We start from the raw sequence: 71,163 nt of genomic DNA, 5'->3' as shown, positions 1-71,163 counted from the left end.
TGTACCTTTGGGATAACCTACAAAAAGACACAACCTCGATCGTGATTCTAACTTCTTGAGATTAGCCTCAAGCACATGTGCAAGGCAACCTCAAATGTGGAAGTGACGTAAACTAGCTTTACGCCCGTTCCACAACTCCAGAGGTGTTCGTGCAACACTCTTGAAGGGAACACAGTTGAGTATGTATACCGCAGTCTTCAGTGCGAAACCTCAAAACGAGTCCGGTAAGGAAGGGTAACTCATCATCGAGCAAACCATGTCTAATAAAGTCCTATTTCTCCTCTCCACCACACCATTTTGCTGAGGTGTACCCGGCACTGAGAGTTGGGAAACGATTCCATGTTCTATCAAATAGTCCTGGAATGTCGAGTTCAAAAACTCTCCACCTCGATCTGATCGAAGTATTTTAATTCATCTATCCAATGCGTTTTCAACTTTAGCCTTGAACTCTTTGAACTTTTCAAAGGATTCAGACTTTCGTTGCATAAGATAAACATACCTGTACCTAGAGTAATCATCAGTAAAACTGATAAAATACTTATAGCCACCCTGGGCTCGCACATTCATAGGACCACAAAAGTCAGAATGTACTAACCCAAGAGGCTCCTTTGCTCTATAACCTTTTCCAGTAAAAGGTCGTTTAGTCATCTTACCTTCAAGGCAAGACTCGCACATTGGTAAAGAATTTTCTTCTAACTCACTTAGAAGTCCATTCTTCACCAATCTCTCAATTCTATTGAGATTAATGTGCCCTAAACGAAGATGCCAAAGTTGGACATTTTCTTTTGGAGAAATTCGTCGACGTTTTGATTGAGTTATGACAGTTCTAAACAATTCAGTATTATGGAGAGAATTAATGGTTAACGGCCTTAGCACATATAAATTCGATTCCAGATTTGCTGTGCAAATAAAAACACCATCTTTATGAATAAATGCTTTGTCCATATTAAAAGAGATAGTATATTTACATTACAATAAACACTTTACAGAAATGAGGTTCCTTTTTAGTTTGGGAACAATATATACATCATTCAAAACAAGAAACCTATTCTATAAAGCTAACTGGAACCCTCCCACTGCCACAGCTGAGATGACGTGCTCGGTGCCTACTCGCATCGTCATTTCACTATCCTCCAGCTGTCGCCAAGATCTAATCCCCTGAAAAGAAGAATAAACATGGTTAGTGGTGCTCGAATCAATTATCCAGGCAGAATCATCATTCTCCACTAAACAAGTTTCAAGAACAAGTAAATCACATTTACCTATATCGGTCTTGGCATTAGCCTTGGCTACTTTCTTCTCTTTCAGATACCGAGGACAATTCCTCTTCAAGTATCCATTTTGGATGTAGTGAAAACACTTTTCCTTAGTAACCGGTGGACGCCTCCTTGGGGCGACAAGCGGTGGGTTAGCAGGCGTCTTCCCTTTGGAAGCACATATATGATACATGTCTTAGGCTATGCATTTGTTCTCATGCGTTGGAATGGAAAGTATGCGTTAATCTCGTATGCAATGACCATGCGTTCCTATCACAAGTTTTCTTGCGCTCTCGCCCAGTATAACGAGATCGCAAGTTTCTCGAGTGATCCGAGGTCGAACTCAAGGACTTGTAGCTAAATGTCATGAAGTAATGTGTTTGCGGCGAAGAAGAAAAGAATGTTGAGGGTTGTTGACTATGCGCTACTCCTACTCCTAACTAACAAATTAAGCAGTGGAAGTATGACTGCGAGAGATAGAGACACGACAACTGTTAACATGTAGTAAAATGCATGGGAAAATGGATAAAATGGCGAGGATGTCTTCATCACAACACTAAGCTTGACCACAAGGGTAACCCTAGCCAATGCATGCTATGCGATCATGCTATACACACTTAACGTAGACGCATGCGATATATATGCGATAGTGTCGAGAGACATTATTTCTAAGTCTCTATTCCCACTCATGTGCTCTCACACATAGGCAAGATAACCGTATACCACCATATCCTACTTAAAGAGTGCATACGCTGTGTAGTAGCAAACAAAGCTTATTTTTAAGTCCCCCTTCTTGCTTATGCGATCCAATCTGCTCTCCCGAGTCTAGATTTAGATTTTAGACTACTCTCCCAAGTATGCCTAAATGATGAATGATGCACTCATAAGACAAGGTAATCATATAAAACATGGTTGAAGTAAGATTATTCCTATCCCTAGCGAACACTTGCTTACATTGCTTAATACGATCAATTACTTACCCTCTCGGGTAGTTGGTTGTTGCTGACTCTACTCATAGACAAGCATTGCATCCACTTATAGACAAGCATTGCTACAGCTTCACACTAAGCAAATAGGATTTTCTCACAATACTCGCGCAACGCACACCTCCCGGTGGTTTGCTACATTTTTCATATGTCTATGTCGCATGATTAAGTATGTGATACTCTAGCAGTCTTACTTAGTAATGCAATGAAAGTGAAGGATGCTAAGTAAATGAAGATGGAGATGGAATCAAAGGAAAATATAGAAATGCATTGATCACAAAATGTATTAATCTCTTAAGCCACAATGTAATACAATACAAAGATAAAAGAGAAATGAAGGGCCAGATGGAAGCAATGTCTTGCTTCTATCAGATGTGTGTCAAGGTTGCCAGTGGTGCCATGGATGGATGGTGGAGTAGACTCTCTCGAGCTTTAACTCCGGCGAAGGCTTCAATCGTCACTCGGAATAGTTGAGGGGTTTAACTAAAGAGCTAGTCATGCTGAAAAGAAAAACATATCCTTTTTAGTAAAAAAAACATTAATCTTTAAATCCAATCAAATTTAGCAAAAAATAATGTATCCGTCATTATTATATTTGCAACGATATTTCAACGGTTTAGAATAACCTTCACCGAAGGGTGATCGACTATTCCTCCATTGAACCAAGACTTTCTTGACTAGATACTATCGCCAGAATAACTCTTATTCCTATAGTAACTTAGTTATCGCTACTTTGGTCAAGAATTTACTAACACTTGGTAATTCTCGTAAGTGTGACCCTCTATTTTCAGACCTCAAAGATCGGAATCATTATGCTTCCGAAGTTGGAAAGACAAGAATGAAAACGTACCTGAGAGACCCTATCAATTTTCTAGAGTTCGCGGAGTTCCAAATCCTATAATACAGCCCTCCGATTGGTAAGGTCGCTCCAGGGTAGACATGCAGGCGCATTATAGGAATCTCACGGTGCGACCTAATGGAAGAGACCATAGGATGTGTTGACACACTTCCTTCTCCCACTTACTATGAACAACTTCCCTTATTCACCTTGGTATTGACTCATACAAGCACTCTCTGAATGGAGTCCGCTCCTAGGGTAGCCCAAGCCAAACATGAATCTCACGGTGTGAACTCTTAGGGATGCTAGAGCTAAAAGTACATTACTTCTCTCCAGCTGATGTGTTCTAGACGGTTAGGGTATAAAATACTTAGGATACATTTCGGCTAACTTAAACATATCCTAATTCTAGGTGATTCATCCGAGTATAACTTTTATACTGGATTTTTAACCTATGATGTCTAGGTGATAAACAAATTTTATTACCTCACACCGCTCACGTATGTACATAAAACCGGTTTAACCTAACTCAGACGCCGGCTCGATCTCCAAGTATTAGGTGTTCCCTTAACCGTCAACTTAACAACCTTCAACCTTAGTCATCTTATCTGAGTTTTTGCCAAGATCTTGTCAGGTGAGTTTTCTTGTAATTTCGGTTTTACAAGATATCGACCTATTTTCTATGAAAATTGGGATTGCTCAATGATTAACCCTAAGTGAGCATGCATCTTATCTGTATTATAGATTTTAGAAGTCTAGGTTATTTTATAACAATTATAACATAAATTATAACAATTATAACCCTAGAGCATTCATCTATAATATACTTCCTTCAAACAAAGATGCTTTAATATAAGACACTTATATTAAAACTAAGCATGCATAGTATGTATTTTATAACACTTATAACATATAACAAATGCATGTTACATGTTTTTCCTATGGTGGGGTTTTAAAACTATATGGCATACTATATGACACATAATCAAACAACATTATACATCACATGCATAATAGGTAAACAACACTAAAGCGGACCAATTTTGGCATTAAAAATAAGCAAATAACTAATTTATTACAGAAAACAGCAATTAGCTTCCCGGAACTGACTTCAAACACTTTGAACCATCTGGAACCACTCAGAAACCACTCAAACCGGCCCAAAAACACCAAAAACCAAGTTGAATCGATCAAACGGACCGGTCTAGACCGTTTGGTCAATGTACGCTGGCACGATCAACGGAGGCATGGGCGGATCGGATCGACGGAAAGCGAGCGGGTGCGTGGGTCGCGGAGGCGAGAGGCGTGCAAGCGGCGAAACTGCGGGATCATTCGGAACGTGTTTTCGTACTTTGTCGACAGCTGCGCGCGCAGGGCTTCTCCAAACTGGTCGGACCTCGGGCTGAGCGGGGTCATCAGGTCTGTAAGCAAAATTCCTTCAATTTTGATTCTCTCCCCGTAACCGAGTAATTACAACCTAATTTCAACTTTAATGACTCTAACAAAATTACAGACCCTTTTCACACATTAATGCTCATAAACATGTGAGCAATTACAAATTTTCACAAGAATTTAAAGAAAAACAATGCCAAAATCAAAAAAAAAAAAAAAAAAAAAAAAAAAAAAAAAAATCCACTTTAGTCCACATTTCATTCAACACTTGAAAGAATGGGGAAAAAATACCCACCAAAAGCAATTGAGCGTAATTAAAGTATTCTCTAATACCACATGATTGAATACGAGACATATGTAGTGGAATAAGGATCTAATTACACTCTAATTGCTTTTAATTAAAAGGAAAATAGCATGCAAATAAAGGAAAAACAGTAAATTAAAAGGGATATAATACAACCTTTGTAGCTCCTGAAAAATGTTTTCCTCGTTGAATCTCGACCCGAACTCTTCCGAACCACCACTAGAGTTTACTCGCTATTCTCTTGACTCAAAACCGGGTTGTGGGACCCGGTGAATGAAGGAATGAAAAGGGGAAGAAGTGGTTGTTCAAGATCAATGTGAGAAAGATAGGAGAATTTTTTGGTGAGAATTATTGGAAATTAAAAATAGAAAACTTTTTTCAAGAACCAAAGAAAAAGATTTCAAAAACCTCTTTTATTAAACAATTACATGCATCTAATGCATATAAAAACTCACCAAAATTCACACCTCACAAAGCACTAAACCAAAGTGAGTTATGTGTCATTCTATAATATTTACACATAGTCCACTTAAGTTAGTGGGATTATCCAACAAAAATGTTGGATAATTCCACTAACTCTTAGTCAAGGGCAAAATGGTTTTTTTCTATTTGGTCAAAGTCAAACTTTGACTTTTAGTAAAAAAGTCGACTTTTTGACTTTTTACATTTTGACCCTCTTGACTAATTTCGACCTCCCGAACATGAATCTGCATTCATATTTTTTAAATTCAAATCACATTTGAATATAGAGTGCCATACAAAAAATCGATAGCGATATCGCATATACTTGTCGGTTTTAATCTTTTTTCTTAATTTGAACAATTCAAATTAATCCAACATACTGTTCAAGTTTAATCCATATGAGCTAGCAGGGGGACCTAATGGACCTACAGATCATGGTCTCCAACAATCTGAGATTAACCAGTAAAACTCTTTAACCTAATTAATCAACATTTGTTAACTAATGGGTCATTCCACTAAAGTCCCATAGTTGCACTCCCCTCACTGTAGATATGTTTCTGTCCATCTGATATAACCATAACCAGTAAGTCAATCTTTCACAGGTTGTTCGTGGTCTTGGCTGGATCAAGCCCCGAAATCAGCTTTTAAGGGAGCTATCTATCTACTTACCCCCACCTTAGGGAGGGAGTGAATTCCATCTTGTGTAGCTGAGTTCACAACTCCCAAATCAGACGAATCCCCAAAATGGTAAGTTTGAATCGGCAACTTGGCCACTCGTACCCATACAAATCAAAGGACCGCCCTCAATGGCAGGAGTTCCCAACTCACTCAGGATTGAGGTTATGTTACCTATGGTCATCCTAGTGAAGTGAAGTATCTGTCATGAACGGTGTTATATAACAAGACGTTAACATTTTGTGGCTAGGTTTTATACAAACTCTTTCAATAGGACGCCCCTACTCGCATGTCCCCAACACAAATGATCAGGATCAGACCATCTGTGACAAGTCACAACACTTATGACCGTTCCACAAAGCGGGCCGCATCCATAGTGTTACCAGGATAAGGTTTTCCTCCTATATCCATATACTACAGACCATTTTGGTTATCACTCAAGACATGATCCACTTATATGTCACCATATACATGCTTGAGTCACATATAGATAATCAGGGATTTTATGTTTATTGGTTTGTGGTAAAGCAAATAAAACATGCAACAGAACAAAATACAAGATGTGAAGTAAATATCATATATTATACAACACAAGCGTCCGTACAAACTGTTTACAAACTACAGGACACAAGACTTTAGGGCATCAACCCCAACAGTATGGACATCTTGATACCTTGTTATTTTGAACAACTCCAAATCCTTAAGAGCCCGAATCCTCCAATGACAGACATTATGAATGAAAGTTCTCCTTTTGAGAGATATATCTACCCTACCTTAATATCAATGTCCTCACTCTCAAACATCTAACATGACACAATCATTGCCACTTCAGGACATGCACTTGGAGGTTCTGTATAAGTATTTCCGACGTATAGGTTGATATCTTCGCATTAACAGTTACTACACTCACCCTCCATTTGAAGCTCTCTGTCATCCTCTTCAGTCAGATAATCAGACTCATCATCCAATTTCTCTGGTACATAGTCTGAATCATCTTCAACTATGTTCTTCTCTGGGTTCACGTTCTCCTCTCATACACCATGCTAAAAAACTCTTTCAACACGTACATTTTCATCTTCTATCTTATTCTCTTCACTTACATTATGCCCAAAACCCCTTGTCTGCACAACCAATATCCTTTTGACCATATATTGAGGAGGGTGGACTATTATCCTCGGGATTGTATGGATAAACAAAGAAACTGTCACCATATAGGTTATATGGGGCAATATTATTATTTAAAGGAGTTAGTGATGTAGCATAGTCTGATGGATAATTTTGTTCAAAGGAAGGTTGTGTAGGAAAATAAGGGGTGGGTATTCTTGGGATAAATTATATGAAAAGCTTGGTTAGTATGAGCAATTGGGGGGTTTTAAGTCACTGTCATTATACATAGGTTTGGATTTCGTTGATAAATAGATAGGGGATCTACATGCGTCCTCACCGTTTAAAAAGAACCTAAGTTCTTCATCATTTCGTATCAAATATGTAGGAACCCTGGATCCAGAATTGTATAAACATCTTAGGGTGAGATCGTTGTTTTTTAGGTCAATCCCACATAGATTATACAACTCCAAAAAGAAGTCTTGAAAGAAAATGTCACCTCTTACATCCAAACCCCTTAGATTACTGCTTGTGTATTCTCGTCCATCCTCATTCTAAATACCACCGTAGTAAACAAACACATGAGGCATTCTACATGCGAAGATAAAACCTACTAGCTAGAAGAAAATGTATACATAAATATTAAAAAGAAAAAGAAAACTTACGAGAAAGTTGGCAAAGTCATCTTCACGAGAAAGACAACTTCACAAGACAAATCGTAGAACACCAACAATAAATTTCCCACGTCCAATCAATTTTCTCCACTTTTCTCCTAAAATGTAACAATACTCCTTTATAATGTATACAAGTCAAAAAGAAGTAAGAATTTTGTTGCTTAGAAAACTTTCTTTAAAAAGTATTTTTTTGGCTCCATTTTCATGAATTTCTAAAAAAAAAAAAAAAAAAAAAAAAATTGGGACCCTCACCTCACGTAAAGAATTTTTGTTATTGAACACAAAATGTGAAACTAAAGATTGAAGTTTCTATTTTAAGATATGTGAGTTAGATAAGTTACCTGATTTCATATTCAAGGCAATTGAATGACCATTTATTGAGGGGCAAAATTGTCCTTTTTTTATGTGGTGGGTCCCTCCACTTAAAGTCTGAAACATTGGAAAAAAGTATTTTAAAAAAGTAGATTTTAAAGATGAGGTTACTTTTGAATAGGAAAACAGTTTTTGCGTCAAAACTGGCAATTTCCCAAATTTTATTGAGAAATCATTCCTTTGAGAGACGATACTTGGAGTCCTTCCCATTTTTACTACTTGTGGATAGTGCACACTCGCACCAAATAGAAGACTTTTCATTTAAAAAAGTTTTCAAATTAGGGCAACACGTTTTACGTCGATCAAGCCCTCGTACACAAATTTATTTAGTAACCAACATAATAAACAAACAGTTGACCAAATGATCAATGACATATGCGTTAATTAGTTCAAGTATACGTGCAGATTAACAAGTTCTGTAAGAATATTTTTTAAAAAATTTAAATAGAACTTAACTATAAAGCAAGGTTCTCTTGATTCAAGCATTAATCAACAGGTCGTTGTGACATTGCAGTTCGATTAACACAACCATGAAGATGCAATAATCTAGAAGCAAAAGCAATTTTAATGGTGGATTATCCAAGTGGCATATGACGAAGTCATTGACATAATATTAGAGAGAAATGTTAGAGATCAAACGATAATGTTAGAGAGAAATGTTGAAATCAAACGATTAGTGTCGATTTTTTTTGTTAATATGAATGGTTTTCTACTTTTATTTTTGTATTCTTCTATTTTTTCCACTTATTTTAGTAGAATAAAATGATAGATTTTCTTGCTAATTTGGCACGATTTTAGAGGGAAAAAACAATAGATAAATTCGAGTTGATTTTAAATGAAATTAAAAAAAATTGTCACGTTCTAAAATTAAATAGTTTTAAGTTTAAATTACGAAAACGATCACTAAAATATGGTGATAGTTGCAATGATACGAACAAACTTTCAATTGTAAAAGTTTAGACGTCAAACTCGTATAAATATTAAAATTGGACTTTCAAACTTACTTAATCGTAGAAATTGCAACAACTATATAAGTTTGAGGGTTCAATTTTTAGTATTTGACAATCTAGATTTTACAACTATGGTAAATTTGAGGGTCTAATTTTAATACTGATATAAATTTGATGGTTCAATTTTTACGATTGAAAATTTGATTAATTGCAACTACTACTATATTTCAAAGATTGTTTTTGCAATTTGTCTAAATTTTAATTATGAAAATCAATTTATAGTTCTACCTCCAACATTCCGAGAATAAATGGAATTCTTTCAATTTTACAGGCAAAAAGCTTATGAGAGATGACACGACAGAATGGCCGTGGAATTGCTTCATGATAAAGGGAGGATTGGAACCTCAATTAGCCCCTAAACTAATATCATTTAGTATCTATTTGATCTCCCAGATTTCAAAAGAGATACTTTAATCCCTGAAGTTTAGAAATGTTTTTAAATGGTTCCTGAATTAATTTGACGATTAGTTGATTAACGAAAAAGTGACATAGCATATTGAGTCAAAAATTTTAAATGAGGTGACAATTTTTATTAATTTTATATTATATTTTAGATTATTTAGATTTTCTTATTTATTTTTTATTTTTTATTTTAAATAAAAACAGATGCAGCTAAGCTAAAAAACTAATATAAAATTAGCAGAAATTGTCACCTCATTTAAAATTTGTCAACTCAATTTGTCATATCACTTTTTCATTGAAGTCAAATTAACTCAATGACCATTTAGAATTATTTTCCAAACATCAGTGACTAAAGTACATCTTTTGAAACCTCATGGACCAAATAGACATTAACCACAAACCTCAGGAACCAAAAAGTGCATTTTATCCTTGATTTTATTATATTCTATAGGTTTTAAAATATTACGATTTTACCATTGAAGTTTGAATTTATTTCAATTTGATCTCTAGGTTTTAAGATTTTCATTTTTAATCATAAAATAATTACTTTCAATCTTTAGTATACATGTTTGTTAATTAATTTAAAATAAGTATGATTGATTAAGTTTTACTATTTTTTCAATCACCATTCAAATTAATTTTAAAATTTTACTTCATAATTATTTTAATAGACATAAATGCTAAAATTAAAAGTTAGTATTTAGTGAAAAATTGATGTTAAAAATATAAGGAAAAAAAACTTTAAGAGCATGTAATGAGAAAATAAATAATATATTTATACATACACTTAATTAATAGATTTTTTTAAAGTACAACGACTACAAAAGAAAATATCAATACTTTGATCTAAGAGGATGACTGCATGTCGATTATTATTAAGTTAAGTTCTATCTTAATTAAAATTTAAACTTTTTTTTTGTTATTTTTAATTTTAATTTGTCATTTTAGTTATTAGACACTCAAATTTCTCCTTTTCTTATAAGACTAACATTAAATCAATGGGGCTGGTGACCCAATCTCAAGGTCAAATTCATAGATGGGCCATTAACTTTTATTTATCCAATTATTCATGGGTTAATTACATGTTAGATCATTAGAGCTTCAAGATTATACAATTATCTAAATTTAAGAAAATTCAGCTTGTCTCAAGTTAGGCCAACTCGTTGTAGAACCGTACAAAAAACAACAAGATTACAAAAGTGAATACTTATTTATAAAAAAAACAGATTTTTATTGAGATACTAATAAAGCAAAGTGTATATACAAAATTTTAAAATGATATAATAATATAATAAGATGATAAGTTATAAAACGTGATAAAAAAATTGAAAAATCGGGAAATTTGAATGAAATATACACTTTGTTTGATGAGAATATTTATAAAATAATGAACAAGAACTCAGCAGAATTAAATATGTTAATAAAAATTTAAATTAATAAAAAAATTAATAAGATAACGTAAAATTTGAAGATTTACTCTAAATAAAAATTTAGAGGAGTTATAAAAAGTATAGATTGATTCATTTGAAATGAATTCGGAAAGTGATTATACAAATCAAATCTGACAAAAAACTATCCATTCAAAATTCAAACTTGGCAAAAAATGCGTCACTTTTTTCTATAAAATTCTTGGAAACTAATAATCAACAATTATCCATTTACACAATATTGCTATTCAAGATTGATACACGCTATAGCAATTACACTGTAATCAATATTATTATTGGCTTACACATTAGGGAAAAATCCAATATTATAAAATCGATCTGACGTGAGCAGCACACGTTTTTACAAAAAAAAAATACCTATTATTTCTGAAATTGATCATAAATCCAAATCAACTACCGAACTTTGCTATTTTCTCCAATTTTCCTTTCTTATAAGACAACATAGACCCAAAATCAATGGGCCTGGTGACCCAATCTCAACGTCAAATTCATAGATGGGCCCATGAAGTTTATTTATCCAATTATTTATAGATATTTGAGAATGTTATGTTTGTGAATAAGAAGTCTACAAATCCAACGAGTTATGCATAAAAAATGTAATCAAAATTTTATATACCTAATGTTTTACAAATGTGCCCATTAAATTTAATTCTTATTTATGTAAATTTGGTCCTAGAAATTGATAAAAATAAATAAGAATATTTTCTTATTACCATCGTACTTAAAATCTCTAATATTTTTCATAATCTTCCTCCAAATCATTAATAATCATGAATATTTATTTTATCCCACCTCGTGTCACCATACAATTTAGTGCTATTTTTAGACTTACAAATATAAAACTCTTATGATTGAAAAATTCATCATCAATTCTTATATTCTTTGCCATCATATCGAGTTTTTAGAAACTTGGTCTTGCTCATTGGCACCCTAGAGTCCCATTTTATCCTTATTTAGTGGTAAATATATCGTTTGTTGAATCAAGGATATATTTTCTTTTAATAATGGAGGAGGTTATGTTTCTAACGAACAAACTCTTTTTTCGACAAACAATCACTAAAATATATATATATTTATATTTTGTATATTATTATTATATACAAGAACGGAGCCACGTAAGGGTGGGGACATGTATCATCACTTGGTTGGAATATTGTATACATATTAATCTATTCAACAAATTTTCCAAAAGAATACGTAGGTCTCGGTTGAAAGTTGAATTGTGCCTCCTAGATGTGTGGTCAATTCCCACAAGCATAAATTTGCTCTGATTTTTGTTTCTATTTTTCTTTTAACCTTCCGGCTTTTGTACTATTATTATTACAACACCTAAAATTAGTTTTAAAAAATTAAATCTAAATTAATAAAATTTCACATACAAATATATAAATAATTTTCAATCTTTAGTAAATTATTTTAGGAAAATGAGGAGTTTTTAACTTTTTTTCTCAAATAAGAGTTGCTTTAAATCTTATTTGCTTATATATTTGGAATTTTATAATTCTGTAATTAATATTATTTAGTTTAGATATTACAATAATGTGTTTTATATTTATATAAATATTAAATTACAAATTTAGTCTCTAAAATTTTTAAATTATGTCTAATAAATCTCTAAAATTTTAATATTGTGTTTAATAAACCATAAATGTCTAATTTATCTACGAACTATTAATTTTGTTTCTAATTGAGCCTTAAAATTACAAATGTTGAATATATATCATATAAATGAAATATATGTGCTAGATTATATTATATAAACTGGATGTATATATTGAAATAATATATATAACTGTCTGTTTCAAAAGTTGGCTAAAATGAAAGTTACATAGGACAGTAACATGAGAACTATTTAAGATAACAAAATTTCGAAAAGAAAGTTGAACGTGGTAGGGGAATAAATGGCCAGAGGCGATAAAAAATGTAACCAAGGAAAATGTCAATCATTTGTAATTAATATCAATTTAATAAATATTATCATCATGGAATAATAAAATAAAACAATCTCATAATCTCATAAATAGAAATTGTTGGTTCTGGGTCTTGAACATAGTGACCGCACCCTCTCTTGAGTAGAGAAGACTCACTCATAGTAAGACTATAACTTATTGTTCATTAGAAGAATTAGTGGTATTTAAGGAGTTGGATGTAACTATATGGGTAAGACGGTAAATCGGCTCAGCTATACTTACGAGCGATTTGTGAATGATCATCGCACTGTTGATAAGTCATATGGACACATAAATATATCTATCATACGAATAGTGCAGTCGTCAGTCTTTAGTGGAGTGGCCAACAGTTAACGGATGGTGGATATCGTGATTAAAGAGTTTAATTAGTTACTCACGTACCATTGGAGCTTCAAACTATAGGTCCATGAGATTCGTTTGGTAGTTCAATGGGTTCAAGTTGAGAATCAGATTTTGAGTTGATTTGAACTGTTCAAATCAACAAGATGAAACTCAATTATATGTGATATAATTGGTATGATGTATTAGATACATTATTTGGATAAATTAATATGAATATGATTTATATTAAATACCATAAAATAGAAAAATAACTATGGTTTATATGTTTCATATGATGAAATATTAAAACTATAGGTTGTAAATATAATATGATAAGTTGGTTATTATATTTATTTACAACATATTAATTATATGATAATTGATTATTCTTTTTTTTCTAATAACCGAATTGAGTGGGAGGTTATTGAAAGTTTTATGGTAATTGTGAAATAAAAGGAAAATGGTTTTTCAAAATTAAGAAGATGATTCATTTGGAAAAATCTCACAAAAAAAACAATCGAGTAAAAAGGTTTTATTAAACAATAGCATAGAGAGCATACACGATCAAGCTACAAGTTTACTATACAATAGTTACTCGCTTAATCGTTGCTACACGATCAAGTAGCAAAATCTATACGATAGGCTTCATCTTCTAAACGATCGAGTACATCGTCTATACGATAGACAGTATTCATACTATGAGTTTACTATAGGATAGTTACTTGCTTAATCGTTGCTACACGATCAAGTAGCAAAGTCTATACGATAGGCTTCATATTCTAAACGATCGAGTACATCGTCTATGCGATAAATAGTATTCATCTCTCACTTACTCGATCATCTACCTCATATTTTTCTCAGTGCAATATCATCCAGAGCCTACAACTCCTGGATTCTCACACCGAGAATACCAAGGTAATCATTGTGGTGGTGTTCTAAATCCATTCGTGGATCGAGTTGGACTCGATTGGGTTCGAGGTTCATTTAAACATTCGTTAAGATCGTGTTCTATTCATGACGTTCAAGTGCTTCTTTGGACGCATTGGAAATTGATCGAGGGATACTTGAAGAAGATTTCTTCAAAGGTTTACATACTCTATCCCTTTATCTTCCTTTATAAGTAGCATGCTATAATTTCTAATCATGCATAATCTGTTCATTTCTGTTTAAGATTGTAATTGTTTCTATTCATCCTCAATGGGATTTGGAACGATCCACTTCCGCTGCTCAAAAGATCTCTATTTAGATTTTCTTCAATTGGTATTAGAGTCAAGTTGGTGCAGAGTTATTTGGTTTGAGTTCATATGTCTATGTTTGGGGTGCAAAGTTGAGTTTATATGTCTGGGTATGTGATGTAGTTTTTGAACTCTAAATAATATGCTTCTGTGATTACTATTTTTGTTTTGAAACATTTGTATTCAATAATTCTACTTATCCTTGTTTGAATAAAATATGGATTGTAGTTTTTTTTAAAAAAACAAAATTTATTTTTTGGGCAATGAACAACAACTAACCCATTACATTTCTCATAGAAATATGGTTAAATAAAATGAGAAACTAAAGCAAAATCAAAATATTTTATTCTAGATAATTTTTCTCTATGAATTTCATTATCATCTTCTTCTTCCCATTGTTGCTTTATGTTTTTACTATGTCATGATTTCTTTTTTAATTAAATCTCCCCCATCATTATAACAGCTAATGGAATGTCACCACATTTCTTCAACAGTTTCACTTTCATTTCCTTTAAATTTGGAGGATCATTAGAGAACAAAATCTCTATTTTTCACTAATTCTTGCTGAAAAATGTTATAGGATTTTTTTTTAATGGTTTTTTTTGTTATATGTTACATATTTTTCAACTACATATATACTTCTCGTCTTAATATTTTTAACACTAATTTGATATGTGAATTTATTATGTATAACTATTGCAGTTGATGTAGACAAAATAATATCTTTTTTATATAATCAACAACCCTACAATATACTTTAACAGTCATTAGTCTTATAGTAACTGAAAGTGGTTGTCGAAGTTGATTATCAAATATGATTTTTGTTGGAGTTTGTAGTCAGGGGTGGTTGTCAGATCCTTAAGTTAGTCATATGAAGGTGTATTGGAGTTGGTTGTCGAAGTTTGTCATCGGAAGTGGTTTTCGAATCTCGGAGTTGGTCGAGCAAAAGTGGTTGTCGAAGTTGATCATCGAAGATGATTTTTACTAGAGATTGTAGTCGGAGGTGATTGTCAGAGCCCGAAGTTAGTCGCATGATGGTGATATTAGAGTTTGTCGTCGAAGGTGGTTGTCGAATCCTCGAGTTGGTCGTCAGAGTTGCTCACTCAAACGTGATCATTGAAGGTGATTTTCATTGGAGTTTGTAGTTGGAGGTGGTTGTCGGAGCCTACAAAGGTGATTGTCGAAGGCTAGAATTGGTTGTTGGAGTTGGTCGCGCGAAAGTTGTCAGAGCTCGGAGTTGGTCGCCAAAGTTGTCATCGGAGGTGGTTGTCGGGGTTCGAATTTCCTTGTCGAAATTGTCACCTCTAGTTGTCGGAGCTCGGAGTTGGTCATCGGAATTGTCATCAGAAGCGATTGTTAGAGCCTAGAGTTAGTTATCGAAATGTGACAATGGCGATAAGTGGAGCCATTGAAAACATGGGAAGACGGAAGTGTTGGAGTGAGTTGGTAAAATATACCAACTCAACTCCACCATTTAAAGTTGGTGGGCCAAACAATGAGTTGGTATATTATATCAACTCAATTCAACTCAGGTTGATGAGCCAAGTGCCCTGTAAAAACCACCAACGGAAATGGAACCTTATTGTAATAATAGATTATAGATCCTAGATAATACATTTATCCACGATTATTTGAAAATATAACCCAATAAAGAGACGCTACCTAACCGCGAACGGTCCTACCGTCCCAGTGTTATCTTTTCAAATACCCTTTTTCAAAATTTTGGTTGTAGTTATCTGTGGAAACTGAAGTCTGTACAGAGTTCATCTCGGTTTCCTCCGATGGACTCCATCTTCTCCGCCACGACGAGCAACATAGCCATTTGCTGCGTTTCGAAAGCCTTGAATCGGAGGCTTTCCGAAATTGTTCGTAGAAGATGCGTTCATGGCGTTGACCGAGCTCGCCGTTTCAGCTGCATTTCCAGTTATCTTGGCCTCTACGGAACTACTGGACTTTTCGGTTCTTCTTCACCGTCGCTCAGGACTCTTCAGGTTGTTCTGCCTTCGCTGCGGTGTCGTTTGCGGTGTGTTTCGAGCTCCTCTGTATCTTTTGCATCTGGTGGCGGAAATGGTGGTCTTGGAGGGAAGAATGGCGGCGGAGGTCGTGGTGGAGATGGTGGACTGGGCGGTGGAAAGGGCAATAAGTTTGTTTCTGGTAGCGCTGAGGAGGGTTCTTCACTGTTGCCTAACGTTATCATACTCGACGTTGGAGTACGGATTTTGCATCGCTTTCTTGGTTCTTGATTTATCTTATCATTGCAGCTGTCGTTCGTCTTATATCTCTACCGACTTCTGTGACAATTTGGATGCTTTTTTTAAAAAAAAAAAAAATTCTGATCCTTCTTCTGTTCAATATTATTGTAATTTTTTTTTCTCATATAAAAAAAAATCGTAGGGAATGACATGCGGGGGATGCGCAGCAAGTGTGAAGAGAATACTAGAGAATCAGGTTATAGTTACTAATTCTCTTTGCTCGGACTTCAATTATGGAAATAATTTTTGTTTTGTTCTGTTATACTCGGTAATAATCAAGAAACGTGAATATATGATTGAATTAAATGTAGAAACTAGGTTAGTAAAAGCCAGTAAGTTTAGAAATCCTCTTCAATTGGTTCAAAGAACTATTAAACTAAATCGCAGCAAGGCATTGAAAGTGAATGCACATTTTTTCTTGAGAAATGAACCAATGCTCATGCTATTGTAAAATCACCAAACAGCCACGAGTGTCATCTGCTAGTGTGAACCTCACAACAGAGACTGCAGTCATATGGCCAGTACCGGAGGTGAAAGATTCACCTCATAGGGTGAAGCAGTTGGGAGAGACGCTTGCTAATCATCTAACTCAATGTGGTTTTGCATCTAGTCTTCGAGGTCAAATCTCATCTTTCATAATGTACAAAACTATCCTCTTTTATGGCTAATATTTAATTATTGTTTACATGATCTCTAGTATAATTGTTCGTTAGTTTTTGTGGATGCCTTCCTACTTTTCTCCGCTTTTGTTGTTTCTGCCATCTCTGCTTTGGACTTGCTAAAATTGTTCATTCCCATTTGTATCCGATCAATTTGTAGAAACCTTTTATATGTGATAGTTGTAATGGCGACGGTCACCATAAGGCTCAAGGAGCCGCTGGGTCTTTCAATCTCTGGCTTCTTGATAGTATCTTTATGAAGTTGATGTTGGGAAAAACCTCACTTGCCACATGTCGAAGTTGATCGTTCCATCAAATTTCTCCACATCAAATGTTATTGGACTCATAAAACTTGACACATAATTAAACAGGAATGCTAATAAGGTGAAGGAGTTTAGACCTATTAGTCTTACAACCAGTGTTTATAAGATCTTGGCTAAGGTTTTCGCTAATTGGTTAAGGAAAGTGATGCCCTCTACCACCTCTAAGGTGCAAGGAGCTTTCCTGGCTGGAAGGCAGATCTTGGATCAAACTCTTATAGCCAACGAGGCCATCGAGGACGCTCGCATGAAGAAGAAGGAGGGAGTGATGCTTAAACTTAACTTTGAAAAGGCCTATGATCATGTTGATTGTGATTTCTTGGACAAGGTGATGATGATGAAAGGTTTTGGGTTTAGATGGAGGATGTGGATGTGGGGTTGCATTAGGGTGTCGTACTTTATCCTAATCAATGGAACCCCAAAATAGTCGATTCAAGCTTCTAGAGGTTTAAAGCAAGGGGACCCCTACTAACATTTGGGACTACCACCTTTTGGATGGTTTTTTATTTTGTGGTAATAGGTTATGCATCCCACAAGGATCTCTACGCGAGGCTATCATCATGGAAGCCCATTCGGGCGGCCTAACAGCTCATTTAGACCGTGACAAAACCTATGAAACCCTTGCCACATGATTTTTCTGGCCTTAGCTTCGAAAAGATGTCAACAATTTAGTAAAAGGGTGCTTTACTTGCCAAATCTTCAAAGGTCACACTCAAAACACCGGTTTGTATACTCCTCTTCCAATCCCTACTAACATTTGGGAGGACTTATCGATGGATTTTATATTAGGGTTGCCAAGGACACATAGAGGGTTTTGACTCTATATTTGTCGTTGTGGATAGGTTTGGCAAAATGGCTCATTTCATACCTCGTAAGAAAACATATGATGCTTAAACATTGCTAATCTTTTCTTTCGAGATATTGTTAGGCTTCATGGAATTCCAAAGACAATTGTGTCTGATAGAGATGTCAAATTTATGAGTTTTTTTGGAAAAGTTTGTGGAAACATTTTGGCACTAACCTCAAAATTTGCTCTTTAAGCCACCCACAAACGGACGGTCAAACAGAAGTTACAAACCGAACATTGGGTAATATGCTTTGATGTCTAAATGGAAATCAACCAAAACAATGAGACACTAACCTTGCACAAGCGAAGTTTGCTTACAACATGCAAAATAGATCAACAGGGAAGTGTCCATTTGAGATTGTATACACTAGACCCCCTCGTTTGACTTTTGATCTTACAGCTCTTCCTTCTAACGCAGATATTAGCGAAGAAGCTGAACTTGCTAAACGTATTCAAGAGCTACACTCAGAAGTCATTGACCACCTAGAGAAAGCAACCTCCACATACAAAGCTCAAGCGGATAATCATAAAAGACATGTTTCATTCAAGCCTGGAGACCTTGTAATGATATATCTTCGAAAGGACCACTTGCCAAAAGGAGCATACAACAAACTTAATGACAAAAAGCTCAGACCATTTGCTATCCTTGAGAAATACAGTGATAATGCTTACAAGATCGATCTCCCATCTTCATTCAACATAAACAATACTTTCAATGTTGTAGACATCTTCCCTTATCAAGCCCCGGATGAGTTCAAGCTTTCAACTTAAAACTCGAGGACGAGTTTAATTCTAAGGGGGCCGAGTTGATGTAAGTATATTAAGGGTATTTTGGGCATTTCTTGTAAAAAGGGTATTTTGGATATTTCTTGTAAAATGACAGATTGTGTTCTCTTTTTAAATTGAGTTTTAATTTTAGAATAGGTGTGACAAAACCCTTCTCCTTTGGGTCTATTTAAAGGAGGTTAGGTTAGTTAGTTAATTAGGTGTGTACAAGCCCTTTCCCTTTGGGCCTATTTAAAGGGAACTTATCACTCATTTTAGTCAATGAATAAAAGCTTATTCTTCCAAGACTCTTTAGTCTTCACCACTAACCAGTCGAGTGATTTCCACGTGATAAAGACAAAGTGGATCTTGGATGGACTTTGTTTTGAAAGCTTGAAATGTTTTCCATTAACTGGAACTATCGGTGTTAGGGAGAAAAGTTTCCGATCAATATGTATCGATCGGATGATGGTAGAAGAAGGGGTAATCGGTGATGAAGGCTAGGGCATGGTGGTTGGAGGTGGGGCATGGTGGTCGGAGGCTGGTTGGGGCTAGAAAAGGAAAATTCTATGTTGTGGAGGGAAGAGGAGAGAGGAGAGAGGAGAGAGCATTTTGGAGGCTTTTACGGCTTACATTGAAAATTCTAAGGTCTGTTCTCCTTTTTTAGTCAATAATATATAGTCTTCAGGTTTTTATTATTAAAAGGAAAAACCCTTTATCAGTTTTTTGTTCTTTTTAGTGGTCCACTTCGTATTAGGTAGATTTTGTTTGGTCTTATGCTTTTTTTCCCTGTTGTTTTATGATGTATCGCTTACTAGATCCATGTTGTACTTGGATGCTTTGCTTTTTCATTTGTTGGGTTGTTCCAAGTTTTTAGTATACTAGGATTGTTTGTATGGATATGATGAGGGTGCTATGGGGTTGTCAACCTAGTTGAGATGTCCAAATGCACCCCCCTTGATTCCTAGTCTTGTTGCTCTTTGTATCTCTTTAATTTGTACTTTAAGCATTAGTCTCATTTCATTATGTCAATGAAGAGACTTCTTTCCCTTTTTTTTTTAAAAAAAAAGGAAAAACCCTTTAATCAAATTCACATCTTCACTTTGTAAGTGACCTTGCAAATAGCTGTTCTTCTTCAACTTCAACAATGATCTGAGGGAACTAATTAGGTTCAAGCAGAGTCAAACGTTCAAGGGAGATCACCTCCTCTAATCGAAGTGGAAGACTTAAGAAGATGACTAAGGTTTTTCAAAACGCTAAACAATAAGCTATAAGATAAGAATAATTTTGAATTCCTTATCTTCAACTCATTGACGCGGTGAACTACAACCTCTTGGTGGCTTGAAGATCTGATTGTGGAGATGTGAAGTTTAGAGAGCTATAGGACATGTGCTTGTGAAGTCATATGGATAGAGCTATAGGGGACACTTTAGCTAGGTTTCCAATGCCAAGGATTCAGAGTAAGGTTACCCATTCCATATATAAGGTCAATATTAGACTTGAGTAAAATGTGTATGTATATATAGTTGTATTATTGGTAATGTTTTCTATCTAAACTAATATTTTCCTTGAAATATCAAATATCAAATTTTCTTTTGAGAAATAATTTGTAAAAAAGACTCCTTTGGTCTTTGCCCTTGTAAATCAAATCATTGGCACAGGCTTTGTTATGCACCATCTGCTTGTTAGCAAGTGTTTGCAATCCACGTTAGTGAGGACAGGACATAGTATTCCATTTATGTTGTGCTTCATGATCATATAGAGGCGTTTTTGCATATTTGAAAAGAACTTGTTTCAAAGACGTAGATTTGAATGTTTCTATCTGCTATTCAAGATGTTAAGCTTTATTTACCACATGTTTGCACCACCCAGCCACACATGCCCCCACCCACGTACACGCATACTTTCAGAGTGGAAAAAAACTTGGATAAAAGCTGCTTTAGAAGTTGAACCTAGTCTTAGCTTCACTCATCCCAAATGCTAGTGGGTCTCATATATTAGATGTTTGTATTCCTCGGAAGCTCTACATGTTTGCTATAGCTTGATAATACAACTTCTCATGTGTCCAGAGTCGGGAAGAGACAACATCTTCATGGTTTTTGAAAGGAAGATGGAAGAAAAGCACAATCGTTTAAAAGAGAGTGGTTAGTACTTTGTTCCCATGCTTTGGTCCTTTTGCCAGACTTTTTTCCCCTTTTGTTGGATGGATATTATGTTTACCAATAAATCTCTGACATGCTGCTATTCTTCATTTATATATAATAACTCTCTGTATATAATAACTAATGCTGCTCTTTTCTTACACTTTATCAGGTCGCAATCTTGTTTTTTCCTGGGCTCTGTGTGCTGTGTGTCTTCTTGGTCATCTTTCTCATTTCTTTGGTGCTAAGGCCTCATGGATCCATACATTTCATACTACTCAATTCCATCTATCACTGTGCTTATTTACATTACTTGGTCCTGGTCGTCAACTTATTATTGATGGTATGAAAAGTCTTGTCAAAGGAGCTCCAAATATGAACACTTTAGTTGGTCTTGGAGCTCTATCATCCTTTACTGTCAGCTCATTGGCCACCTTAATGCCAAAACTTGTAAGTGACATGTCTATAAATGAAGCCCACATGTTTCTGTACAGTCTTATTTATTCATTATAGTTTTTTGTGGCAGTCAAGTTGTAACCATTTCAATTATCAGTTGGTCTCCTTTTTATTTTCTATTTTTATGTATTAGAAAAAATCAATCCTTTTGTGGCCACATTCAAACACAAAGCTTTAAGTGCTTTGGATGGGAGGGTTTATCTATTATGCCATCCTTAGGAAAATTTAGACTGGATGAAATTGTTATACAACAATTTAGGGAGGAATTTAGTAATACGTTTCCTGAATCTGTCCAAGGATGGAAAACATGAATGTGACATATCCATTATGAGAGCCTGTGGGGAGTTGGGTTTAATTATTTTGATAAAACTTTATTCACCACATGTATATGAATGAGTTAACAGTGTCAGTTTGCTGTTAGGATACTGAAAGCTTAAGTTATTAACCTTTTTTTGGAAGTGATACTGTGAAAGCTTAAGTTATTAGCCTTTGAACATTCTTAATGAAAATTTATGTTTAGGCTCATTAATACTGTTGTTGAAATGTGATAGTAAATAAATCCACTATAGATGTTAGATTGACTTTATTAAGGTGGTTTCTGATACAAACATTTTCCAATCTCAATTTATTGTCATTTCTCTTACCAGAATATTTATTTCAATGCATTTTCTTCAATCCTCTACATAAAATGCCTGGCCTATAATATTTATTTTCTTGGCAGGGTTGGAAGGCTTTCTTTGAGGAACCAGTTATGTTAATAGCATTTGTATTGTTAGGAAGGAACCTTGAACAGAGAGCTAAAATTAGAGCTGCAAGTGATATGACAGGACTTCTTAGTATTTTGCCCTCAAAGGCTCGTCTAGTTGTTGATGGTGATACAGAATTGGATTCAACAGTTGAAATTCCTTGTTCTAGTCTTTCAATTGGAGATGAAGTTATTGTACTTCCTGGGGTTAGTCAAATGAATATGTCATCAAAAGCTCGTCTAATTGATATACTTTATTGTCAATTACTTTGAACAGATATGTCCTTTCTTTTAGCTAATTATATCCCAGGCCAAACTTCATATGAATAATTTACATTAGAACAAATTTCCTTCTTTAGCTGTTGAGCAAATTTAAGCTTAAAATTGTTTGAACCTGTCGAAAAACAGTTTGTAACCCTAGAGGTATTTTAGTAATTGTATGTACCCTAGGGTTTCCCACTAGTCTATTTATTTGACCTATTCTCTTGTACTTTGTGTATCAGAATTAATAATAAAAATCAGTCTCTATCGTGGTTTTGTCTCCCTGATCTTAGGTTTCCATGTAAATCTCGTATTCCTTTCCTCCTCTTTTTTTCAACATGGTATCAGAGCATGGCGACGAAACCCTAGTCATCATTGATGAAAATAGACCAGATTCTCCATCAGCAACCTCCATTGGGACTAGTCGGGAAGCCGTGGAACAATACTCCAAGCCGCGCTGCGAAAATCATCCAATCCGTCTCAGACCCTAACTCTAATCGGCCCAGTTCCAGCTGTCCATCCCCAGCCGAACCGAAAATCATCCAGCTGCTCGACCATTCCCAATTGTCGCGGATGTTCCAGCCGTGCGACCCAGCGTTTTCCAGCCGCTCGACCACTCCCAACCGTTGTGGATGTTCCAGCCGCTCGAGCCTAGTGTTTTCCAGCCGCTCGATTACTCCCAACCGCCGCGATTCTAGCCGCATGACCCCAGCCACACCTCCTCGTCGGTTGACTCAGCCGGTGCGACAAGCTAGTCGGAGCAGATCCCGTGGGTCGCGACTTCCCATCTGCTTCCAGCCGGCTGCTATGGTCGAGCAGAGTCAACAACCAGTGCGACTTCTCATCAGCGGTCTGCTCTGATGGCGCCCGCGGTCGGATCAGCACATCAGCTTTGTCGGGGGTCTACAAGTGATCTCCAACGGGGTTTTGTCCATTTACAACAGTAACTTGCAGATTTCGGAACGGTTCTTGGGACAAACTCTCAACCAGATTTCTCGGCCAACATACCAATATACTCTGAAAACCCGGTAAATTCTTTCCCTATTTTACCAACTACAAATATCTTGTCTGGATCCATGGGAAATTCTGCAGAGTTTATTACTGGAGAGAAATTGAATGGCCAGAACTACTTTTCCTGGTCTCAATCCATCAGAATGGCCTTGGAAGGACGTCATAAGTTTGGATACTTGACTAGAGAGATACCTAAGCCCGTTCCAGGAGACCCTCAGGAGCGGATCTGGAAAGGAGAAGACTCGCTGTTGAGATATGTTCTGATTAATAGCATGGAACCCCATATTGGTAGACTGTTACTCTATGCTGCAACTACCAAGGATATTTGGGATGCTGTTCAACAACTTTATTCAAAGAGGCAGAATGCATCCCGGCTTTATACGTTACGGAAACAGGCACGTGAATGTAAGCAAGGTACTATGGACGTAACGTTCTATTTTAATAAAATGACTCTTTTGTGGCAGGAGATGGATCTTTGTAGGGAGACAATCTAGAAATGTGCTCATGACGGAGCACGGTGTGCAAAAATTGAAGAAGCAGATCGTGTCTATGACTTCCTGGCCGGACTAAATTCGAAGTTTGATGTCGTTCGGAGTCGGATTCTGGGGCAACGCCCTACTCCCTCTCTCATGCTGCAATGAATAACCCAATCATTACATCTATTGATGCTGCGGCTTTTGCCACTAAGTCCTCCAGTATTGACAGCAATAAAAGGCCCACTCCTGTCTGTGAGCATTGTAAAAAGCCGTGGCATACAAAGGACCAGTATTGGAAGCTACATAGACGACCCTCAAACAGTAAACGTCTCCCAAATCAACCTCTGGACGTGCCCTTGTGAGTGACTCGGTAAATGAGAATCCTCAGCAGCAACCCTCTGCAGATAGTACAACCAGCCTGAGTACGGTTGGAGTCAAGGCCATCGCCCAGTCAGGTAATATCTAGTCTTTTGGTCTTATTAGTATTAATGGCAAAAAACCTTGGATTGTTGACTCAGGGGCGACAGATCATCTTACTGGTACCTCTGATCAGTTTCTCTCATATTGTCCAAGTGTCGGTAACGAACGAATTAGGATTGCAGATGGGTCGTTCGCACCTGTTGCAGGAAAAGGGCATTTATCTCTGTTTGAGAGTTTGGTTTTGCGGGATGTTTTGCATGTTCCTAAAATTTCATATAATTTGTTATCCATCAGTAAGATTACAAGAGATTTGAATTGTCGGGCAGTATTTTCACTCGACTCTGTTTTATTTCAGGATCTAAACTCGGGGACGATGATTGACACTGCTCGACACGATAGGGGACTCTACTTCCTGACTGATGATGCTTCCTCTAGGAATGATTATAGGACTGGCCTTGTCTCTTTAAATTTTTCTAATTCTGAGAATGATTTTCTGTTATGACATTACTACTTAGGACATCCAAACTTTCAATACATGAAATTCTTATTTCCGCATTTATTTTGCAATATTAATATATCTTCTTTAAATTGTGATGTGTGTATTCGTGCCAAACAGAGTCGTGTCTCCTTTCACTCCCAGCCCTATAAACCATCCAAACCCTTCACCTTAGTCAACAGTGATGTTTGGGGTCCCTCACCAACCACAACCTCCACAGGGAAACGCTGGTTTGTCACTTTTATAGATGACCACACTCGGCTTACTTGAGTATTTCTTCTCACTGATAAGTCCGAAGTGTTATCTGTATTCCAACAATTCTATGCCACTGTGGAAATCCAGTTAGTGCCAGGATTGGTATTTTGAGAAGCGACAATGGGCGAGAATTCTTTAACACTTCCTTCCAGGAGTTCCTTGCATCCAAAGGGATTGTCCACCAGAGTTCGTGTGCCTACACTCCCCAGCAAAACGGGGTAGCCGAAAGGAAAAATTGCCATTTGGTGGAAGTGGCCAGGTCTTTGATGCTATCCACATCACTCCCGTCTTACCTATAGGGTGATGCCATCCTTACTGCTGCTCACTTAATCAACCGAATGTCTTCCCAGGTCCTCAACTTTCAAAACCCATTAGACCATTTGAAAGAGTCCTACCCCACTACTCGTTTAGTCTCTGATGTACCACTTCGAGTTTTTGGTTGTGTTGCTTTTGTTCACTCCCATGGTCCAAACCGCACGAAATTTACCCCCCGTGCTAAAAAATGCGTCTTTGTTGGGTATCCACTTCATCAGCATGGGTATAAATGTTACCACCCATCCTCTCGCAAATATTTTGTTTCCATGGATAACACCTTACTTGATGATCAACCCTTCTTCCCTGTTAGCCATCTTCAGGGGGAGACATCTAGTGAAAAGACTAACTGGTCCACTTATACAGTTCCCTTGGAGTTATCTCCCATTCCCAAACATGTCGGTCCTATCCTCCCTACCAATCAAGTCCCATGGATAACATACTATAGGAAGAATCTCCGGAAGGAAGCAGCGTCACCTGTTGCATCTCCGGCTTCGGTCCATGAGTCAAACTCGACATCAGGTACGTGTATTCCTGAAATCAATGAGATTGATACTTGTACTGAGACTAACGAATGCAGAGAGGAAAAAGGAGGAAAAGGTGCTGACAGCACCACTTTAGCAGATGGGAAGACGACGGTAAATAATGATTCGGACACAGTTCTTGAAAATGTGAGTGATACTAGAGATAATGGTGAAAAGGTGATTTCTGAAGATGAAACCCAGGCAGAGGAGACTAGCGATCACAGTGGAAATTCTAACAGACTGAAGGAGCAAGATGCTTCTCTTGATCTTCCAATAGCCCTAAGGAAAGGTATTTGGTCATGTACAAGGTACCCTATGCATAGTTACATGACCTACAGTAACCTGTCATCTGAATTTAGGGCCTTTACCACCAGTTTAGATACAGGGGTGATACCGAGTAACATACAAAAAGCAATGAGAACTGACGTTTGGAAAGCCGCTGTTATGGAGGAGATGAGGGCTCTTGAGAAAAATGGAACATGGGACCAGGTGATCCTACCCAAAGGGCACAAGACAGTTGGATGTAAATGGGTTTTCACTATAAAGTACAAGTCAAACGGGACTGTTGATCGGTACAAGGCCAGGTTAGTTGTCAAAGGGTTTACCCAAACCTTTGGAGTAGATTACTCTGAGACATTCTCTCCTGTGGCTAAACTCAATACTATCCGAGTATTGCTATCAGTTGCAGTTAACAGAGATTGACCTCTGCATCAACTGGATGTAAAGAATGCCTTTCTCAATGGAGAACTTGAGGAGGAAGTCTACATGAATCCTCTCCCGGATTTGAAGATCAGTTCAAATAGCGAGTCTGCCGGCTGAGGAAGTCACTATATGGGTTGAAACAATCTTCGAGAGCCTGGTTTGACAGATTTGCCACCTTTGTCAAAGGACAAGGGTGTACCCAAGGGCACTCAGATCACACACTATTTACAAAGAAGTCAACTTCAGGGAAGGTTGCTGTTCTCATTGTGTACGTTGACGATATTTTGCTCTCTGGTGATGATGATGATGAAATTGTGAAACTCAAAGCAAAGATGACCAAAGAATTTGAAATTAAAGACCTTGAGAAGTTAAGATACTTTCTCGGAATGGAAGTAGCCCGGTCAAGGGACGGAATCTCAGTGTCCCAACGGAAATACACGATTGATCTTCTAACGAAAACATGAATGACTGGGTGCAAACCTGTTGACACCCCAGTTGAATATAATTCAAAGCTCAGCAATATCAGTAAAAGTGTCCCAGTCAATAAAGAAAGGTATCAACGGTTAGTTGGAAAATTGATATACTTATCTCATACGAGACCCGATATTTCATATGCAGTGAGTGTTGTCAGTTAGTTTATGCAGGCTCCTTGTGAGGAACACATGACAATAGTTGAACGCATCCTACGATATCTGAAAGGTACATCAGGTAAAGGGTTAATGTTCAAGAAGTCTGATAAACGTTGCATTGAAGCCTACACTGATTCGGATTGGGCAGGGTCTGTTGTTGATAGAAAATCAACATCTGGGTATTGCACATTTGTTTGGGGTAAGCTAGTGACCTGGAGGAGCAAGAAACAGGGAGTTGTGTCCAGAAGTAGTGCTGAATCTGAGTATCGGGCCATGAGTTTAGGGATATGTGAAGAAATCTGGTTGATGAAAGTGTTGTTAGATCTTCATCAAGACAATGAGCTCTCAATGAAATTGTTTTGTGACAATAAGGCTGTAATAAGTATTGCTAATAATCCTGTCCAGCATGACAGAACAAAACACGTTGAGATTGACCGGCACTTCATCAAGGAAAGACTTGACAACGGAAGTATATGTATTCCATATGTTCCCTCAAACCAACAAATTGCAGATGTGGTCACAAAAGGGTTATTGAGACAAAGCTTTGATTACTGTGAGAGGGAGTGTCGAAAAACAGCTTGTAACCCTAGGTGTATTTTAGTAATTGTATGTTCCCTAGGGCTTCCCACTAGTCTATTTATTTGGCCTATTCTCTTGTACTTTGTGTATGAGAATTAATAATAAAAATCAGTCTCTATCGTGATTTTCTCCCCCTGATCTAAGGTTTTCCATGTAAATCTTGTGTTCCTTTGTTCCTCTTTTTTTCAACAGAACCTATAATACAGTTAAACATTTAACAGTTTTACTGCAACTTTTACATGATTTTTTCTTGATTTCAGGACCGTATTCCTGCTGATGGAATTGTGAAATCTGGTAGAAGCATTGTGGATGAGTCTAGTTTCACTGGGGAGCCATTACCTGTTACCAAGCTGCCTGGGGTACATTTTTTGTTTTTGTTTTTTAAAAAAATTTGGTCAGAGCATCATGATCTCTCTCTCGCTCTCTCTCTCTCTCTGAGAAACATCATTGTCTCAGTTTTGATGTTGGTTTTGCATGTTTATTGGCAAGCAATAAGTCTACCTTGTTGCAAAGTGGTCATATATAGAACAACATGGTGCCTTCTGCAACTGTCTAATTGAAAGTTGAGGACATAACTTTTGTGCATAATAGGATAAGTAAATTGCGTTTGACCATTATGACATACTTTTTGTTTTCTAAAGTAAAGCACTTCTGAAATCTACAAAGAGTATGTTAGTTTCATTTTATCATAGAGTTTTATTTTTCCTCCCCTATGCTAGAGCCAAGTTGCAGCAGGAACTATAAATCTTAATGGAACTCTTACAGTTGAGGTGCATCGACCAGGAGGTGAGACTGCTATGGGAGATATTATTCGTTTGGTTGAAGAGGCTCAAAGCCGGGAAGCTCCTGTTCAACGGTTGGCTGACAAGGTTATGGTTATCTCTGAATAATAATAATTATTATTATATTCTAATTCTATGTTGAAATTGCTTGAAGTAGTCTTCGGATGGATTTTATCCGCCCTCTTTTGTATCTTTCTCCCTATAAAAGAGGTTCCAAACATATTTAATGGCTTCTTATTGTGAATTTATGCATGGAATTGATTTTTTCTGCTGTCTGTTCTTACTTCACCAGGTGTCTGGGCACTTCACTTATGGAGTAATGGCACTCTCCGCAGCAACTTTTATCTTTTGGAGTCAATTTGGGTCACGCATTCTGCCAGCAGCTCTTTATCACGGAAGTTCAGTTTCATTGGCTCTGCAGCTTTCTTGCAGTGTTCTGGTATGATGATTGAAAATTGTGCTTAAACCCTGGTTACCTTTGCATTCAAATTTATGAACACATGTTCTACATCAAAATAATAGGGGTGGTCATTCAAACCGCAAAAACCGAACTGTTTCTAAAAACCGAACCGAAAACTCAGTGAAATCGAAAAATGCGGTTCGATCCGATTTGAAGAAATTTTGAAACCGAATTAATTCGGTTCAGTTCAATTTCACTTTCGAAAACCGAATTTGAAACCGAACCGAACCGTTTTTAACTAATATATATATTTATTTATTTATATATATTTTTTAAAAAGAGTAAAACCGAATTTAAAACGAACCGCTTTTAATTTAAAGAACAAAACTGAATTTTAAACCGAACCGAACCGTTTTTTAATTAAAAAAGAATATAACATGGATTTTTCAAAGATGCCAAAACTAAATTTGAAACCGAACCGAACTGCATATATGTGGTTCGGTTCGGTTTGAACCAATAAATCGGTTCGGTTCGGTTTCACATTTTAAAAAATTCGGTTCAGTTTGGTTTGACCACCGAACCGAACCGTTTCCACCCCTACAAAATAATATTTCTGAGGGGTCATACTAGAAATTTTCTCTAAACATATTCCTACGTTAAAATCAAGTAATTCTTACACTAGATCTAAAATGGCCATCCTAGACACAGATAGGATTTTGTGGTTGAATGTATTTGATGCTTCATTTTGGTAAATTTGGTTCGAAGCAAATACATTGATTACTATCGAGGAAGATGGATAGAACATCTGTATTAACTGCCTCGTGGATGTAGAAATATAGTAAATACATAGGGTCATATTTGTCCTAACCGGCAGATTTATCTGGTGGAATCTTTTCTTCTGAAGGTCCACACTCAGGAAGTATAGAGTTGTACCGTTCTCTAGGATTAACTAACTGGAAGTGCAGCATTTGGTTTGGAGGATGAGCAGCAAGCACAATGAATTCGGTTCTCATTGGAGAACATAAATTATCTGGATTTCCTGTTGGGCTTCATATTTGAAACACAACGTAAACCAATTTGATACCCGTTCTATTTTAAGAAGTAGAATTTCTTTGCTTCATTACATTACCTATTTCTAAAACGTTTTACAATACAAGCCAAATAATAATAATAAAAAAAATTTAATCTGTTTCTGTCCATAATATCCTGTTATTAAAAAAAGAAAAAAAAAAAAACTCTACTTTTTGTTTCGAAATTTGACTTGGAACTTTAAAAGTTTTATTGAAAAGGTGGGAAAAAAATTACAAAGAAAAACTGAGTAAAAGAACATAATTTAAAAACAGCAAGCTAAAACGTAATCTTTAAAAAACCAGATTTAATTTTTTGTTTTACAGATTCGATTTTCATTGTTGTTATGTAAGTTGTTTTCTGTTATTGAATTCCTTAGTAAGATGAATATCAGTTAATTCTCTGTATGAATGAGAATAATCCGAAAAAGTATTTATTATAGCATGAATGAAATTGAGAGAGATTTGGCAGTTTCATAATTCAGTCATAATAATATCAAAAACATTATATTCTCGACACAATTCTCATATTCTTCTAGTCAACTTTTTGACTCAACATCGATACAATAAAAAACTTTTATTCTTTGTATAACCCCACCATTCTTCTTACGAACTAGAGACGAAATGTGTGCATGTTCTTTTTCCCTGTAAAAAATGTTTTGCTTCTCTTTTATCAATTGGCATGTTTAACGGTATATTTCTGGTCTATATTCTCAATGCAGGTTGTTGCTTGTCCATGTGCACTTGGCTTAGCTACGCCAACTGCAATGCTGGTAAATTATCTCCTAAAGTTGCTTCATTTCTGTATTAGATTATGCAATTTGAATTTATTTATGATTTTGTTTGTTTATGAGTCTACCAGGTTGGAACTTCATTAGGGGCAACTAAAGGATTACTTCTGCGTGGTGGAAATATCTTAGAGCAGTTCTCAATGGTGGATACTGTTGTCTTTGACAAAACAGGGACCTTGACAGTTGGGAAACCTGTTGTGACAAAGGTGTTTGCAACTTCAAGATATGAGAGAAATGTAGATTCACAGTTGAGTGTAGTTTCTTAACTTATAATGGATGTTTCCTTGGGTGGTAAGTAGGCATATTAGCTAATAGTGTAGCTAAAGTAAGACAACCACCTCCAATTTATTCAGTTCAGTTATTCCTACCAAGGAGAAGTTCAAACTTCCCCTTATTCCAAGAGATGTTCTTCTTCTTCTTCTTCTTCTTCTTTTCCTTTAATTTTTTTAAATTAAAAAGAAAGAAATGACAAAATTTTGTTCAAGGTTTCAGACTCCCGTAGGAGTGAAGAAAGCAGTAAAGTCCTGAGAGGGATGAATAAACACATCCCTGCTTAGACAAATGTTACCGGCAGAATGAATTGGAAAAAGAACACCATTGAGAAGCCTTGAACTTAGGTCAAACATTTTATCCAAATCTCGATTTTTACCTTCAAAATTAATGCTCTTAATGTTAATGTTATTGCTAGCTCACTAAAAAAAAATTTAGTCAAGGGCATTATCCCGCCAAATCCTGCATTTCATGTTGTAATGAGATACCCAGAACTTGTAGATTCACATTTAATCAATTGGCCTTTTGTATTGGGTATTTGAGGCAAGAGCATGAGGAGTTTGGCCTGCAAAGAAATGTAGATAGTTGTGTGTAATGGATTTATCCATTGAATTTGGGTGTACTGCGTGTACCAAATGTGAGAGATAATTTTCAATGACTGCAAATCCCACAGTCGCAACTGAGATTAACTGCTCGTTTGATACAGGATAAACTCACATGGCAATTATTCAGAAAATGAGATTCTTAAGTTTGCTGCTGCGGTGGAATCTAACACAGTTCATCCAGTTGGGAAGGCAATTGTGGAAGCAGCTCGAGCCGTTAATGGTCAAAGCTTGAAGGTAGTTTCTTATATAAATAACAACGTTTAACAAATCAAATAGGCAGCTTATTTTCTGGAATTTTTACAAGAAACATAAGTCCTTAATATAGAAAAGTATTTAACTGTGCTATTCAATTAATTAGAACAATTTCTTTGATCAAACTTATACTAGGAACTAGCAAGTACCAGTATATAATGTGGGAAGAAAACTTTCAGGGAATGTGTACAGAAGTTGTAAATGCTCCATGGCATGCAGACCTAAAAGAAATTTTTTCTTTGCACATCCACACATTTTATCCACATTGTCACCAATATTTTGAAGACATTGATGGCTGTTAATGATATCATAATTGGTGAAGAAAAATAGAAAACCTAATTGTAATGACTAACTGGCGACGAAGTAGTTGCTTCTTATCCCCCAAAAAACAAACAAAAAATTAAAAAGTATGGATTATAGTTTTGTGATTTGCAGCCTTTCAAGCATTACCATTTAAATTCCTTTGTTACAAATTGGAGAAATCTTTTGTATCTCCCTTAAATGGTATCTCCTTTTCTATCCCTTTGGATCATTTGATTCAATTAATGATTTTTTTTAATTAAAAAATGTTTAGCGACTTGAATTATATAAGAAGAAACACATAAATTACCGAGAAAATTTTAGAGCATGGTCTTTTGTTATGCAAATTTTTATATCCTCTGACTCATGCATGCACCACTACAAAAACTTACAGAAATTCCCGAAGTGTGGGTTCTCTTAAAGCTTAAACGCCATGCTACTATTGGTTTTGATAAGTGGTATACTTTCATGAAATGTGATTTGAGGGCTTTAATGCTGTTGATTATTTCTTTTATTGTTAATATATATATATATATTTTTTGTATTATATTTGTTAATTGTATATTTCCTTATTGGTAATGGGTGTTTCTTTTATTTAAGAGACCCTTTCCTTCTCAAAGAAATAAGAAAGCATTATTATTTTCGGTATATGATATCAAAGTAGGAGGTTTTGTGTTTAAACCGTTGTAGTGTCCTTTCCTCTCTCATTTATCGTTGATTTCTACTTGTTGGGCGTCCTATAAATTTCCAAGCCCACAAATGAGAGAAGTATTGAAGTATTGGTATATAACCAAATCTATCATAACCCATCAGCTTAAGCTATTGGGTCAATAAGCAATTTAACCTATGCTATTGGCAAATTGCATATATATATCCTGGAAGCTTATAGAGGATGGAACTAATTGAGTTATTAGGAGAAAAACATTGCTTTTTGAGCTGTTATTTTAATTATTGAATTTAAATATTTAACACCTACAGGTGGTTGAAGGAACATTTGTTGAAGAACCTGGTTCTGGTGCTGTTGCAACAGTAGAAAACAGAATAATATCTGTCGGAACTCTGGACTGGGTTCAGAGGTATTTCTCCACATCTGTTCTGAATATGGATTGAAGGGCTATGTTGTATTTGTAAATGTCTATCCATGAAAGGTCCGTTTGTTTCTGAAGGCTCTCCAAACTTGGCTAAAAATCAGTTAAATGTGGTGCAATTGGATCTTAGAGAATTGCTGAATGAATTGACTTCTTGAGTTCAATATTCACAATAATTTGATTTCCTTTGTAGTTTATATCAGTTTGGCTTAGTTTCTCACTCTCGGCACTGCTAACTGTAGTGGACCTAAAATACGTCAGAATTCCTGAGTGTTCGTATGTGTATAGGGCAGCAAAATTGCAGATGTGTGTTATTCGGGAGGGAGGTTTGGCATGCATTTCCTCGTTCACAGCAAAGTGGGTAAAGGAATGAATGTGGAATTCCCTAGTGGGGTGATTACAAATTCCATATTGGGAGCTTTTCATGATTTATGAGTATAGTTTGATTTACTCGAGTACTAAAACCAGATGACAGAGTAACCCTTCTGCTAAATACCAAGGTAAAATTAGGAATTGAATAGAATAATTCTTTCATATTCACAAATTCTCAAGTACCTAAAAAATAAAAGGAACAAAGTCTTACATATACAATCACTCTCTAATTACAACTAATAAATATACCAAGGTAATTATCATTATTATTATTATTAGTGTACCAATGTAAATATTAAAGCACAAACCAACACAGACTAGATTGGAAAAGGGAACATGACCACTACTGGTTTTAGCTCTATCTAGTCCTGTTGATCAGTTCTTCTTTCTTTTTTTTTCTTCTAAATAGCATGTTTTTTTTAACCGCCGCACAAAGAAAATATTTGGTTGAAATTCTCATATACGGTTCTCAGATGGGGGTCCCCTTGGATTTCTTTTTTACCGACAAAAACTCGTGCTCGAAAATATGAACTTCTAACCAGTAGACAAGGGCCTGAATTCTTGTTGTCAGTTCACCAAAGACCGTAGTTGAAGCAATACCTCGTAACCTCTGGGATCAATCGTCCTTCCTCCTTCAGACAATTTTCTTCCTACAATCTCTCGTTACTTCTTGTCAGTTCTCCACTATCCCCACCTCCATGTTTCCAATTCTTTTTACTAGCAATTATTGGGTGGCAAGCAATCTTATCCCAACTTTTAGACATGGCTTGAATTTTCTCTTCTGAGACTGACGTAGAAACTTTGATCTTTTCTGACTTCTCGTGTCTGAGTATAATGATTCTAGTTCATATCCAATGGTATCAAAGCTATGATTCAAGCCATGAAAACTGTTTCTTGTTTCAAACCACTACTCAAGTGATGTCTCTGCACTATCCCTCTCTTTGCGAGGATTTATTTGTAGAATATTTTTGTTGAATAAGAAATTCTATATTTATAACCACATTGAACTAACAATATCCTCAGGCATGGAGTTGTCGACCATTTTCAAGAGACGGATGATCTCAAACCCCAATCAGTCGTTTATGTAGGAATAGACAGTATTCTAGCTGGTTGTATTTATTATGAGGATGGCATCCGGGAGGATGCTGGTCATGTTGTTGACACTTTGTCTAGGCAAGGAATTAACACATACATGTTGTCCGGGGACAAAAGGAGTAATGCTGAGTACATTGCATCTCTTGTTGGACTTCCAAAAGAGAAGGTACACGATTTCACTGGTTATATTTATCTTTTAGTATGCTAGATTTTATTACTGTATCAATCGCCCATTTCTTTGCTATTCAGGTTGTGGTTAAATGGTTAATTTTTAAAGGAAAAATACCTAGGTGCATCTGGCATAGTACTTATCTTTGTCCATACCACCCAATTATCCAGTCATAATTTGTCACGTGGAAAATTGTTCTTACTTGTTTGAAATATTTTAATTCATGATGAGGGTAAGATGCATAAACATAGGTGTATCTTGGGATGTACCAAAGTATTGCCTTTTTTAAAGGTCCATTGTGTATGATATCTTATTTTCTCTTTAGGCAATTAATATGCTTGTGACCACAAGGATAACTTGAGCAGTTGAATTTAGCACAATATACGTTTGAGGTTTTGGCAAAATTTTCCATTTTTCTCCCAAAGTTATTTTGATGAATTATTGTTTTCTGGTCCTAGAACATTCTTAGGCTCACCATAATTAAGGGACCAAAAAAGCTGGTCTAGATTATTAGAGAATATGGGTTCCATCTCATCAAAACCAATTGCCAATAAGAGGAGAAACTTATCTATCTTATTAAGATTGTGAGGTCCCTTGATTTTTCCAATGTGGGATCCTCATCATGCCCCCTCAAGATGGTACCTCTTTGGGTATTCTTGGATCAGATCCTTATTTTTGTTTTTGGACCAAATGCCCATTTGGGCTTCATAGGCTTTGGTACCATATTAGATAACATGGAGTTCAATTTCAAAACCAAGTAGTAATGAGAGGAGTAACCTATCAATCTTGTTAAGGTGGTGAAACTTCAACATTGTGGACTAGCACAACATTAGGCTCTTCATGTTTGGCATATGCTGCATTAGAATTAAAGAAAAGTGTGAATGAAAAGGACAACTATGATAGGGAGAATTGCCACAAGGAAAGATAATTTCAAGAGAGAAAAGAAGAACCTTTTATTCTTTAGATCTCAGTTTGATATTTGCTTCAAGTGGTTTGATAAGAATGATCAAATTAATTAGGTAACCTGAGTTCCTTTAGAAAAGGAACCTTCTTTCCTATAATGTTAATCTCCTATAAGTATTTATGTTGTGCAAAAATCTCCAAAAATTTGTGGCTGGATTTTGAATATTTTGTTTGGCAGATGCGGGGATGTGGGTGATTTATTGATCAATTGTTGGACAACAAGGGACTTTGTTTTTACTTATTTGAGTTTGGGGTTCAATTTGTTAAAATTCCTTTAAAGTTTAATTTGACCGTGTTAAATCATCAATTGGGGGATGAAATCACATTATTGGAGTTCAAACACAAGACCTCATGCTTTGATACCATGCAAAATCACCAATGAGCCTAAAAGCTTAAGCTAATAGATTATGGTAAATTTAATTATATCAGTACTTCAACATACTAATTCAAAAAATAGGTATTTTTTCACAAACGAATTGAAGGCCTTAAAACCTTTTTGCATACCCTTTTGCTTACCCATGAACACCCTATTGTAGCCATATAGTTCTTGGTTTTCTCTTTCTATTTTATTGACAAGCAACTATCTTATCTGCAATCAATCTTGATTTTTGGTTTTTAAGCAACTTTATAGTGGGCAACATTCAAATGCTGAAAGGAGTTTTTAGTTTTTGTGGTATATTATTAGAAACATCTTTTACATGGTATGTGTCATCTCACCGAGATTTCATGTGACCTCATGGAGTGTGTTGTGCCTTGCCTAGGCTCAAAGGAGATTATATTATATTGTACAACTTTCAAGACAAAATTTATCGAGTTCAAAAATATTTTTTTTTTCCTTTTTTTTGTGATAAAAATCTTTGAAGGTACGTTCTGGAGTCAAACCCCATGAAAAGAAGAAGTTTATTAGTGAACTTCAGGAGAAGAAGAGCATTGTAGCCATGGTTGGTGATGGAATCAACGATGCTGCTGCCTTGGCCACTGCAGATATTGGAATTGCGATGGGCGGGGGTGTCGGAGCCGCCAGTGAGGTGTCTCCTATTGTGTTAATGGGCAACAGACTCTCTCAGGTACTTCAAGCCATATGTTATTTTGTTACCGGTGTTCATAATTTTGGGCACATGTATACAAAAAGTTCTTGTTAATGATAGAACGCAACTATCATTGTACTTGCTTAAAGGCCTGCTGCCCATATTTATTTCTGAGCCTATATTTTGTTGGCAGACATACCTTATTCTTCTCCTCATGCCAACTTAATTTGATGTGTTACCATGCGGAATTGAAAGATTACAATTTCATTCTTCTTACAGGAAACTTTATTTTAATTAGAACATTAGAGAAGTTCGTTCTTTTTCTTGATAGAGAATAAATAATTATCACAAAAAAATACAATGAAGTCCACACTCAAGCTGGGGAGATTGCAGAAATGGAACAGTAAGAGAAGCCCAAGCACGAATATATTAGATAAGTACTTACAATATTTTAATTTCGATTTTGATCCCTTTAGAATAAAATTTGTCTATACATAGGTTTCAACAAAGGGCTTTCATGTCTATCTTTTATGTTCTTGTGCTTACATTGAGATTTGGTTTCTTTTTGTTTTGAGCAATAGCCTCTTTTCATTATATCAATGAAAAGTTTAGTTTCCATTTAAAAATAAAAAAATAAAAAAACAAAAGGGCTTTCATGTCATTCCATATAGAGTTTTTTTGGCTATGTCACTCAGCAGTAAGCCGTGAACCATCAAGTGCTTGATACATGAATTGAGAAGACTTAACACCATTGAACTTGTCATAGTTTACCAGCTTAAACTTTTAGATTTAGCGGCAACTTAATAAAATGATTATTTTATCTCTAAGAGTACGCTGACAAACATTTCACAAGTAATAGTAGCATTAGCAGCAGCTTTTAGAAAACTGTCAATGATTTAAGGGTGACAAATGCTGTCTCTTCATTGCATTAGATGGATTGGTAAGTCCTCTTGCCATGTGGAGAGGAGTAACTTTTACATTGCCGCTCAACTACTTATATAATCTATATGCAAGTAAACCTGCCATCTAAAACAAATAAGTCAGATCCGAGTCATCTCCCTAGTCAGGTGTACTGCCCAAATCAATTCAAGTAATGTAATTCAATTTTCACTCAAGTTATTGTTGGATTTTGACAAAATATTAGAAGAATAGTTGTTCCACATCTAAAATGTTCAAGAAAATGATGGGCTCCAAGTATTATAAAATGATTCTATGCCTTTAGTTTCTAATCATCTAATTTTGAAGCACTTTAAATCCGGTATACTAACTCAATTGTGTGAGTGATATAATGCTTTGAGTTAGTGCTCTTGAAATTAGGATCAGGGAGAGATTTTGTGTGATTGTAATAATTTTTCACATTGTGGAATTATTTTTGGCCCGTGGTTTTTTCCATGTAAATTATTTTAATTTCTTTGTTATTTTTTCTGCTTATTCTTGCGGTAGTTGTGAGAGGTTTTTCCGAACAAGTGGTATCAGAGCTTTAGATTTGTAGTTTCTTGAATTTTTTATTATGCTATGTGGTTGCAAGTGTCTAAACTTCCACATTAGATAGGAATCCTTAAAATGCGCTACGATAGTATGAATAGTGTGTATTGTTCACTATTGCTAGGAATGAAGTCGATATGTCAAGCTTTATGAGTCGGTAAAGTTTGATGTGGAGAAATTTGATGGAAGGATGAACTTCAATTGTGCCAAGTGCAAGTTAAGGACATGATGATACAAATTGGGTTACACAAGGCCCTAAAGGGAAGACCAAGCAGTGTTACTTCTAAAGAGTTTAGTGATGCCGGTGATGGTGGCCTAGGAGAGTTCGATGGCAGTTCCAGTAAAGGTTGCATGAGAATGAAAATTGGGAAGAAATGGATTTGAGAACTGCAAGTGCAATCAGGCTAAGAATATTCTTGCGAATGTGCATAGAATTTTGACAGCCAAAGAGCTACGGGTGAAGTTTGAAGCAATGTATCAGGCAAAGAGCATCTTAAATCGGTTGTACTTGAAGGAGCAATTTCATTGCTGCGGATGGTGGTAAGTATGAAATACTCAGATCATCCATGTATTCTCGATGACATTGTTTTTGAGCTAGAGGTGATCGGAGTGAAGATAGATGATAAAGATAAGACACTTAGACTCATCCTATCATTTTCCCCTTCTTACTATGAATTCATGAAGCCAATCTTGATTTACAAAAAGGAAACTTTAGATTTTGTTGAGCCTACTACTAAACTTTTGTCAGAGGAGGGAAGGCTAAAGAGTGAAAGGCGTTCTTCCCGGGAAGATTCAGTACCAGTAGCTAGCAACTGGAAGAAGAAAGAGTTCAGGCAGAAAAAGGGTTGTCAGGAATGTGGATAGTCTAGACAAATGAAAAAGGATTGTCCTAATAGAGTAGGTTTGTTAAAAGGCTCTAAATTGGATGCTAACGTCATCTCCATCATGAGTATGTGATGTTAGCGATTCCACAAGATTGCACATGGGCATTGGCTTGGCACTTATGCAAAGTGTGTGTTGATAGCTAAAGAACTTCCAGGTGAGCTATGTAGGTGGAAGTTGCACCATAAATTTCAGTAAGGTTAATCAATATGTGATGAAAAAGGAAAAATCTTGGAGGGTGGTATTTGAAGCGGTTTAGTGTAGTGAGTTATAATTTTATGAATTGAGAATTATGATTGTCAATTAAGACAATGGTTGCAACAAAAGTTGTGGATTCTTCAAATATCTTGCCAATGTGGAATTTGTTGGGTTTTGGCAAAATATTAGAAGAATAGTTGTCCTAAATCTGAGAGCTTTAAAGAAGTGATGGGTTCTAAACGCTATAAAAGGAGGCTTTGCCTCTAGTTTCTAATCATCTCAATTTAAAGCACTTTAAACCTGATATACTAATTCGGCTGTGTGCGTGGTATAATGTTTTGAAAGAGTGCTCTTGTAATTGCAGTCAAGGAGAGATTTATATGTGATTATAATAATTTTTCATACACTGGAGTTTGTTTTTTCTTTTTTTCTCTTTTTTTTTTTTTTTGTCTGGTTTTTTTTCAGTTTGGAATTTTTCCACGTTAATTCTTGTGTTCCAAGATTTATCGCTTTCTTTTAATTAATTTGTTGTTTTTTTCTGTTTGTTTCTACCATAGTAGTGAGAGGTTATTTCCTCTAGTTCTCCTTGATGGGAAACTTTTCGAATTCGCCACCACATTTACTGAGGAAAAGAATTAGGGCCTAGGGGTCTATATCTTGTTACATTTTTTCCCTACAGTGTGATAGCTGTCCCATTACCTAATCAGTAGTGAGAGTTTTAACCACAATGCTCTTGAAATAGTTATGTGAAACCTAGAACAGAAAACTATCAAGTATAGTCTTCGTTGTATACTATCACTAGCTAGAAGAGATTCTCAATGCAACGAAGCAATATGTGAGAGACCTAGTTAGGGATATACTAGGATTATTAGTATGGTATTAGTAAGAACACAAGGGTAAGTAGTTAGGAAGTTGGTTAGTGTATTTGGTTATAAATAGTGGGAGGGAGATTGAGGGAAGGTGGTGAGTGATTTTGGGCGAGGGTTAGCATACTCAAGAGTCAAGAGAAAAAGATTCTAGTGTCTTATACTTGATCTTTTCTATTTCAATGTATTTTAATTCTTCATTCCTGTTCGGTACCTAACACAGAATCTCTTCTTATATTGAGGGTACGTACAAAACGAAATTTCTCAGGTTTCATATCTGAAACCTCTGGAGATCAAAAGCCAAAGGCAACATTGGTAGTCAATTTTTCTTGTGCTATCATCTTTTACATATATATCGAACATGATCTTCGTGACTACTTGTCTTGTGAAATGTCATCTTGAAAATAATCTTCTCTTTGGTTTTATGAGATTGGATGTAATTTCCGTCAAAAACTTCCTTGCAGTTGCTGGATGCTTTGGAGCTCAGCAGGTTAACCATGAAGACCGTGAAGCAAAACCTTTGGTGGGCTTTTGGATATAACATCGTAAGTTTTTAACCATCACCCAGATGCTCTCTGTTTTTCCTTTGTCCTTTCATAGTACAGAAAATTTTCATTCAACTTATAATGCTGCCTACGGCTACAACCAAACATTAGGGTTCTGACTTTTGGTTTTGGTTTTTAAAAATTAAATTTATAAACATTACTCCCATCCATGGATGTCTTTGTTTTATTATCCATTTTTTAAAGATGTTTTCAAAATTCAAGTCAAGTTGTGAAAACTAAAAATAATAGTTTTTAAAATTTTCTATATTTGTTTTTGGAATTTGGCTATGAATTCAAATATTTTGGTATGAAAGATAATGAAAAGAAATTGCAAGCAAACAAGCATAATTTGCAAAATCCAAATGATTATCAAACTGTTCTTTTTTCCTTTCTGGTTTTAAGAGCCATAAAGGTATTAAAATTCAGGTGGAAGCTCTGTTTTCTTATTATTGTTTCATTGAGTTTACCTACGTTTCATCCCTGGCCCATTGCCAAATTTCATTACTAGATTTGGTCTATGTTGGTTTATTTTTTATTTTTTTGGAGTTTTATTTTCTTTGACTCGTAATTATGAATGGAACCATAGGAGTCTATACATTCAAATCCCACCTTACCCCCTGATTAATGAATTTAATCTTTGGGAGAATATATTCTACGAAAAACTAATCTCTTCGGTCCCGTTTGGTAACCATTTTGTTTTTTGCTTTTTATTTTTGAAAATTTAGCATATTTTCTCTCAATTTCTTACAATGATTTGCATTTTTTTTAAGTACAACAATTGAATTCTTAGCCAAATTTTAAAAATAATAACAAAATTTTGAAAGCTATTTTTTTAAGTTTTCAAATTTTGGCTTTTTTTTAAACTATTGGTAAATAGTAAATAACAAAGAAAGAAATTTGGAGGTGGAAACAGTGTCTATAGACTTAATTTCAAAAACAAAAATCAAATGGTTACAAAACGGGACCTTCAATTTTATTCTTCTATAAAAAAAACCAGCTTTCTTTTGAAACTACATTCATAGGCACACAAAAACACAGTTCAACCAGCCTGGGGTCAACAATATTAAAGAAACAATCCCTAATTGTTGGTAACCAAAAGCAAACATAGTACAAATATATACATAGATATATATACACACATACACATAGGGCATCTAAATGCTCTCATAGACCTGAAGCCTTTTTCCGCGTGCTATCATACACCTAAAAAAACTCTTCTAATTTTTTTAACGATAAATGCCACACCATAGCATAGCAAAGGAACAACTTGCCATAGAAAACGGCACTTATTTTGGAAAGGAGGCCCCTGACGTATTGTCCTTCATCATAGCCCACCAACTTGCTCCCTGAATCATATCAAAAGCTTGCCAAAAGGCCCACTTGACACCTTAAAAGAAAAAAAAGGTCAAACCAGAACACATGATTCAACTCATTTGAAACACACGAAAGCCAACTAGGGCCAAGACAAACCTTGGAGACTTTCTGAACTCTTAAAGTAGGATCAACCAAGAAAAACACCCAGATTCTCACTTTTAGCATATAGTAAAGTGGGCTTTTTGCTTCAATATTTATTATTTGGTTTAAATACTACTCTAGTCTGTATAATTTTGGTTTTGGTCATGTAGTTTTAACTTCTATTCATTTTCTGTATTCTCAAAATGTCCATTTTGGCTCCCATACCTAAAGTGATGATTTTGATCCATCCACTCACTTTTATCTGGTTCTTTTTTAATTAAAATTTTAGGATTACACTATTCACTATATTTCTGTATTGTATTGAAGGGTTTCCACGTGTGTATATAATTGATGAAATTTTACAAATAGGGACCGAAATAATTTAATTTTAAAAGTGCAAGAATCAAAATGGACATTTTGGAAGTTTCATATCTTTCTAACATAATCGCTTCTCTTTTACGAATATCTAATCTCGCATCTTTGACATCTTCAATCAGGTTGGGATTCCAATTGCAGCAGGCGTCTTGCTTCCTATTACTGGGACTATACTCACTCCTTCAATTGCGGGTGCTTTTATGGGTCTGAGTTCTGTAGGAGTTATGGCAAATTCACTTCTTTTGAGATTAAGGTTTTCTCAGAACAGAAAAAAATCTCTGGAGGACCAACAACCTAAAGAAAAATAGATTAAAAAGAAACCCAATTTACACCAAACCCCATGAAAGAGATGGCTTTGAGTTCACCCTACAGAAACGAAGAGATTCTTCGCATGAAACCGAAGGCCTTCATCTTATCATCATTTTGTTAATCATTATTTTAGCAAGCCATAATAAAGAATCTTAATGTACTTTTTGTTATACTGATAAAATAACCCTAAGCCTTTGAACTTGATAGTAGGAAGTGAGTTGAATATTAGTTATTTTCGTTACGGATTCAGTTAATAAACTTAGAACTCTAGTATAGTATAAATACATATTTACCTTGTTAAACTAAACAGGCATTATTGTTGATGAAGTTTCTTTCCTTTTGAATTGAAACTTGAAAGGCTTTCTTCGTAATTTTTCTTTTGGGAAAGGAACTACTTTGTCCCTTGTATTGACTGGCTGTTCTGGAAAGAGGCAGAGGTAGCAGGGATGAGTGGAATATGGTTTTAGGGAGAAATTTTTTCTCACAGAAATTCACGTCACTTCAAATTTATTAATATAAAAGTAATTGTTTTGCCAAGTCTCTGGTGAGATTGTGAACTCTTCTGATCTTCAAGATCTTCTTACTTATTGCTTCAGCAATCTGTCAATCTTCTTAGGGCTACATCGCCTCCAATTACGATTTTATTGGATGTGCAATGAATTTAGTGTGGGGTCTTTAGATCTAGTCATTTTCTCATATTATTGCTCCAATTTCCTCAACTATATTGTTCTTGTTTGATCCGAAGAACATTTATAGTTAGTTTACCACTCCTCAAGGTTCTTTCAAGGTGAATTTTCACGCGGTAGTACTTAACAGTGTTGTAGGAATCAGTGTCATTGTTTGTGTCTCCAATGGTAATGTTATACTTGTTATGGAACACCATTATCTTTTGACGGGATCATTGACATTGTTGAGGTCATTTTCCTATATGAGGTTTTTCTAAAGCTCTTGAAGTTGGTTTATTTTAGTTTTTGGTGATCTGGTTAAAAACCACCTTTCATGAACATATTCTGTTTTGTTTAATGATTTGTTGGTTTCTTAAGGGTTTTTTTTTCTCCCTGTCTTCATTTTTTGTGCTAAAACGAAGAATGGTTTGCAATGTTCATAATTAATATCATATATGTCACATTAGAATTAAGTCTTTTTTTTTTTTTGTTAAACGATGGTAACAAAGAAACAAAACAAATTTAAGGAACAAAACTTAAAAAAAACAGGTGATTTGTGAAGCTTTGAAAAGTCAACGCTTATATCAAGTGTGAGTATTGTCGGAAATTTAGAGTTTTAACGCCTAAAAGTGTGTATATGTAGGACAGAAAAGTTAGGTTGGTATTTACAAATCTCTTCAAAGAAAAACAAAAGATAGGAGTTACACCTCATCCACCTAATTCTTATCCTTAAAAAATAATAATAATAAATAATAATAATAATAATAATACCTTATGAATGTATTCACATTATGAACAATATGTGTGAGATACCAAAACAGATCTGATTAATACAGCAATCTTGTTGAGGTGTGTGGTCTCTATATTTGTAGCTATCTTTTTTTCCCCTCAATTCTTTATGACTCCGACCCAATGGGTTTACATTTTTAAAGCATGTTTTTTTCCCTTTAAATATATGTATTGGTTTATCATGTTTACATCTTATATTGGAAAAATTACTTTTTTGTCTCTATATCGTAGATCTAGTTTTTATTTGGTCTTTAGGTTTTAAAATGTTACAAATTTAGTTCTTAAATATTGAGTTTGGTTTTAATTTAGTTCCTAAATTTCAAAATGTTACATTTTTATCATTGAGATTTGAGTTTTATTTTAATTGGATCCATAAGTTTCAAAATTTTACATTTTTAATTTCAATTTTTCATTAAATATTTACTTCCAATTATTGACGTCAATGTCTCTTAATTAATTTTAAGTAATTATGAACTGAAATTTTAAATTTAATTTTAAACGTGATGAAAAATAGTGAAATTTAATTAATTATAATTATATATTTATTTTAAATTTATTAACATACATTAACACTAAATATAGAAAATTGATATTTAGTGAAAAATCGAGGTTAAAAGTGTGATTGAAATCGAAATCCAGGGACCAAATTGGAACAAAAACAAATGTCAATGATAAAATTGTAACATTTTGAAACATGTGGACTAAATTAAAACCAAACTCAAAATTTAAGGATTAAATTTGTAACATTTTGAAACGTATAGACTAAATAGAACTACACTCAAAAATTAGCGACCAAAATGGTTTTATTTTTCCTATTTTAAATTTAGGCTCATTTATTTAAGAACTCTCTTATATTTTAAAATTTTATAAATATGTCATTTGTATCCAAGAATGGTAAAATTAGTTTGATGATGAACTTTCATGTGGAGAAATTCTACAATAAGGGGGGAAAATCTACCAACTTCTTAAAATTTAGAGGAAGAAATATTCATTCTCCTTGCTGGAGTAGCATGCTTCTTTAAATCTCTATTAATTTCGCTCCCTCCGGTAATCATATCATTTTTAAAAATTGTGTTTGTTTTCTTTATCAATTTTTTAGTAATATTTTCATGGTAAATATTTGAATTCTAAGTCAAATTCTATAAATAAAACTCATTTTTTAGGCCCCTTTGGATAATCTTTTTGTTTTTGGATTTTGATTTTTGAAAATCAAGTTTTTTTCTCCCATTTTCTTACAATGATTTGTATCATTTTTAAGTATTTGAGATGAAATTTTAATCAAATTCTAAAAGCAAAAACAACATTTAATTTTTTTTTTTTTTTTTAGTTTTCAAATTTTGGATTGGGTTTTGAAAATATAGGTAAAAGGCAAATTGTAAAGTAAATAAGAATTTTACTTTTTAAACCTTTTTTTTTTTTTTTGGGATTGGGTTTTGAAAATATAGGTAAAAGGCAAATTGTAAAGTAAATAAGAATTTTACTTTTTAAACCTTTTTTTTTTTTTTTGGGATTGGGTTTTGAAAATATAGGTAAAAGGCAAATTGTAAAGTAAATAAGAATTTTACTTTTTAAACCTTTTTTTTTTTTTTTGGGATTGGGTTTTGAAAATATAGGTAAAAGGCAGGTTGTAGAGTAACTAAGAATTTTAGAGGTAGAACGAGTGTTTGTAGGCCTAATTTTCAAAAACTAAATATCAAAAACCAAATTGTTACTAAATAGGGCCTTAGTTTTCAAAACATGATTTGAATTTTAAAAACACTCGAAAATGTAGATACAATAAAATAAATAAACGAATGGGTAAGAATAATGTTGGTAGATTTAATTTTTTTAAAAAAAATAACAAATGGGCCTTTATTATTATTATAATTATTACAAGTAAAACAATAATACTTTGAGATTAGAGGTTCCATCCTCCACCATATATATAATAAAAAAAAATTGAAAATAGAAAATTGGAGCTTCAACCTGAAAAGAGAGTCTATGTTAATTAGGCTAACAAAAAAAAGTTACTCAATAATTAAACGGAGATAATATTATTATAAATACAAACTAAAAGATTCCATGTATTAATGGAATAAAAATTAAAATATTAAAAACAAGTTAACCCTCTTTTACCTTCTACTTTCACATTCTATCTCTGTTTACAACTATCTTGTAAGTGAATATTCACTTTAATTTAATTACATGCAGAAGAAAATCAAATTTACCAAATATTTTTTAAAAAAGCGTCTAATAAATTTATAAATTTTAAAAAGTGTTTAGTAAACGACGAAATGCTTTGGAAAGTTGAAAATAAGCGTAGATCTGGAAATTCTGGAATAGGTCAACCTTTTAAACTGCTATTGAATCCATGAACAGGCAAGGAACGACCTGACAAATTGAAACATCTTAGTAGTCCGAGGAAAAGAAAGCAAAAATGATTCATTTGTATTAATTATATTTTTTTGTTAATATATATATATATATATATATATATATATTATAAAAGGCTAAGGCTCCGTATACAATTACTTTTGGGATAGCCAGAAGCAATTCTAGGAAAAAAAAAATATGGTTTTAGATGTTTGGTAAAATAGATTATTCTTTAATATTTTAAAATATTTTTTAGTTTCTTTCATACGTTAATTACCCATATACCATTTTTTAAAAGTAACTTTTCAAGAAATCAATCATATTCTCTAACTAATCATTTTAAATTAAAATCTCATCTTTTTATATATCTTTTCCTTTTCTTTGTTTTTCATCCTATATCAATAAAATTTTGTAACAATTGGTTTTTTAAACTTGTATCAACTAATTTAAATTAAATAAAATATCTTACAACTTAAATCATGTATTTTTTTTTATATATAAACTTATAATGAAATACTTAAATTGGAATAAAGTTTGTTATTTTAATTTTACATGACAACTACTTTCTCTTTTCTTTAATCATGTAGTTTAAAGAAATGAAAATATAAGTTATAATTTAAACTATTAAATTATAAATAAGAACTTATGAAATTTATATATTAAATATCAACGTAGGCAACATTATATATAATATCCTTAAACTTTGTACTCTGTGTAAAAGATATCTTTGTACTTTTAAAATTTTCAAAAATATCCTTAAACGTCTAAAACGAGTTTTAAAATATTCTTACCATTAGCGATTTGTGTCAAAAATACCCTTAAACTTTCAAAATTTTCAAAAATACTCTTAAACTTAAAAAATAAAAAATAAATAAAGATACTCTTACAGTTATGAACATAAACTATTAATACCATCTTCAAACTGTTAATACCGTCTTATTCTTATATTTTGTCCCTCTTTTTTCTCCCATCTTCTTCAATAACCTCTTACTTCTCTTTTTGTTAATTGAACACATTTATCTCCAAAAAGAAGTAATAAATAAATAATACTACACTTTTAAAGTATATAGACTATAATAAGAAGAAAGATAATAATAGAAACATCAAGAGATTTTAGAACTTAAATAATTTAACGAAATTACATGTTAGCCAAATATATTTTTTTGTTTGACTATTTATCATTTTAGTATGTTTTAAAGGGCAGATTTTGATTTTAGAATTTCGTAAAATTTTGTGCGATTTTATAGTTTTACCTAAATTTTGATTGGTAAGAAAATTGGTGCAAGAGTTGGAAAAATAAGAGAAAAGTAAGAGTATCTATGTGAGAGGGAAAAAAAAAAGAAAAAAAAAAGAGAAAAAAAAGAGAAGAGGATATCTATACAATTTGTTATAAAATTGTTTTTTTGAACTCAAGAAAACTTCAAACAAGTTAATCACCATACTAATGATAGGAGCATTAGTTTAAAACTTTAGACTTGTTTTCGCAACGAAGTATTAGCGATTTTTGTTCATATATATTAACGATTAGGATATTTTTAAATTTTTTTAAGTTTAAGGGTATTTTTATTTTTGACGCAAAGTATAAAGTTCAAGGATATTTTTTATAATTCACCCTATCAGTATCAACATATAAATAATTAAAATAATATCTCTAATTTGGTCATTATAGTTAAGTCATAACATGTCTAGTTAATAGTGACCTATTTTTTTTAATTTTAAAATTTTCAAAGAGTAATCTACTCTATATGACAGGTGATTTTTAATTACCAACAATTATTTTAAAAGCTATAACAATCTTAAATGGAGTCTAAATTATAAAAGATATCCCATAATTTTTTTTTAGAAAGAAAAGTACCTTAGAAATTTACTCTTTATTTCAAAATTATGTTTGACCTTTGAGAAACCATTAAAAAAAATGATTAGAATATAAATTTATTAAAATTATTGAATGAACATTGAAATCTAAAACTACTAGAAAGCGACATAGAATGATAACATAACCCAAACCCTATCACACTCGATTTTTATCTAAAAACTATAACAAATTTTCCCACTAAAATAAATTATGAAATATTTATATAAGATTATTGAAACCTTACGAAGCGAAAAGATAAAGATATTTCACATAATTTAGTCTAATTATTTTTTTATCCACTCAAAATTATATGATCGCAAAATTGACTTGTTTGTTTTGTGAGAATCAAAATTTCTCATGAAATGGACATTTGGATTATCGTGTTTGTTTTGCTGTAATCATCTAGTTATCATGACATTAATAGATGTTTATCGTTGTCTATTGCGGTCTATTACTTAATAAATAATGAAATTTTGCTATATTTGCAAATAAGTTGACTCATTTTCCTTTATTTGAGAACAACTCTTACTTTTAAACCCTTCGAAGGGCTAGATTTATAATATTTAAATCTTATTTTTTAAAAATTATGGGATCTAAATATTTCAATTATATATTTGCTAATAAAATATTTTTATTTTTATTAGTAAATTTTGTAGTATCTTCTTCAAATAAAAAAAGATTAGAAATGACTAATTTAATATATAAAATTTTGTTAAGGTAGAAAATAAATTTAAAAGTTGTTAAAAAAAAAAATAAAGAAATGGAAAACACAAACGGAAAATTTTTCTTTAAAGGGAACCCGATCCTCGCGAATTATTGACGGAAAATCTCCACACCGATTGGACGAAGAAGAATTCTCCGTCCCCACCCTACCTCGTGGATATCTTTACTATTACATTTTTACCCTACCTTTTTTTTCTTCTTTTATATAAATAAATATGTATATATATCACTCTATTTTTTAATTTTTTTTAAGGAAGATATTCAAATTCAAATTTAAATTAATATATATTGTTTTTTTAAAAGATAACATATAAAAATAATATAAAATTTATTAATTTTGAAATAAGTTCAAAATAATAAAAATAGGTATGTTATAGAAGTTGAATTTATATTAAATTAAAGTAACTTTTAGTTGCATGACTTTTCTCGTAACATTATATAAATGTAAGACATTGGTCGATAAAAATATTAAACGAATGTAATTATCTAAATATTCATATAAAAAAATATTATTATAAAATAAAAATAATTATCTAAAAAAAATAAATAACGGACATCTATAATTCTGTCCATTATCTAGCGTCCAAAAAAAACAAACGGGCATTTTATATAATCGAGTAATTATTCAGTTTTAATTTTATATATCTCGTTCTTGAGATTCCACAGTCGACCGCGCGCAGTGTGTTAGGCATTCGCAACGTTCTTCGTTTCCGTTCCACCTGAAAAAACAAACCATTTTCACACTGAATTCCAAGTTTAGCAATTGGAATCGAATCCCTTCCCCCAAATCCAAACCCCCTTTTTCCCATTTTGTTTCAACCCCACAAATTCCTTCAAATCCCTTATCCCTTCTTTGAAGATTCAATCATTTCCTCTGTTTCATGGCTGAGAGTGAATTGGAGAGGGGCGAGACCAATTGCGGCCTACTTGCTTCCATGGATTCCTCCGAGTCCCGATGGGTTTTTCAGGATGACGATCAATCGGAGATCGATGACGACGACGACGACAATAATGCATCGCACCATCGTATGGATTTGGAATCTGAGGATGAAGATAATGTCGAGCAGAAATTGATTCGGACTGGCCCACGTATTGATTCTTTCGATGTCGAAGCCCTTGACGTCCCTGGTGCTCATAGAAATGAATACGAGGTGCTATGAATTTTCTGTTTCAGTTGCTGCATTTCCCCCCCTTCTTAGTGATATTTGTTTTCTGGTTACTAGAATGAAGTGAAGTAATGGCTTTCTTGACATCGTTTGATCTGTCTGGGCCATTAAAGGAAAAGTAGGATATTTTTAATTTAGGTAACTTAATTTCAGGACTTCAGCGTGGGAAAGAAAATTGCTCTTGCTTTTCAGACACTTGGAGTTGTATTTGGTGATGTTGGGACAAGCCCTCTGTATACCTTCAGTGTCATGTTCAACAAAGTTCCTATTAATGAAGATGAAGATGTTATTGGGGCACTATCGCTAGTTATCTACACCTTAATCTTGATTTCACTAGTCAAGTATGTTCTTGTTGTTCTTCTGGCAAATGATGATGGTGAAGGTATGCTTTCTAAACTTATGCCATGTATTTAAAATTGCCCCTCTTACATGCTTATATTTAAGTGTATTGATGCAATTTTCCACCCTGAATAACATGCATACAAGTATTGAAGGTTGGTCTAGTAATTGGGGGGTGACTGCGTTAGGATTGTACTGAGGTAATATGCATAACTCCAATTTTTCCTAGCCCTTAGAGGAAAATTTTTGATAGCAATCTATCAAATCATCGGATGAATGATTCAATCTTTGTATGCAAGCAAATGTGTGATGGTTTTCACTATTTGGTTAACTTCTGCAGGTGGTACTTTTGCTTTGTACTCTTTGATTTGTAGACATGCCAAGGTCAGTCTACTCCCAAATCAACTGCCTTCGGATACCCGAATATCAAGTTTTAGATTAAAGGTGCCATCAGCTGAATTGGAAAGATCACTAAAAATAAAGGAAAAACTTGAGGCTTCCCTGACCTTAAAGAAGCTTCTTTTGATGCTTGTTCTTGCTGGAACTGCTATGGTAATAGCCGATGGAGTTGTTACGCCAGCAATGTCAGGTTTGTATATCCCATATCTTCTCTTTCTGCTAGGCAAAATTCTAATGCTGCCAGCATTGGGACAATGAAAGCTATTTTAGATGTATTGTGATCTTGTACGCAACAAAGTTGTTGGCTAAAATGGCTTTGGTGTTTTGCCGTTTAGCTCGAATCCTTGTGGGGGAGGATTACTGTGAGCAAACATGGCCCCCATCCCTATGAGTGGGTGACGAAAGAGGTTAAAGGCACACACAGAAACCTGTGGAAGATATTTTTATTCAGCTCCCTTCATTTTCTCATTTTATTTGTGTTGTGGGAAATGGTAAAGAAACCTATTTTTGGGAAGATCATTGGGTGGGGGATAGACCCCTCTCTTCTGCGTTTCCTAGGTTATATCATTTGTCCTCTTTGAAAAATTGTTTCGTGGTGGACTTTTTGGTTTGACCGGGGAATTTTGTTTCTCTCTCCTTTGGTTTCTATTGGCCGTTGTCCAATAGAGAGATGACGAAGGTGGCTTCTCTTCTTTTCTTGATTGAGGGTTTTGACATTATGCTTGGGAGAAGGGATGTTTGTGTTTGGAATCCTAACCCTTTTGAGGGCTTTTCTTGTAATTCGTTCTTTAGGATTTTATTGGATCCCTCTCATGTTATTGCTAGACCTCCCACTAAGAAAGTGTACAGGAGCAGGGACAAAAGAGGAGTTACACCCTCGACAGAGGGGTAGCTGGTTGTGGTCCAGGGAGTATGATCTCAGGGGAATGTCGCTATTTAAGCATCTTTTTGGTTAGGGTTAATTGTCCTGTATTTTGTGTATGAACATTAGTTCTTTGGCGGGAGAGAGCAACCCTCTTGTTTTGGCTATAGTTTATTGTTTTGCTTGTTATCTTTTGTAAACCGAACTCTACTTCCCCTCTATTTTGGTTAATATCATCATGAAATATCATATCGTAAGGGAGTATCCTTATAGTTATTAGTCGGTCTTTGATGTGTTATGGAGGATTGAGATTCCAAATAAAGTTAAGTTCTTTTCTTGGCAAGTTTTGCTTGGTCATGTGAACACGATGGACAGGCTTTTGAGAAAGATGCCTTCGTTAATGAGTTCTTTTTGTTGTATCATTTGTCGGAAGGCGGAGGAAAACTTGGGTCACCTTCCGTGGGAGTGTCAGTTTGCGAGATCTTTTTGGAATGGTTTCTTTCAAGAGTTTGATTTTTTGCTTGCTCATCAAAGGGATATTTGGTTGATGATTGGGGAGTTCCTCCTCCATCCGGCCTCTAAAGAGAAAGGTTGTTTTCTTTGGTTTGCTGGAGTTTGTGCGCTATTGTGGGATCTTTGGGGGAGGGAACAATAGAGTGTTTTGAGGGGTAGAGAGGGATCCTAGTGAGGTTGGTCTTTGGTGAGGTTTCATGTTTCTCTAGCTTCGGTTTTGAAGACTTTTTGTAATTAATCCCTAGACAATATCTTACTTAGTTGGAAACCCTTTCTTTAATGGTTTTTTTGGGCTTATTTTTTGTATGCTCTCGTTTTTCAATTTTTTTCCTCAACAAAAGCAGTTGTTTCTATCAAATCAGGAGGGGAAACAAAAAACAAAAAAACAAAAAAACAATGAAACAAAGACAAACTTCTATCCTCCTTTATGCTGGTGATGAAATTACACTTTTATTCCATAAAGAATCTCTTTTACTGTTTAAACTACCTTGTACGGTTGGACCCTTTACTTTTATTTGTGGAATAAGCTTCTAAGACAATAACGGAGTTAGAGACTCGAGGGGTGTATTTACTGTTACTAATTTTGAATAAAGACTACCTTTTGTTTTTCCTCTTGCAGTAATGTCGGCTGTTGGTGGACTAAAGATTGGAGTGGATGCAATCAACCAAGGTAGTTTTTAACCTGTTCGACTGTCTAGTTCCTATTATATGGCAATTCATTTAGAAAGACCACAACATGATGATAGATTTGAAGTGTTTTATAAGGTTCAGGGAGTATCTTCATGAGCTCCATTCAGCTTTTTCAAATATATTATAAGAGACGATTATTACTATTATTATTATTATTTTTAAATTGTAGTTTTCTGTTTATTATTTTTCATGCTATTTCCTTTTTAGTACCCAGAGATCTATGGTTATGCAACAGTGAAATTTGGGCTCATGATTTGTGCATGGATATGTTGGCTAGATTTTTGGGAAATTGGCGTTGATGAAGAGGCCCAAATGAGATTTTACTCCACATTTGAAAAGCCAAGTCTTTTGACCTTTTGCTTACGTCATTGCTAGGTGAAATTACTAAAACAACCAAAGATGTACGCATGATGGGCTTCGTTCCTCGATCTCTCTCTCCCGCTCTTCGATTCTCACTCTCATATTGCAATACGATTATCGCTCTCAGATTCTTGCATTCGCTCCTCATCCTTCTCGATTCCTCTCTCTCTTTGTCTGCCATTGTTGCTCTACAACTAATCGATGAGGGAGAAAGAGAAGGGAGAAGCAAGAAGGGAGAAGCAAGAAAAGAAAAGAGAGAAAGAGGAAGCGAGAAGAGATAAGAGAGAAAGGGCTTAAGTGAGAAGAGGCCTACTCTCGTACTTCGTTGGTCATTTCGGTAATTTTACCCAACAATGACGTAACCAGAAGGTCAAAAAACTTGGTTTTTCAAAAGTTAGGTCAATTTTCATTTGGGCCTCTCAAAATAAATCATCTGTATGAAAATCCCTAGATTTTTTCCCCTCATTCGATTTGTGATTTACCATGGCATGAGGAGGACACATTTTCCTATAAAACTAGCCGTCGTTATACTTTTTTGTATCGCTAAAGTACTTATTGTTAACAAAAATAAAAAATAAAAAAAGGAAGTGTTTTTTCAAAAAAGTTTAATACATCCAAAATCAGTTTGTCTTTTTGAATACAATCATTTTGGGTGCATCAGTTCTTATTAGATTACACTTGAAGCTCATAAAGAATGGGTTCTTTGGCTTGTGTATAATGTGTCTATGTCAATATCTAATTTGGGTCAACAATCCAGCAGTTAGATTATTATATCAACTGTGAGAGCTTTTTATAATTTGGAAACTATTTGAACCTTTCAGAAATATGGACATAATGAAGACTAAAATAGAGAAAGCAATGAAGTTTCTGAAATCCCATAGCTCAACTTGAACAAAAAACACATATTCTGCCCAACGGAATTTCTGGTTATGGATGATTATGATGTCGTACTTACATGTATCCCTAAAAAGAAAAGATTCCTTTGTTTATGCCATGTGGCTTTTCCACATTTAACACACCTGTTTTCAGAAATCACATTTTTCAGTATTGCTTCAGTAACTAGTATTCTAGTTAACTTTTAGGTTTGTTGATGTTTTTTTAATGAATGTCACAAAGATAGACCAAGAACAGTATCAAATCATGGAAATTCTGTAGGCTGTATTCTCTTTCTTTTATTTATTGTATTTGCTTAATTTAATAGAAATTTCTAAGCAACTCTCTTTTTTTTTATTTTGTCAGTTTGAGAAGGTTTTATGTGATTTCTTGGGTTGGGTGTTCTTTATCCTGCTGATGATGATGCACTTATTTCTCTACATTACTTCTTATTGCTATGTATATTTGGGTCTGAATCATTTTCTTTGTTGACTATTTGTTATTTCTGCAGATGAGGCTGTGATGATCTCAGTTGCCTGTCTTATAATTTTGTTCAGTGTTCAGAAGTATGGCACTAGCAAAGTGGGGCTTGCTGTTGGTCCTGCGTTATTTGTATGGTTTTGTACACTTGCAGGCATTGGGATTTATAACCTTGTCATATATGATAGCAGTGTATTGAAGGCATTCAATCCTGTTCATATCTATTATTTCTTCAAAAGGAACTCTACCAATGCATGGTATTGCCTTGGAGGTTGTCTTTTATGTGCTACAGGTAAACACACTGATCTACTGATATTTCTTTTTTTGTTGTAGTTTAGATAAGAGATGCATTTCATTAATACAATGAAAACTAGGATGAAAATTACAAAGTCCCTCTCTCTTCCGCAAAGGATATTTCAACCCCCCACCCCAGGCTGCCGAAAGAAACAGAAGGAACAGAAACTCATTGATGAATGGAATAAGAATTTTGAAATCATTGATTTGTTAGCGTGTATAGCTTGCTTTCGTGTAAATCCTTCCCACACTTTAGTTATTTTATCTCTTTGTTGAGTTTTCCAATTTCAACTCTCCCTTTTTCCAATGGAACTGAAGCAGCACTCCTATTCCTTGTCTCAGTTTGCCTTAATTATGTGCCTCTGTTAGTCCCAAATTTATGTATTTACTAATTAGTCAAAAACCTAGAGGAGGTGTTTGGAACGTTGGGCTGGTAAGTAGTTATAATAGTTGATGTTTCCAACTATTACGACCTACAATTAACTAGAGTGTAGACTATTTCAAATTTCTTTTTGTTACAATATTTACTATTTCCTACTTAAACTAAAATAGTTTGCACCCCAAACAAAGACTATAATAACTTACACTAAAATAGTTTGCACTCCAAACACATGCTACTATAACCTACAAACTATTATAACACACAGACTATGATAACCACTAACTATAATAACCAACTCAGCGATTTATAGACTATTATGACCTACAGACTATAATAACCACTAACTATAGCAACCAACTCAGTGCTCCAAATACTCCTTGGGTTATGGTAGTATGTAGGTTATAATAGTTTGTATTTTTAGGTGTAGAGTATTTTAGTCTTAGTAACTTCAGTTTTCTTGCCTATATCAACTGCTGTATTTTTTCTTGGGCATTTTCCTTGATCGGGCAATAGTTCATTCTTGCAAAATCTTGAAAAATCTTTGGTTTCTTATTTTTTTTCTAGAATTTCAAAGGTTTCCTCTAATTAGATGTGTGCTGTTCGGCAACCAACACAGCTCACGAAGCTCCCTTTTGGTGTTGCCAAAAGTTTCCCAATCTTCCACATACGACAGTCCACGTCGGCCCAAATGGCTGCTTTGATACCAATAGCCTAAAATATAAAAGGATAATTCTCTCCGAGAATCCAATCAAGTCTTTATTATTTATGAAAGTTGTTCTCGTACAAGAGGGGTGATTCTCTATTTATAGTGAATTAAATGCAAGAAGGAATCCTAAAAGGACAACTAAAAGGAAACTAATTTCTAAAATACGAAAAAAGGAACTAATCAAGGATAAAACCAAGTTATGCTAAATCCTATTACTAGTGTTTTCAAATGTCCAAGGCGCACTAAAGCGCAATGGCCTTCTGGAGCCTAAGCGCAAGGCGCACAAAAAGGCGCGGGCTTTTTTTCATGAGACGCAATATATATATATATAAAATATATATATACTATATACATGTTTATTTACTGAAAGAAATCGTGAATGAAGGATTAGGGAAGAAGAAGAAGATTTGGTGAAGAAAGAAGAAGAAGAGAAAGAGGAAGAAGAAGAAGCAACAAGGCTACCGTCCAATAAGATTTGTTTTGTTGACATGTAGCCATCATTCGTACATATCATTATGATGCCAAATTAGGTTTAAAAAATTATATATATATATATATATTAAAACGCAATTTTATTTGCGTTTAAATAAATTGGGTTTAAGTTTTAACTGTTCAAGTATCTAAATTAAAAAAAAATTAAAAATTGATAGGCGTGCCTAAGCGCTTTGTGGGAGGTGCCGGAAGGTGTGCGCCTTCCATGCCATTGTTGCGCCTTACACCTAGGCGCGTGCCCAACCACGCCTTTCAAAACACTGCCTATTACGTCAGTAATACTATAGTTAATTGTAGGTTATAATAGTTGGAAATACTGACTATTTTAATTGGAGTCCCAACCATGGAATATGATGTAATAGGAATTGGGGTAATTTAGTAAATCCAAGATTAGTTACCCTATCCCACATATAATTCTCTATGAATAGTAAACTCCTCTCTTGTATTGATTAGATTTTGATCATTTGAATAAATCTCTCATTTGGGCTACACCAAGTGGTATCCGAGCGCCAATCCAACACGCATTCCTTTTGGATCTCGAAACATCATGGATGTGGAAGCATCCTCATCAACTAAGGCCGTGGAAGCCCATTTTTCTTTGATTGAGAAATCAGTCGATGAGATGAAGGGGGAAATTGGAGAAATCCGTTCCATCTTGGCTTAAGTCTTGCTGCGAATAGACATCCCAGCCGTGGAAGAAACACACTGACTGGCAGAACAGAGGCGGTACTCGAATTCAAGTACCACAAGATTCAGGCATGAATAAGGAGAAATCAGACAACTAAGCCTCTATTGAAGGACTTGAACCTGCAAGAAACCCAAGCAACGTCCAAGATCCACGACCAAAATTTCATGATAACCAGCATAGCCCACTCCATCTACTCGAAGTTGGGGGCTTAAACACCCTAGAGTGTTAAAGATCTCTCCCTTCTTCTCAGCGCTCAAACGAGCCACAAAAAGCAAGATGCCAAAAGATGAAAAAAGGCTCTCTCCCTCACTGCCTTTTAAGAGGGCTTTTCCAACCAAAACTCTCATTCACCCAATTACATCATTTTACCCATCCCTTGTCTCCTATTTCTCTGAGTAGAGACCTTAGTAACTTGGGTCTATCAGCCTCCTATAGGAGGAAATTCATCATTCTGCTTTCAAGTAATATCATGACCTTGCTACAAGTGCATCATCGAGCTTCAGCAATCTTTCTGTCCAATTTTAATCCACGTGATTCCCAGGCCTGAGGACTTTGCAAGGTCTGTTCTGAATTTTGAGAACCTGCCTGGAACAACGTTGGAGTCTCACCAGGTGGCAGCAACCCTAGGTTGCCTTGCCTTGCATAAATAATCTTTGATGTAAAATGAAAGTTTCTTTGAGTATATTCTTGGGACGTAGAAGCCAGGTTCAATTAATATCTTGGTCCTTCTCTATTTTCTTTCCTTGCATATTTCTACCACCAGAAGTTTCTCGTTTTCTTTGTCCATAAACTTCACTAGGAACTTAAATGATATGCTTGACTTCTCTTCTCTCTTTTTGATTCTTTGGGATGCCTCTCTAATGCCTAAGGTAAGGGGTTGAGAGGTCTGGTCTCAGCACTATTTTTTATGCTTTTGTTTTTTCAACAACCTTTCTTCATTTCACAACACCCTTCTGTCAAGTTGCGTTTTCTGGCCAATTTTTCTAAGGTTGGAACTTTTTGCCTGGCTGATTGGCTCACCCAGTCATTGTCGTTCAACCCATTTTTGTTCTTCCGCTTTTAAAACCAAAAGGAAGCCTTTTCATATCAGAAGAGACCAAACCAAGTTCAACCTATTTTTGATCTACCTATAATTCTATATATGTGTGTGTGTATATAGAATCTGATCCTTTTCACGTTTTTTTTTTTTCCTGTTCACTTACATTTGTTTATTTCTGTCATAACTTCACCTCTTTCTTGTTTGTTTTCCTTCTCCCTTCCTCTGTACCCAATTCTTTCTTCTAAAAAAATGGGAAGGAAACTGATATTGCTTGATTGTCTGGAACTCCAGCGTCAAGAGGGAAGAAACCCTACTTTTAATTTCGTCCCCAACCTCGAACTCTACACCAATGTGGTGACAATTGGTTGACTGGTGTGGTGTTGGTAGGTGCAGCCCACACTTAGGGCATGCAGGAGCAGATGAAAGTTACGAAATTAAAATATTTTAGATATTTGGTACATACTTTTTTAATTAATCGTTCAAGGTAATTTTCTATTAATCAAGTAATTCTGCGTATCATCCCTTCTATGTTAGCACATAACGTTCCAATCATCATTTAGTTTAAAGTATAGTTAGGGACCATTTAGAATCATGTTACAAACCTGAAGAATTAAAGTATCTTTTTTGAAACTTCAAGAACTAAACAAACATCAACCTCAAACCTCAGGGACCAAAACCACATTTTGCCCAAATTTCTATTATTACAATCCAACCAAATACCCCACAAAATAGCAAAGATGCTTGCTTGCCATAACATCACACCTTTCTCTCTGAAAGGGGAGCTCAAATTCACCTCTAAGTGTACTTGGCAAGTTTTTGTTTTATATCGTTTCCTTGTATTTTGAGCATTAGCCTATTTTCATTTATTCAATGAAAAGTCTTGTTTCCTTTCAAAAAAAAAAAAAAAAACCTCCAACAAAGAACATCCCTATTCTGAACCCTACTAACCCCAAAAGAACTCTGCCATCGATTCTAAAGAAAATTCGCAAACTGGCACTCCCATAACAAATGACCCAAATCCTCTTATCCTCATGCAAAGAATGCACCATTGCGGAAGCAAGACAAAGGAGAAATAACTTTGGATTCAATCCAAGTTATTAACTTCCCCTAGTAAGCTCTCCTCTCCCCTCTCCCCCCTCCCATCCTCCTTCCTCTCCGATTCTGACCTTCCTCCCTAGCCGTATCTTCTCCAACCACGCCCGTGGCACTCGTCTAACGGTCAGCCCCAGATCTCATGGAGGTGAAGAGTTGCAAAATAGGTGTTCATTTCTTTTGTATGTGGAAAGTGAGCAACGGTTTTTTCATAGAAGACATGAAAAAAGGACAAAAAGTTATTTTCTCATCACCAATGGCGCAATGGTTAGATGGTAGCATGAAGAGATTGTTGTACGGTCCATCATTTGAATTTTTCCTTCTTAAGGAAAGAGTTGATCAGTGTGTCATTCGCCTATCAAAATTTTGGGACAACAGAGGATGGTTTGTGGAACGTGCGGTTTGGCCCTCAATGGGTGGAAGGAAAAACATCCACATCCCTTTTGGTGATGGCACTTCCGGCTGGCAAGAGTTCAATGATATAGTCAGCGGCTGCCTCAAGGATTCCTCGTCCAATACGCTTCCTTCTGAGAATAACCTCCCCCCTTCAAAAGTTGACAAGTCACCATTGAGCACCTCTCATCAGCCACAGAGTTCCTCAAGGAACTCGAGATCCCTCGTTTCCCCTGTTTCGTTGGTCAAAAAACAAAATAGGCATCACCAATGGGTTATCAAGCATTCTGATGTGCTCCAACCTGACTTTTCCAACCTATGGATTGTCTCATGCCTCTTTGAGTTCGATAATTGGCTTGATATTAGTAAAACACTCAAAGACCACTTCCAATCTAATGTTATTATCAATCCTTTATTTGCAGAAAATGCTCTGGTGACAATGGAACAAGACTCCTTGGATGAGCTGATTAAAAACTTAGGCAAGTGGCAGAAATTCGACTCCTTCCGCCTGAAGTTCGAAAGATGGAACAATTCCATTCACGGCAAACCAGCTTACGCCAGAGGATATGGTGGCTGGATTTCTATTAAGAACTTACCCTTGACTACTGGTGCAAGCAAACCTTTGAGGCGATCGGGAAATACTTTGGTGGGTTAGAAAGCATAGCAATGGATATACTTAATTTGATCAATGTCTCATAGGCCAAAATTAAAGTAAAGGAGAATCTTTGTGGTTTTTTCCCGGCAACAATAGAAGTTTCAAGTGAAAAAAGGGGCTCCATCTACTTGAATTTCGGTGATACTTCGTCATCCAACCCTCCAAGCAAGGTCAAGGGTGAATTATTTGAGTCCGACTTTACAAATCCCATTGACTTAATTCGCCTGAATGAAGTTAAGTGCGATGAAGGCATTTTATGTGATCCATTAAATTCAAATTTCAACTTCCTCCTTCCCTCCAACTGCAATATTAAATTCTCCAGAAGCCCAGGAGTTTTTGTTGATAAAAAAGAAAACAGGAAGAGAGAGAATAAGTTCAAGGCCAAAAAGTCAAGAGGCCATTCGTCTTCTGAGCCGCCCCCCCGTTCCTGCCTCAGCCCTCTGCCGGTTGATCTTCCCAAGTTGCCCTCTTCAGATCCGCCTTTAGAGAAAAAAGCTTTTAATATTGAAAAGAAGCTTGAGAGTCGTGACTCTTCAACTTCTCCTCAAAAGGTGCCAAAAGTGGTTTGCAAAAAATCAGAAATGCTGGTCCGGCTTTTTCTTTTCAGGAAGCCGTTTCGTCTCCAAACAATATTGAGGAGTTTGGTGGCCAAGATACTCTCACGAAGAAGCTGGAGGCCTCGGTCTCTAATCCTACCTTCCCTACACTGCATCCGAAGTGGGAAATCCTCTCCAGAAGGTCAAGATCACAGCTGTAACAAGTTTATTTCTCCTTCTCCAATCTCACAAGACTTAGAAGATGATTTGTTGGCTAGTGTGAGCAGTGAGGAGCTGGACCTTATAGATGTTGAGGACAACAAAGACCTCGAAGATTGCCAAGTGGGCCTTGATTTCTCCTTGAGTCAGCTTTTCCTTCCTCCGGACGATCCCACATAGGTTAGTGAAAACAATTTCCCCATCCCCCCTCTAAAATTGTCAGATGTCCCCCAGTCCTTACACTCCATCATAAAAGAGTGTGACTTCGTCTTGGCCTGATCAAAGGGGTAAGAATTAAAGAATCCTCGGTGGTCCAAAATGAAGATTGTTACTTGGGACACAAGAGGCTTAGGGGATTCTTCAAAAAGACTACTTCTGAAAAGATTTCTGAAAAAAGTCAATCCGGATATTGTCCTTATTCAAGAAACAAAAAAAGACAGAATTGAGGGCTCCTTTATCAAAAGCCTTTGGAGCTCAAAAGAGGTAGGATGTGCCTTTGTTGAAGCTAAAGGAAAATCGGGAGGATTACTCACAGTGTGGGATGACAGCAAAATTCTAGTTTCCAGCATCTCGAAAGATGAATTCTCTCTTTCAATCAAGTGTCAAACAATAAACAAAAAGATTTGCTGGATTACAAATGTCTATGGCCCTTGTGATTATCAAGAAAGGAGAAGATTGTGGGCTGAATTATCCTCTCTGGCTGAGAAATTAGATGATCCCTGGTGTATTGGTGGGGATTTCAACAGCATTCGAAGAAGACATGAGAGATACCCAGTAGGAAAGGCAACGAGGGATATGAATAATTTCAACAAGTTCATCAGGTTAAACAATCTGCTGGAAATTCCACTCTCAAATGGCCAATTCACATGGTCTAAGGAAGGAGATGTTGTTTCCAAATCTCTGAAGATGTTTTTGATAATTCAAGGGTTGCAAGACAAGCTAGAGCCATGTCGATCACTTTCCTCTTACCTTAGTAGGAGCATTTGAGTGGGGGTCTTCACCGTTTCACTTTTGTAATAGCTGGTTGAGCAATAAGGAGTGCTGTAAATTGATTGAAAAATCTCTAAAGAAGGGGGAAAATCATTAGTGGGCAGGCTTTACTCTCTCCACAAATTTGAGAAAAACTAAATCAGCTCTTAAGAAATGGTTTCATGAATATGTGAAAGAGATGAAGCTGAAAGAGGAAAGTTTACTAAATGAACTTCAAAGAAAAGACTCACTGACAGTGGATGTTTTTTCACAGATCAGGGTTGATGATGCATCCTATTCCTTGAAAGCAGATCTGCTGGCATAAGAAAGAAGTCTCATTCAAAAATGCAAGTTAAAATGGTTAAAAGAAGGGGACGAGAATACCTCTTTCTTCCACAGATTCCTTTCTGCTAGAAAAAGAAAAAAAATTGATTGCAGAATTGCTCAATGACCAAGATCTTCCAACCAGATCCACCCGGGACATTGAAGACATCATTTTGGGCTTTTACTCCTCATTGTACTCAAAAAGTGATGGTCCTCGGGCCATTCCCCTTAACCTTGACTGGTCTAGTGTCTCAAGAAGCCAAAATGAGCAGCTTTAGTAAGTTTTTCTACTTTAGAAATCAAGCTGGCAGTGAAAGGGTTGGGAAGAAACAAGGCACCAGGACCGGATGGCTTCACACCAGAATTCTTCATCCAATTTTGGTCTCATCTGAAAAACAACCTTATAAAAATGTTTGATGATTTCTACAGCAATGGTAAACTCAATTCGTGTATTAAAGAGAACTTTATTTGCCTAATTCCAAAAAAGTCCGATGCAGTGAAGGTCAAAGATTTCAGACCAATCAGTCTCACAACCCTCTTGTACAAAATAGTTGCAAAAGTTTTAGCTGAGAGGCTAAAAAGAATCATGTCAAGCATAGTAGCCCCTACTCAAAGTGTCTTTATTGAGGGAAGACAGATCCTAGACCCCATCCTAATTGCAAATGAAGCAGTTGAGGATTATAGATCGAAAGGGAAGAAAGGTTGGATTCTAAAGCTTAATTTGGAGAAAGCCTTCGATAGAGTGGACTGGTCCTTCCTTGAAAAGGTCCTACTTGGTAAGAATTTCAGCTCAAAATGGATCTCTTGGATTTTGAGCTGCATCACCAATACAAAGTTCTCCATCTTTATCAATGGAAGGCCTCGTGGAAGGATAGTGGCAACTAGAGGAATCAGGCAAGGAGATCCCTTTTCTCCTTTCCTTTTCATCCTTGTGGGAGAAGTGTTAAATGCCTTAATCAACCGGTTACATGAGAAAGAATGCTTCGAAGGCTTTTTGGTAGGGAAGGACAAAGTCCATGTCTCAATTTTGCAATTTGCCGATGACACCCTTATCTTTTGCAAATATGATGATGCCATGTTAGATTCTCTTCGGAACACACTTGACCTTTTTGAATGGTGTTCTGGTCAGAAAATTAATTGGGAGAAATCATCTCTTTGTGGTATAAATATAGACCTTGACGTGCTGAATAAGTGGGCAGCCAAGTTCAATTGTAAAGCAGAGCAGCTTCCCCTACTCTATCTCGGTCTTCCATTGGGTGGTTATCCGAAAAAGACAGTTTTCTGGCAGCCAGTTATTGATAAACTTCAAGGCGCTCTTAACAAATGGAGAAGACACAACATTTCAAGAGGAGGAAGAGCAACTCTTTGTAAGTTAGTTCTTTCAAACCTCCCACTTACTATATGTCTTCCTTCTTGATACCAAAAAAAGTGTTATCCATCTTAGAAAAAATATTGAGGAACTTCTTTTGGGAAGGCCACAAAGGGGGGTAAACTAAATCATTTAGCCAAATGGGAGCATGTGACTAAATCTCATGAAGGTGGCCTTGGTTTGGGAGGCTTGAAAGAGAAAAATCTGGCTCTTTTAGCAAAATGGGGCTGGAGATTCCAGCATGAAAGCTCTTCCCTTTGGTGCAGAGTGGTCAAAAGTATACATGGCAGTAACAGTTCTGGGAGTCACACAACTGGTAAGGCAGTGAGCAGTCTTAGAAGCCCATGAGTCAGCATTTCAAGGGCTTGGTTGAAAGTGGAAAGCCTGTTGGTTTTTGTTTTAGGCAATGGACTTAAAATTGCTTTCTGGTTAGATGCTTGGCTTGGCAATCCCCCTTATTGTCCAGATTCTCCAGATTATTCAGATTATCCACTCAACCAAACGGTTCTGTGAAGGAGCATTGGGATCACAACACTAACTCTTGGAGCATCTCTTTTAGAAGGCATTTAAAAGATGAAGAGATTATTGAATTTCAAGATTTGTTAAGCCTCATTTCTAACCTAAAGGTGCAAGATCGCCCTGACTCAAAGGTTTGGTCTTTGGAATCCAATGGAGTTTTCTCGGTTAAATCCTTAACCAATTATCTTCGCAAAGCCCCTAAAATTGATCCCCTCCTAAATGAAGCTCTTTGGAAATCAAAAAGTCCGAGGAGAATAAATATAGTCCTTTAGATAATGGTTTTTGGAGCCCTAAACTGCTCGAGCATGCTGCAAAAGAAGCTGGTCTCCCACTACATCTCCCCCAATATATGTGCTTTGTGTAAAAAGAATGGGGAAGACTTCCAGCACCTTTTTTCGACTGCCTTTATACACAAAGCTGCTGGTTTTCGCTCTTCAATGTCTTTTAACTTGAGCTGGACCTTCGGAGCAGACTTTAGTCTAAATGTTTGGCAGCTGTTGATAGGGCCTGTTCTCAAGAAAACTCATCAAATTCTGTGGGTCAATGCTGTAAAGGCTGTGTTAGCTGAATTGTGGTTTGAGCAGAATCAAAGAGTCTTCCAAGATAAGGAAATCCCATGGTTCTTAAGATATGAAGCAGCAAAGTTGAAGGCCTCTCTTTGGTGCTCCCTCTCAAGCTCCTTCGCAGCATACTCTAGTCAGAAAATCAATCTAAATTGGCATTCATTCCTTTGGCATTCATTCCTTTCTCCAGCTTTCTGAAGTTCACATTTCTTGGAATTTGTTAGTTCTCTTTGCTGTGATTGTTCCTTTTCCCTTAATTTTCCAGCCGGTTTTTTCTTTCTCGTTTTTAGATTTGTATCCCTTTGTATTGCTTTAATTTAGAGGATTTTCTAGTGTTCAGATGTGATGATGGGTGCTAAAGGGGTGTCAACCTAGTTGAGATGCCCGGGTGCACCTACTGATCCTGTCTCTTATACACATCTAGATGTGTATAAGAGACAGGTTTTTTCTTTCTCGTTTTTAGATTTGTATCCCTTTGTATTGCTTTAATTTAGAGGATTTTCTAGTGTTCAGATGTGATGATGGGTGCTAAAGGGGTGTCAACCTAGTTGAGATGCCCGGGTGCACCTACTGATCCTTATGACTTCTTTGTAATTTGAGCATTAGTCTCACTATATTTTCTTAATGAATAAAGAGACTTGTTTTCTTTTAAAAAAAAAAATAAAAATACAAGAGGAAGTCCTAAACAGCTGGACGACCAACTGGACGTGGTTAGACTTAAAGAACCACCTGGAAACAAGAAGTTTACAACAAGAAAATACAAGAAGCTAAGATTTAACAAGAGAAGAGAAAGTTCTCTAAAAACTAATGATGTCCTACGTTAGGGCCCCCTCAAAAATAAAACTCGTCCATGAGTTATGAAGCCAAAGTAAAAGCATATGGAGCATGGTAGAGAGAGATATCTGTTAGGCCACTGATTATTTTCAATATGAGCGTAGGGTTAGAAAGGGAAAAACATCAGTTAGTGGGAAGGGAGAGACATCCAATAGGGGAGAGATGGGGACCACAGTTAGTTCAGAAGAGAGAAGAGAATATGTAACCTGAGAGAGGGAAGGGAGGGGGTATTCTGTTTTTCATGTTAATGTTGAGTTCTTCTCTTGAAAGTGGGAGGTAGAAGAGTCTGTTGCCCTAGGGCATTTGCTTGAATTGAATAATAGAGTTCTACTTGATTGCTATCAATATCATGTTGTAAGAGGAGTTGATCCGCATGTTTGGAGGCAAATCAACTCAATAGGCATTATTGCCGAGATTCTGTAAAATAGGAAAGGTACCAATTCGATGGTTTGCCAACTTAGAAAATTGGCACGCAGGTAGGCAAGATTTTTTGAGATGAATCATGATGAGATCACCTACTTGAAACTCGTTAAAGCATTGATGGGAGTCAACAGCAACTTTGTAAGAAGTTTCCTACATCACAAATGCTCCACAAAACAACAAAACAAGAATGTCAGTTGATTCTGACCTTATCACAAAGGGGAGGATTCAAAAGAATTTCCTCCATGCTATAGGGTACTTGGTGATCCAGTTGAGTATTGATCAATTTCTTGATCAGACAATTTGAGGGAAGTCCCAACGCTAATGGTTATTACCATTGGAGAAGGATATGAGCAACTGATTATCTTTAGTATAAAACAAATGCACTTCTCTCAAATGGTGGGGGACATACTCTCCTTATTGATTTTTTCAAGTATTTTAAAGTTTTTGCTATGGTTTTGAACTTATTACCAATGATTTTTGCAACTTAAATTCTTGTCAAGGTCTTCAACATGTGGATGATATGAGAGCAGTGATGTTTACTGTTAATAAGAAGTGTTCTCCCTCTCTATCTTCTTCTGGTTGCAATTATGGAGCGCCAACATTTTCCCCAAATTTAGTGTGGAGATGCTCTTTATTTCTCTCTTACCAGTTGTAGATTATTTCTCTTATTTATATGCGCTCTTTTTTTTATTTTGGTAGGCTGAGGTTCAACGAAAAGTTGAGGTCTTGCATGTGGATATTACCAAGCATGTACGTATGATGATAACTCCAAATTTTTGCATCACCCAGAAGGCTGCCTTGCATTTTCTTTACTTTTGTTTCCTCAAGCAGTTTTTATTATTTAAAATTTTACTTGTTGGTGATCTTTTAATATATCGAGTGACATCAAGTAGAAAACAATAACACAAAGTTGTGAAGGTCAAAGTAGTAATTAGCTGTGCCAGTCATGAAAATTATATTAAAATGTTCAAAATGATGCAAATCCTTCAGAAGAATCTGTTATTTTCTGTTATATTTTTTAAATTGTCTTATTAATTAATGATCAGCCAAAAGACAGCTAAAGGTCGAAGTGTTTAGGCATTTAATAGCCATAACAACCCTAGCAACGTAACAGCCATCATAACTCCTAACAACCACTGGTCACAAATTGACCATAAGGTACTGACTGTCCAACCACTCTTCTCAAAGAAAAACAGTTGTACCAAAATATAGACAAATGGCCCCACCCCAAAAATAACTCATCCCCAAGTTCATGAAGCCCAAGAAAAGTTATCAGGAGCGTGATACACAAAGATGTCAGCAACATTAAAAGTATGACTAATAAGAAGAGTTGGAGTAAGATCCACTTGAAGTCTCAATCTTTTCTTGCACCTAATTACTAATCACTAATCTCTTGAAACTAGTTAATTAAGCAAAGAAACTAGTTAATTAAGCAAAGCATGAGAAACCTTCAACTTAAGATCACAAAAGTGTTTAGAAACAATTCAAAGAATTATCTAGCCCTAGAACAATGAGATACTCAGCCTAACATGGGTTATAGACAGAACCAAACTTAAAATGCAAAAATACATAGAAGAATCAAAGACACAAAAGGGAAAGGCATTAACCCCTGTTGCAGTCCCATCTCCAAGGTAGAATCGTCCCTTCAACGCTCTCCAATCGTTTCCGATACCGAAGACCCACTGAAATCTGCTAAGAACTCCCTCTTGGCCTCCAAAACCTCAAGATTCGATACCCAAAACTTCTGGAAAACCTTAGGATAAATAGCATAAAGTTTCCAAAAATACTATGGCGCGGCAACATTGTCGAAGAAAAATCTTCCTTGCGTGGATCTGCTGCAGCGCCGCATTGCCATAAATGGCACCGCATCACTACACTATTGTGCAGCTTTGGGATTGGGCGCCACACGAAGCGCTGTGGAGCGCTGCGACATTCCTTCTTGGGTACTTTTAACCTTCTTTTCGTCCCTACTTTGGAGAATTAGCCTCTTGTCTTTATTGTGCAAAAATGGACCGTTTTAACTCTATTGAACTCCAAATCCTTTGTTTAACTCCTGAAAATCACTAGGAAACAACATGAAATCTAATAATATTAAGTTAAAACAATTCTAAATTGAAGGCAAATAATGAACTTTTCAAGTGCATTTCACTAAGGCCATAAGATCAAAAGCACTCTAGAATATATATGCATGCCAACCACCATGCTCATCTGATGTAGTATTTCAATTTCCGTACTGTGCTAAAGTCATCATTTAGTATGAAATTTTCTGGTCTCATGAGCTTCGTTGAACAATTTGTTGTGTATGAAATTTGTGGTCTCATGACTGGAATGCCAAGTCCTTTTTCACATCTTTATTTTGATAACTTGGTCTGTCAACATGGTGCTATGATTCTTTTTCAGTGGCTCTCAAGAGAAATTTCTTTGCTGCAAAACCTCATCGATCAAGCGAATGAAAAGGGGTGGCGCAAGGAATATCCTTTTGTGATTTCTTTTTATTGTTGATGTTATTTTTGCAAGAGTAGGATATTTCATACTAATGTACAGCCGTAGATTTAAAGGTAGAAAGGAACTAAAACAGGTAAGAACCTAACGATAAGAAGGAATAATAGAATGAAGGAGAATAATATGACTGAAGGAAACAATAATAGATGAGATGCAAAAATTAATTCAAATTCACTTTAGCTGGTATATGTGTGATATTTACTTTAATAACTTTGTTATTTTTGTTGAATTGCTGCTATAGTTAGAAGATTATTATTCATGATGATCTATAGAGGATGCATCCGAAGTGAATAGTTCGTCATTGATGTTTGTAAAACTCTAAATTTTAAGAGAATTAGAATAATCTATTCCATTCATTGAATAGATATATATCTATATTATGTGTACAAGAGTAACCTAAGTAGGAGAAGGTAAAAAGACAATAGAGGACAATATAACAAAGATATTTGCAATAGTATTAAAATACTAAAATTAGCACTATAAGCTATAAAACTTCCCCCCAACTTGGAGCATATATGTCAATCATACCCAACTTGTTACATAGATAATTTATACATGATACATTTAATGCTTTCGTGAAGATATCTCTCAGTTGTTTGAGTCTTCACTCTTCACTTATCCTGTAGATACCAAACCTTGTTACATTTTCTTACGTATGAAATGACAACCGACTTCAATATGTTTAGTCTTCTCGCGGAATATTGGATTAGATGCAGTATGAATTGTTGCTTGACTATCACATCACAATTTAGTCGGTGTTGTGATGTCAAATCCCAATTCAACAAAAAGTCAATATATTCAAACCAATTCACAGAGACTATGCCATTGCACCATATTCTGATTCGGCACTTGAACGTATCACCATATTTTGTTTCTTACCTTTCCAGGAATCCAAGTTACCACCAATAAAAACATAATATCTTGAAGTTGATCTCCTATCTTCCTTAGATACTGCCCAATCAGTGCCAAATAAGCATTCAATAGTTGTATGACCATAATCTTTATATAATAAACCACTCTTGGGAGCAACCTTCAAATAACATATAATCTATTCAATGCACAATGATCAACTGTAGGACAAGACACATACCGGCTCACAATACTCACTGAATAGGTTGTGTTTGATTGAGTTATTGTAAAAAAATTAAGTTTTTCCATTAACTTCCTAATGTGGTAGGATCAGGGCACAATAAGGTATTTGTTAGGTATCCGGTTCACCTACACAATAAACAAACACAAACACTTCCAAACAAGATACCCTACACTTAGAAATCAAGGTTTTCAAACTCCCCTGAGATATAAGATTAATATCAAGCAACCTCAAACCAAAACAAGAGTTTCCAACTCACAGATACACGATAAGAAGAACAAGCAACGAACGAAAAGAAAAAGATATCCGGCTATTCGGGAGGTCGTCTCTCCCAAAAGTTCTTACTCTTTACAAAAACATTCCCCCCTCCTACCCTTCCCCAAACCCTACAAATACCCCTTTTCATTGGTTC

At 35.3% G+C, this 71,163-nt stretch overlaps 3 protein-coding genes across 5 annotated transcripts; all 3 read left to right on the top strand.

Moving 5' to 3' along the window:
• The first annotated feature begins 16,150 nt into the window (after positions 1-16,150).
• LOC120069089 (copper-transporting ATPase PAA1, chloroplastic) lies at positions 16,151-43,940 on the top strand. Of its 3 annotated transcripts, none has more exons than XR_005479437.1 (18): positions 16,151-16,659; positions 16,844-16,897; positions 17,166-17,319; positions 21,362-21,436; positions 21,606-21,883; positions 22,611-22,841; positions 28,560-28,658; positions 29,019-29,168; positions 29,374-29,520; positions 31,271-31,321; positions 31,411-31,586; positions 32,316-32,448; positions 33,745-33,842; positions 35,250-35,487; positions 37,317-37,520; positions 37,813-41,227; positions 41,377-41,457; positions 43,410-43,470. XR_005479437.1 is itself a non-coding variant. In XM_039020774.1 (17 exons), exons 1-17 carry the CDS (start codon positions 16,231-16,233, stop codon positions 43,593-43,595), a joined length of 2,784 nt encoding a protein of 927 aa, XP_038876702.1. In that variant the 5' UTR covers positions 16,153-16,230; the 3' UTR covers positions 43,596-43,940. The 3 variants fall into 3 exon arrangements, 1 of the variants encoding a protein (XP_038876702.1); XR_005479438.1 differs by having other exon boundaries at positions 16,152-16,659; positions 37,761-41,227; XM_039020774.1 differs by lacking the exon at positions 37,813-41,227 and having other exon boundaries at positions 16,153-16,659; positions 43,410-43,940.
• A 6,678-nt stretch (positions 43,941-50,618) lies between these two features.
• On the top strand, positions 50,619-56,029 carry LOC120069084 (potassium transporter 7-like). The gene is made up of 5 exons (XM_039020771.1): positions 50,619-51,131; positions 51,300-51,528; positions 51,826-52,074; positions 53,879-53,929; positions 55,694-56,029. Exons 1-5 carry the CDS (start codon positions 50,862-50,864, stop codon positions 55,993-55,995), a joined length of 1,101 nt encoding a protein of 366 aa, XP_038876699.1. The 5' UTR covers positions 50,619-50,861; the 3' UTR covers positions 55,996-56,029.
• A 6,447-nt stretch (positions 56,030-62,476) lies between these two features.
• On the top strand, positions 62,477-63,145 carry LOC120069076. The gene has a single exon (XM_039020748.1). The coding sequence runs from the start codon at positions 62,477-62,479 to the stop codon at positions 63,143-63,145; it is 669 nt and encodes a 222-aa protein (XP_038876676.1).
• The last annotated feature ends 8,018 nt before the right edge of the window (positions 63,146-71,163 follow it).

This window comes from Benincasa hispida, unplaced genomic scaffold, assembly GCF_009727055.1.
Source record: "Benincasa hispida cultivar B227 unplaced genomic scaffold, ASM972705v1 Contig207, whole genome shotgun sequence".
NCBI classification, from domain to species: domain Eukaryota; kingdom Viridiplantae; phylum Streptophyta; class Magnoliopsida; order Cucurbitales; family Cucurbitaceae; genus Benincasa; species Benincasa hispida.
Note: the sequence above shows the minus strand (reverse complement) of the source record. Positions and strands in the feature narration are given on the sequence as shown.

Bases quoted from the DNA above. Each gene is read 5' to 3' on its own strand.
- LOC120069076 (XM_039020748.1), top strand. From the start codon at position 62,477: ATGAAGATTGTTACTTGGGACACAAGAGGCTTAGGGGATTCTTCAAAA.
- LOC120069084 (XM_039020771.1), top strand. From the start codon at position 50,862: ATGGCTGAGAGTGAATTGGAGAGGGGCGAGACCAATTGCGGCCTACTT. The intron at 51,132-51,299 runs GTGCTATGAATT...ACTTAATTTCAG, and splicing joins CTCATAGAAATGAATACGAG to GACTTCAGCGTGGGAAAGAA. The intron at 53,930-55,693 runs GTAGTTTTTAAC...TTATTTCTGCAG, and splicing joins AGTGGATGCAATCAACCAAG to ATGAGGCTGTGATGATCTCA.
- LOC120069089 (XM_039020774.1), top strand. From the start codon at position 16,231: ATGGACTCCATCTTCTCCGCCACGACGAGCAACATAGCCATTTGCTGC. The intron at 17,320-21,361 runs GTCAAATCTCAT...TCATGTGTCCAG, and splicing joins TTTTGCATCTAGTCTTCGAG to AGTCGGGAAGAGACAACATC. The intron at 33,843-35,249 runs GTATTTCTCCAC...CAATATCCTCAG, and splicing joins ACTCTGGACTGGGTTCAGAG to GCATGGAGTTGTCGACCATT.